Below are 57,500 nucleotides of genomic sequence, written 5' to 3' on the forward strand. Positions count from 1 at the left end.
TTAGCAGGCCCTTGGGGTTAATACACTGCTCAGTAGCAATCTATTAAAAAATACTGGAGAAAAAACCAATTTCATATAAACCATATGGGAAGATACACAGAGGACGTTTGTCTTTAGGAGACAAGTCAAAGACTAAAACCTACCAGTTTACACACATTGCAAAGAAATTTATCAAAGCAGCTGTTACAGGACAAGCAGGTTTGGAATCTTTCAGCAAGAGATAACAGTATGAGAAACTTTGGGGTCAGATTATTAATCAGAGTTATTAATTGGAGTTATGAGACTTGATGGCAAGGGAGCCACGGAGGTCCTCTGGCCATTTGTCCACAGACAGGGTAAGTTACTGTCCAACACTGCTGACTTTAATTGGATTCTCTCTGACACTTTTTAGGAAATCCTTGATAAACTCACTGGATCAAATTTTCGACCCCTCTTGATTGTTTTTCTGAAGTGGTGCAGAGAGACCCTGAGTGGGCTGCAGAGTCACTCCCCTGCACGTGGTCAGTGGGAAGCCTGAGCAAACAGATCCATCTTAGAGCCAAAAGTATTTTCCCCCTTGCCCTGGTGCCAGGCTCATTTCCCTCAAACTTTAATGCCTTTGAGCCAGGCCATTATGAGCCAGGCCAAGAGAAATAAGGACACCTCAGAGCATTTGAATGGGATAACATAAATATTTCCATTATAGGGAAAAGGAAGCATTTCCAAAGAGCTAAAAGTCATTTAAACTGTGGTGCTGCAATGAAAATTCCAGCTTATAGCTCTCTATATTGGCCATCCTCGGGTGACCACTAAGGCTTGGCTAAAATCATCTGTCAACTGTAGCTCAGGCTGGAGGGTGAAGCAGATCAGGAGGTCCCTTTGGGCAGTTATTTTAAGGTTAATACACAGGTTCCAGGGCATTTTATTGGCACCACTCAGATGTCACCAGCCTCCTTCTGGAGTGATGAGAAGCTGCCAGGTTATTGATTGGGATAAATTGCACAGATCCTGGTGCCTGCCAGGTGAAGTCCCTCCCCAGGGACTTTCGAGGTAAGCAGAATTTAAGCCTCTTCCAAGGAGGTCAGTGGTATGTAGGGAAAAAAGAAAATATCAGGTTAATGGGGCAGATGTTCCAGCAACTAAATGTGTTTTTATTCCCTGTAGAGAGGAGTAGAAGTTGTTGAAGCGCTTTGCCAAATTACCCTTTTCCCAGCCCAGCCATTAACCAAAACAGGAAAGCAGAGCCCCTGCAGAGTTCAGTGTTGCCAGGGTGGGAGTTCCTGTGCCAGATCATCAGGATCCAGGCCAGAAATAGGAGCTAAGATTTTAAACCATCACAGGAAGTCATCAGCTAAAGCCATGAAGAAAGAAGAGTCCGCACTTTGCAGACGTGCTGGTGTCACAGTCCAATTTTGCAGGTTATTTTTTTCCCCTCAGAAAGGCAGGATTGTTGCTCTTTTTCAAAAATAAACTTTTCTTGAGTGCCCATGTCCCCCCTGCAAGGCCAAATCCCTTCAGCTGGTTCTGCTGGACACCGCACTGAGCTCCCTGTCAAACCCTGAAATACAGAAAGGGCTCAGTGCAGCCCAAAATAACTTCTAAGTCACCTTCAGGGTGAAGTTCATCCATCCCGACCTGAGAAACAGGTCACTCCAAACCTCTCTCGGATGAATCACTGTCTGCACTATATTTATCCCGAGCCTGGGGAGGTCTGCACCAAATTGTTGACATTTTGCCAGTCTGAGCCCAGTGAGCAGAGATGTCCCACCTACCTCGTGGCATCTGCAAGGGCCTGTAGGTGCCTCGTCATCCTGGCCCTGGAGAGGACCCTGCACTCTCCTGACAGAGGAGCTCCCTTTTCCAGTATCATCCAGTGTCCTGACTGTGGGGCTTTGCTGGTGCCACATGGCCAGCACAGCCCCCCTGCCGTGGTGGGAGAGACCAAGGTTTCATCCTCCAGGTTGCTGCTGACTTCAGAAGTGTCCTCAGAGGCCTCTCAGTTTTTCCTGGATCAGTATAAAATAAAACAATATCATGGTGCTGAAGCCCTGTGAAACAGGAAAGTGCTTTTCCTTGCTGGAGTCTCCGGGTGGTCCCAGCTCAGACTCACCACCCCATCATTCCACATCTGTTGTGGAAGAGGTCCCATGGAATGACAAATCTCATAGCTGGACCCATAGATCCAACTATATTTCAGCTTCCCTTTTCCTACCTTAAGCTTGCACACAGGGCAATGCCTAATCCACGTGAAAGGAGAAAAGTCTTCCTTGGATCCTCATCCAGGATAAGCAGTTCCTCTCCAAGGACCCCAACAAACCCTGTGTAGGTCGGTGCCTTCTCCCCCTCCTCCATATCAGGGTGACACTCTGCCTGGCTAAAGTGCCCAAAAAAAAATGGGAAAGGAAGTATTTGTGTTGCTGAGCCTTGAGCTGCTGTGTGTTAGCTCACAGTTTTTAATCCTGGTCTCCTGTGGGCTCCTCCAGCCGTGCACGCTGCATACAGATGGAAAAGGCTCTGACCAGGTGGCCAGGCTGCAAAACAGAAAATGAGAGCTGGAGAAAAATAACAGTTATGGGATTATAAAAATACCTGCCAGGTATCAGAAATGCAAGGGAGGGGGAAATCAAGTAGTTACAGGGGAAGGGAGAGGTAAGGAAATTACTGTCTCAGGGTAGCATCCTCCTGTCCCAGCTTCAGAAAGGAAACAAACCCCAGAGGTTTTTGGTCAAGATGTGGAAGACATGACCTGTGGGGACATCAGCCTTGCTGATGGGTTGCTGCAATGTCATCACTTCATGCTGCTGATATTCTCCCAGGTTTTGTGGCTCTTGGAAGCCGGAGACACTTGGGACAAGCTGATCTTCCTGGGAGCACAGGCCCAGGAATGCTGTAAGGGGACATGGAGTTAATCAGCATGGCCTGTCCAAGCACCTCTGTAGGAGTAGTTAACACTGTAGGGAGGCTGGAATTGCTCATTTTCTCACTATTGGTAGGGAAAAAGCAATGTCACCTGGTGGATTTTGGAGAGCTGTTGCTTTGTGTCTGCCTCAGTTGGTCAGGGTTTTTTTTCCAGCCATCACCCCAGCACAAGTCACTGAGCCCATGATGGCCCTTGGGTGTGTGGGGTGGAGGAGGGAAGACCTGGTTCTCCTTACCTGAGGGATGGATGGAGCAGAAACATCCAGGAGCATCTCAGATCCGGGCTGGGAAGCCTGCAGGAGCCAGGGAAGCCTGTGTGTACTTGGCCGAAGGCAAACCCAGCTCAGCCTTTAATGTTTTACTAATGGCCTGCTTCCAGAGATTTCCCTCCAAACTTGCTCAAGGCTCTTTCCACTTCATCCTGGAAAATCCCAGGGTTGTCATCAGAAGCTTAGAGAGATAAAGGAAGAGAAACTTCAGCCCCTAAACATCCATTGCTGAGAGTTGTCCTGGAGAGGAAGAAAAATTCAGGGACAGATGCTCAAATGGTTGATGGCAAAACACCTGTTGCATGGAAGGGTCTCTTCTCTTGAGGTACCTGTCCATCTTCTTGCTCTTTGAAAGGATTTTTGCACCTGGTGGATCAAACTTTGGAGGAGAGGGAATACAGTTATGGTACCAGGGCTGGAAAGGCCTTTCAGATCTAACAAATCTTTTTTTTTTTTTTTCAAACAACTGGGAAGCCTGTGTGTGGTTTTAAAGAGATCTGGTAACTCAGGTGGCAGTTTGGAGTTCAGCACAGAAGTTATTAAGTGACGTCCCTGAGCCATGTGTATAAAACCAGAGAAGATATTGATAATGGTTTTCTCTCGGGTTACAATCTACTGCATTTATTCTCACTGCACAGCCAGAAACCACCTTTCCAGATATTGCATTATGTTATCACTCCAGCACCTCCCTGAGATGGCCGTAGTAGGTCCCAAATCAGATAAAGCCCGAGCTCATCAGGGCAGCCAGCCTTTAAATCACCATTTAAAGGAGGCTTTATCACTCCCTGCTTCAAGCTCTGCAGCCACGGCGTGAGGCATGAAGCAGGTTAGGATTCAGCTCACCTTGCTCCAGACTGAATGTTTCCCAGATTCTGGCCTCCATCAGTCCCAGCCCAGCGTGTGGTTCATCCTGAGGGGCTGAGGGTGAGTTAATCTCGTGGAAGAGATGGATTCAATGATATTTAACCGAAGCTGGCAGGGGCAGCATGAGGGGAGAAGCAGTGACAACCCAAGAGCAGGACCACACCTGCATCCCTCCGGGTTAAAATGAGATCAGCTTGCAGCCCTCGGACCCAACCTGCTGATCACAGCCCAGGGAAGGGCTGGAAAGTGGGATCACATTGTCAGCTGGGGTGCAGAGGTGGTGTGGGGACACACAGGGGACCCCCGGGGTGGATGAGTCTGCTCCCTGCTCTCAGAGCAGGGACATCACAGACTCCCCTTCATTATCACACAGGGACCAGCCGCTCCACAGGCATCCCATAAATCACAGCTTGTTGCAAAGCAGGCGGGTGGGTGCCCTGGGCCATCCTGGAGCTGGAACCACACGGCTGTGGCAGTCACAGGCACCAGCATCCTGAGCTCCCCGGGGGCTTTCGGTCAGCCAGACGAAACCCAAACCTCTCATCTCCCAGATTTTGCTCTGAGGAAGCAATACTTTAAACTCGTTTGCAGTTCTCTCTCTCTGCTGCTGTGTCAGGCAGGAAGGGAAGAGATGTAATTTTGAGCTCAGCACTATTGCACCTCCTTATGCAACGTGGTTAACGAGACAAGGGAACTTGTAGCTGGGAAGATCCATTCCAGCCTGCCCTGGCTCTGTCTCATCCCGGCCTCAAGAGACCACACTCTCGTTTTGAGGGCATAAAAAGCAGAACTGGAAAGGCACAAAGCATCAAGGGCAGGGGGAAGCACCGATGAAGTACAGCCAGCACAGCAGCCGAGCTTCTCCTGTCAGGGTTGTGAAATGACTTGTGTGCTCGTACCTGTCTGAAGCCCTTAAATAACTTCACCAGAAGCTCTCCCAGTTCTCCCATCACAGTCTGCAGACGTGAGTCGGGTCAGCTCGATGTATAAATGGGAGACCACAAAGGAGCAAGTGACCCAGATTCTGACAGACTTTCCCCAGAATTTAATCTTGATATACAGCACCAGCCGTCTGCTGGATCACAGTATTTTAACCCACGTGAAAAACAAAGTCCACCCTCTTGTCACACCTAAAAGCAAAAATCCTGCCTGCCCAGGACTGACTCTTTTCAGACACAATCCCATCTTGCTGATGAGTTCTGAGCAACTGCCCAGCCCCAAAACGCTCATGGATCCATCAAAGCCTCAAATATAAATGCTGAAGATCAAATCTGGCGCGATTTAAGAAGCAAACACCCAAACAGAGCAGCACAGCCCCATCCCCCTGCTCAGACATACCACTGGGTGACACATCCTCCCCAGGACCTCGGGCTGTGGCTTCTGGGATTTATTTAATTACTCTGAGAGGTGAGAAGGTGGATGTGGGGGAAGCTGTGAGTCAAAGGGCTCCACCTGTGGATGGGGAACCTTCCTGCCTGACCTGATGCTGAACAGCTGGGAGGCAGCTGGGGCCGGGCAGGGATGGCTTTGACTCACTGCCTGGCACCAAAGGTCAGTGCTGTGGATTTCTGCATCATCTCTGTGCTCACACACAGTAAATATCCCTGACTCCAGCTGGACCACAGCTGTAATAAAGCTCTGTGAAAGTCAGCTGGCTCATCTTCCGGCTCATGCACCAACCACGAAATTACAGGTCCCTTTTATAGCCTCTTTATTAAAAGGTGATTCCACGGGAGCTGTAAAGGGGGTGATTTTCAAATGTGAGCTGGATCTGCCGGTCCAACAGATTTTTTGCATCATGCTCAGCCCTCTTTAACCACCCACCTTCTCTCGCTCTGACTTTTTTTTCACTCACATGTGAAACCAAGTTGATCTGAAAGTCCCTGGCAGACCATGCGCCTGGTTCCTGTCACTGCCTGTGCTGGTGTCTCTCTGATGCCACCACACCCAAAACCTGCAGCCTCTTTCCTTGGGAGCCCCTCTTTCTCCACGGACATGGAGCTTCCCTGACCCTTCCTTACAAACCAAACCAGCCAAAGAACTCTGACACACTTTCCTGGTTTTCAACATTTTCCTTCGGGCTGGATGAAGCTCAGCCACTTGTCTGCACGTCAGCTCTTATTCTGCAAAGGTTAAGTGATCAGTAATATTTTGTATTTTCAAAGGCTGCCTCGTTTCAGTTTAATTTGCATGTTCTCTGCAAACACATAGTGCTTGAATCGCAGCCACCTCTGGGGGGAAATGCAGGGAATGATGACCTGGGAATGTACCACATGGCAGTGGGAATCAAAGGACATTAAAAGCAAATCCCTGCTGTTCCTGGCCATGATAAGATCCCAGTACACACAGGCTGGGTTTAAGATCCTGTTACTATGTACAGGTACATTGATTAAACCTTTGTTCTTAACTTGAGCTTTCCGAGGGAGCCTGTAAACATGGTGCACTATCATAATTTCAGTTATAATAATACATGAGCTCAAAGGAAGGCTCTCAGCTGCAGCTTTTTTATATTTAAAATCTTTCTGGCTGAGCAATTTCAACTTACTATTGATCCAGATGACGCATTTGATTCCTATAATTGAGATTGGAATTTAAAAAAAAAAAAAAAAAAAGGCCTTTCTGTTTCTCCCAGAATGTTTGTTTCTCACATTTGACAGCTCTGTGTGTGCATTGCTCAGGCTTTTTCCATGATTAAAACGATGGCATTTTTCAAGAGTGGAAAGCTGTAACTGCCTCAGCCCAAAAGTCACTGAGGAGGCTCAGATGTGGGGATGGTGGGGGCAAAATACCTGGGTGTTTTCCCACCCATTGCCTTTTAAATGCTGAGTGGCTGCTGAAGTTATTTTCTGAGGGATCACAGAATCCCAGACAGGTTTGGGTTGGAAGGGAAGTTAAAGATCACCCAGTTTCACCCCCCCTGCCATGGGCAGGGACACCTTCCACCAGCCCAGGTTGCTCCAAGCCCCGTCCAACCTGGCCTTGGACACTCCCAGGGATCCAGGGGCAGCCACAGCTTCTCTGGGCAACCTGGGCCAGGGCCTCCCCACCCTCACAATAAAGAATTTATTTCTAATATTTAATCTCAAGCTACTCTCTTTCACTTTGAAGTCCTTCCCCCTTGTCCTGTCACCTGGGAATTTGGAAAGGATAAAATACAAATAAGACTGAGGCCAGCTTGGAATCCATCGAGCAGGTTCCTGATGCTCAGTGATCTTCCCCTTCCCCTGATCCAAGAGAATTTACATCAGCTGAACTCCATGGAAATTCTTGTTTCACATGGGATGACCAGGAGGCACAGGCTCAAAAAGAGCAAGCCTGAAACCCCCCTCTCTGGGCAGCCAAGTGTGCTGGCAGTGACTCGGTTTGGATCTGTCTGTAGGTAGTGTATTGATGGGGAAAGCGCTGTGTATACTCTTGTTTGTTTGCAAAAAAGGTTAAAAAAAAAATTCTATTAAAATCCTGCACCTCTGGGACTGTCTTTGAAAGGCATGTGATGTGACTCCAGGAGAGAAGTGATCAGCCTGCAATAATTTAGATGTTCCTGTTGCTATGGATACTTTCTTTAAGTGAAGCATACCATTATAATTTAAATTTCCAGTAACAAAGAGGGAAAAAAAAGAGAGCATATTAAAAGTAGTAAAAAATGCCAGAGACATAACTGTTTTATTCCTTGCTGTCAGTTTTACTTGTGCTGTGACAGCGTATAGAAGTGATAAAATTGCCACATCTGAGCAGATTTGGTGCTTTTACACATTTTATTACATTAATTAGACCTGAGGCTCGTACGTATGAGTGTGTGATAGAGGCAATAGCCAAGTGACAGGCCGGGTGCTGGGATGTCACATTAAAAGCAGGGGAAGGAGGAGGGTTGTAGCTAAAACAAGACCTGACAAGCAGCAAGTTTGGGGGGGTTGCTACAGCAAGATCAGCGGAGGGAGATGGAAACACAAAGGTACAAGCCAAATAACTCCCTGCAAAGTATCATCATCAAGGCTTTTAAGCCAAAACTTTGCCTGGAGTGGTGTTACCATCCGTGGGATTGTAGCAGCCGAGACAGAAACTGCTGCTGTGGTTTGCAGGGAACGTCGGGAAGACTCTTGAGTGGAGAGGTTGGAGTTTTTTGCTGGGCAAGAAATTGCTAATGGTGATGGCTGGAAAGGTGAAATAAAAAAAACAACAAACAACAAAACCCTGGAGGCAGAAAGTGAGAGATCTGGAGAGGAATTTGCAGAGTGGCTGGTTTGAAAGGAGGGGAATTAAAATCCCCCTGGGCATCCCCCCACGTGGCCGGAGAGACGATGGCTTGGTGATTCCAAAGTGGAAACCGTGATGGCAAAAGTTTGGGGCAAACAAGGTGCCTGGGGAACAAACTGGTACCCAAACAGTGTTTTTCCTCACGTCATAGCTCAAAAGACCTGTGTGCCAAGGCAGCAGAATCACTGCTTGGCCACAGCCTGACGTGGGTGGCTGTTTTATTCCAGTTGTGACCAGCAACGTGGTTCCCACCCCGTTCCCTCAGCCAGGACAGGAGCCTTGGCCTGAGCCCGTGGGCTTTAAAGCCAAGCTTTTAAAAATCCATATTTTTCCCTCCCCTCTTCTCTTTTCCAAGCTGTGAGCAGCAGCTGGGTGAGTGATAAATCACAGGAGCCAGCGGGGATTTCAGAGCCAAACCTCGATGGGGTCGATGTTCCCAACCTGCCTCTCCTGATCCTTCCTTTTGCAGGGATGGGAGCGCAGCGGCCCTGACGCGGGAGCAGTGACGTTGGTGAGAATCACCTGGCTCCTGGAAGGAAAAGTGGAGAGAGAGAGAGAAGGGCTGGGAGGTGACAGGGAGGTGAAGGGCTGGGAGGTGGGCACAGCCAGCACCGCTTTGCCCGGTGCTCCCACGCTGGCTTGGCTGGCACAGCCCAGCCCCTGCCACTCCCGGCTTCCAAAGGCCACGCCACGGGGAATGAGGAGTGAGCTCTCAGAGGAGTGAGCCCTCAGTTGCAAAGACACGTCTGTGCTCACAGCCCAGGCCGACAGCTTGCCAGCAGGGCAGTGCCCCGGGAGAGGCTGGGAGCTGCCAAAGGTGAGCGGTGCCAGCCGGGAGGCAGAGCCCCAGGCTCCAGTGCCCTGCTCAGACACGCTGGCCACGGGCCAGCAGCGGCGCGTGGCCCCGATAGCAGAGCTCCTAATCCGCTTTCCGGGCAGAGCTGAGGGTCCCTCTGGCTCTGCTGGCCAGGAGCTGCCGTGCTGGGAGCTGCTCCAGAGCCAGGAGGGAGAAGGAGTTGCTACCAACAAAGATCAGAGCCCAGCAGGGACAGGACCGAGTGTGTGTCCAGCGTGAGAGGCCGGTGGCACTTAATTAACCAGGCACTCAGTCACTAATTACCTTCTACCTGCACATTACCCTGTGCAACTGCCTCCAGTCTTCCTGCACTTATTACATCTGCTTTCTTGGCTCCAGCTCTCTGGCCCCATTTCCACTCCCACCTCAGAAGACTTCCTCTTCCTGCAGCTTTTAATGACTTGACATCCCTCCTTTTTGTAAAGCCAACGTTCCTCCTCGGAGCCAAGAACCAGCTGGAGATGTCTGCTTTTAGCAGGGAAGAAAAATAACAACCAACTCCCAGCAATCCCCAATGCTCTTTCCCGTTGTCCTTCCCCTGAGCATCAGAGGAGAGGTGCTAAATAAATGAAGTAATGCAATATTAAGACTCCCTCTGTCATAAGCAGAATCCACTCACTCCTGATAAATTGCTCGCAGTCAGATGCCGGCAGAATCATGGAATATCCTGAGCTGGGAGGGACCCACAAGGATCATCAAATCCAACTCCTGGCCCTGCACAGACACCCCAACAATCCCACCCTGGGCCTGAGAGTGTTGTCCAAATACCCCCTGAGCTCTGGCAGCCTTGGGGCCGTGATCTGGGGAGGCTGGGAAGGGTGGGACAGATGGTCAGCAGGATTTAGGGGCATAAAAGTTAAAGAAGGGGGCATAAAAAAGTTAATTTTTGACCAGTTTACAGATTTTTGGCACTGAAATTATGGCTTTTCTCAGAGGGAGATGCTTTCACATGCAGAAGGGGGTCGGCAGAGTAACCCCTCACCCCTCATTTGTGCAGACCGAGGGTGGTTGTGCTGTGGGATCACTCCTGCACTGAGCACTTCAAACCTGGGGAGAAGTTCAAAAGCAGAGGCAGAGACACACTCACAAAATACCCCTCCAGCACTGCGTGCTGACCCATGGTGAGCTCCTCCTGAGCCAGTCCTGCCCTGGGCTGTTGGCAAACACTGCCTATGTTTTCTGGTTCAGCTCCCCTTGGCTTCCACAGGACAAATCTCATCTTCACAGGCAGCCAGCACGCAAGGCTGACGTGTCAGAGAGGGGAGAGCAGTGCCCAACCAACACCCCCCTTTCCCACCCAATCCCCCCTCCATCCCCAGCCAAAAGGCACTTGTGCTTCTCCAGGAGGACTGTTATTTCTTGCTGCAGAGCACAGAAAGCCTCGCAGGGCAGCCCATGGCTCCCAGCAGCCCAGGGCTGGCTGTAAAAGCCATAATGCAGCTTTCAGGTGTCCAGATGAAACGTGGCTCTGTTTGTGCGTGGAAAAAAGAACAATTTGGGGGAACCACAGCTCTGCAGCTTTTGCTCAAGGCTGGCACGAAGCTACAAACCCTCTTGGTGCTCCGAGGAGAGGAGAGAGGTTCAGGGCTCGGTACCTGTCACACTGCACACCCTCGTGCTCCACAGCTCAGCACTTCCCTGAAGCAGCTGGTTTGTAACCCTCGAGCTGGGTTTGGCCTCGACTCACAGAACAACAGCCATCATTCAAGAGCCCTCTTTGAGCAGAGGAAACAGCAACACTTGATAAAACTCAACATCTCCACCTAAACCCAGCCTGCAACTTGGCAGCAGCAAGCTGGGTTCGCTGTTGCACTTTTGGGGATGCTCTGAAGGAGTTTAAGGAGTTACAGCACCAGCACTTTGAAACATTAAGCCCCGAAGCAGCACGTGGCTCGTGCGAGCTGCAGGTTCTGCTTCCTTGGAGGTGATTCGAGAGGGAGGCTGAAGACGGGCTCTCCGTCAGCTCCCTCGCCCACGCTGGCTACCGGCCGTGGGACGGATGGAGCTGTTCCATCCCGTACACACCCCGTGCCAACGCAGGGTGACAGACCAGCCTTTCACAGCACAGCCCACGCCAACACCTCTGCTGCTGCCGCGGCTGCTCCGAGGGAGGGGACGGGCAGCAGGATCCCTCCATGTCCCCCCTGCAAAACCACGGGGCTGAGGGGAGAGGAGAGGAGCCAGCAGCTCCCCCAGCTCACAGCGGGTGCTCAGCCCACCTGAGCCTCCCCCTCCCTCTCTCGCAGCCATCAGAGGGGAAGGAAATGGATGCTGAAAGTTTCTTAACCGGCAGTTAAAAAAAGGTCACATCCGAACGGAAAGATCAATTTGTTCCTCGGCACCGCCATCAGTTATGCATGAAGGCACAGGCTGCCAGTGCTCAGCACTCATAATCTGGGACAGCTCACCCTGGAACAGGCAATTTAAACTGAAAAATGAACTTTTAGTCCTTTTTTTTGTCAGCACCGTGGGATGAGAGGTGTCTCTGCAAAGCCCCCCAGCTCCACCCGCAGCCCCACTCCAGTACCCCACAGGGAGTGGGTGGCAGGTTAAACCTGTCAGCACCCCAGATGGGTTTCTCCATGCACTTCCCAGACAAGGTTGGCAGCCTGGTTGGCTGGGAAGTGCAGGAGCCCAGCAAAGGCAGGAATTGCAAAGGGATGCTGAGCACACAGGGCTGTGCTGGGCTCTCTGGGCTGTTTTTATTTAAAAGGCAGCTGTACATATTCAGCTCTCCCCTAGGGAGAAGCACTTTGTGACTCAGAAATTCTATAAATTAAAAGAGGTTTTGGGGTTTGATGCTACTGGCATCACGTTTTTGTGCAGATGAGCCTGAAGCACTGACCTCCCTCTCCTCACCCATCACCACCCCCTTACCTGGAGGCCAATGCAGGGACAGACTGTACATCCCTCTGTGCATCCCATGGTGCCACATCCAGTCCCATAAGCACTTCCTGGAAGCAGAACCACGGACTAGTGTCTGACTGCAGCCCTCTTCCCACCTGGATGGCACTGGAATCAGCTGTCCAAGGGACACACACCTCCCAAGGATGTTTCCAATCACTTCCTGCTGTGCATCAAGGGACAGGGAGAACTTAACCAGAAATACAAAGACTTCTACACATTAAAAGGACCCCTGTAAGAATAAAGTCACCCAGCACAGATGCTCCAAAAAAATGGTAGAACTTTTATTTCCCTCGGTACAGATTTTTCTTTACAGCATCAGGTTTTCTTAAAAAACTATATACACACATATATAGTGTTGTGCACTTCGGTATCTGCTCCTAGAGTCTCTAGAAAAGGAGAAAGATCAATGTACAAAGAAATCCTCACAGTCCATCCTACAGCTCAGGCTGTTTTCTGGGAAGATCAGAACTCCTTGAGTCGGGACAAGGCACTGGCTACAACCCCTGCCTGTGCAGGAGGTTCATGTCTCTCCCCTGTGCCTCTGCAGCAGGGACAAGCTTTGATAGTTCCTTCAATCCCAAGAGGCTGGTGCTGCACACAGGATCAAGGAAGTCATGGGCACAGTCGTCTGAAGATGTAAAATTGCTTTAAACCCCATTTTGCAGGATACACAGAGCACACGTTTTATTAAGAGACATGATGAGTCAGCTCCACGAGTCCTCGACACCTTCTCACTCTAACACTTAGGAGGGAAAAAAAAAAAAAAATCTCAAATCTAAGTCAGAGTCACTCAGCTGCTTCCTAATGAATTCTTACAGCTGACAGAGAGGGTTTTTTTTTTCCTGTGAGCAGTTTTAAGGGAGTTATAAAGAGCTATCTGGGGAATGAATTAGTGCTTCAAACCCAAGTTACAAATCTATAAAACAGATTAGTATACTTCACATAAGGCCACAAACACTGCAAACTGTCAGTGTGACTATTTAGGATCATTAAACTTAATCTTTTAATTAGCATAAGCTTTATACCTCCATTACTTATTTTCAGTTCCAGGAGCAGATGAAGGAGCTTCCTGAGCCTCCTGGGAGCTGTGGCTGTCAGGGAGCAGGGGATCCAAGTACCTGGAAGGGGCACCTCTTGCTAACTGAACATCCAGGTATTGGTCTTGCCTAATCCAATTCCATAGGAGTCCATCGAGTGAGCAACAACCAAATGGTTTTGAGGCAGTAAGAAGTCATGGACAGGCAAATCCACTCAGCCAGGCTGAGAACACAGATCTGTCCTGCTGCTGGTCCACCCAAGCTGCCACTTCCAACACGCTTTAGCAGAACAAATCATTCCTCCTTGGTGGTTTTGCTTTCAAAGCCAGCAGTGCAAAGGAGCTTCAGTATTTTGAGTCGCATCAGAGATGGTGGACATGAGGAATCAGCTTTGAAACGGAGCTGCAGCATTGCCAGGTTGGGTTATTTTTGGGTAAATAGCTTCTGAAGAGAAAATACAGGCACTGCTTACCTCGACAACTCGGACCATTGCTTTCAGTTCAAGCTTTAAAGTGCAAAACTTCGTAGAGTCTTTGGGTAAAAAAAGTGTCAATTCCCACATGGAGCTGGTGAAGAAACGGCCAGAACCCACAGGGGTGATTGACAACTGTGAGAGTGTCACAGACATTCATACAAAAGCAAGATCTCTGCCACCTCTTTGATTTAACACTGTCAGCAGCTGCTGCAAATCTCCTCCCCTCGCCCAGGCAGGTGACGTGTTGTTCAAGAATCAGTGGATTAGTAACAGTTGTGCTTGGAATTGCATTTGCATCTGCAGACCTTTGTCTAGAGGATACACACAGAGGGACTTTGGTGGTGCACAGTCTGTTTTCAGAGAGCAACAGGCACTGCTGAAGGTTCTCCCATGGTATTATTGCCACGTAACACTGCAGATGCTCTCCACGCCTTCCAATAACACATGTAAACGGTAAAGGCTGGGAATAAATATGTTCAAGAGCATCTCGTGGTTTAGATAAAAGCAAGGTATAAAAATCTGCATCAGGTTTCTAAAGCTTTGGTCTAAACTGTGCTGTAACATCACCTGACCTGGCGAAGAGCCCTTAGAAGAGTCCCTTGTGTACAGCACCTGCAACAGCACGATCCAGTCCAGAGACTTTTAGTGGTTATTCTCTAGTCAGCTCTTAGATGCATTTGACCTCAGAACATGAACAGATCATCCTTCTCGCCTGTGGTGGAATCTATTTTGTTCCAGTCTACAGGGGAGAGCGTTTCTGCACTCTGGATGTCCTGAGCTGTCAGCCCCGTGTCGAGGACGTGAGGGTTTGTTCTTGACTGAGCCAACCTAAGGGGGGAGAAGAACACAAAGTAAGAACCCAAATCCTGCTGGTTTATAGCCCGGATGCCTGATGCATCCATAACACTGCAGCTCCACATTTCAACACCCTCCAAGGGAATTAAGTGGTTTGGGAAGGGGGGAGCTGGCACACAACATTTGCAGCGCTCTCGAGTCCCTCGCAGCTTTGCTGCTGGTTTGTCCCAGCGTTTCCCCTGCAGGCATCCAGGGAATTTGCAGTCTGGACATCCCTGGCTGTTTTCCTCCCCGGAGCTATGGCTGGGATCTGATCTCTGCTGCCCAAAGGAGCAGCCTGGGTGCAGTGACTCAGTGTCGTGGTGCTGTGTGTCTGGACAGGCAGCGTGTGCTGTAGCTCTGCCCGAGCATTAACTCCTCGGGTTAAGACACAGAGGACTCAGCTGATGTTTAATAGCTCCCAGGATCAGCTTTAGGAGCTTTTCATCCCAGATGTTTCGCAAAAACCTAACGAGCCCCAGTTTGTTGTTGTGTTATTAAATACCTCTGTGAAAAATGCAGCAGTGGAGCATCAGTTCTCCCAGGGCCGAAGGTTAACTCAAATATTTGGTGTTTCATCAAAAAAAGCCTCAGATTAAGCCACGTTTTTTAATAAAGAAGAAAAATGTCCAGGGATGATGATGATGATGTGGCAGGAATGCTTCTGGAAGCACCCGCCTCGGAGGATTGAGCAGCCCAAACACTGAGTCACTACCACAAGGCCGAGGGTGATGTGACAGCTCAGGATCCAGCAACCCAAAAACAAAGCCCACAACCAACAACATCTGCTTCATTAAGTAGGGCAAGGAGCAGGGGCTGAGGAAAACAGCCAACATCAGGATGTAAATTGAAGCAGCCCCTTTATCAGCCACATCTTGGGACAAGGCTGCTGTGGAAGTGGAAGCTGTAAATCATCCCCGAGAGCCAAACAAGACCCAGAGGGCTGTTTCCTTAGGGCTGAGCAGGCAGTTTTGCAGTGCTGCAAACCCTGGCACAGGCAGATGGCTCTCAGGGAAGGGACAGTGTTGGGTCAGCCCTGCTCCTGCCCAACAACTCCCTCCTCCAGCACCTCCCAGCCAGAGGAGGAGGAGGAGGAGGAGGAGGAGATCTGGCAGCTCCCTGCTGCCTGTGGCATCTGCACCCAGGGCAGATTTGCCCCAACTGGGGCTTCCACATCTCATGGTGGCCGGGTGGCTTCACACGGTGGCCTGGAGGATGAGACCCTCATAAACTACACCATTCCCACCACCCCACAGGGTGGTCCCCACATGAAAACAAGCAGGAAAACCCACCTGAAAGGAAATGGATTTGTTTAATGCTGCTGGATTGCTCAGCATGCACGTGCAGGGAAGCTTTTAATTTGGATTAGAAAGAGAACTAAACCCCTTGAATCAATGGCCACACACTCTGAATTTGTGAGCCAAGGAAGAGCAAAGCCCCCAGTGCCAAAGCTGGGACCAGCATCACAGGCAGCCTGGAAAAGCCTTGGCAAGTGGGAGCAGACACACCAACTGCTTGGGGAATTAAATTCCCTATCACACACAGCCTCTCTCCACCCTTAAAAGGTTGTCAAAATATTTGGCTTATCAGCCAGCCTCAAAGCCTATCTTTCAATTACCAGCTGAGGCACTGATGGGGCAGCTGCCTAGGTCAGATCATGGCACTGATTAGATGAGGAGCATTATTAAAAGCCAGTCACCAGTCAAGTCTCTGGGTCTGGTCCCCAGTGGTGGAGAGAACTTGTAAAGGGAGTTATGAGAATTACCTTGAAAACGCCTCGTCGAGACCATCATCCATTTCCTTTGTTAAAGAGATAAAAAGAGAGACAAGTAGTTGCTAAGAGAGCACACAAAAGTGTATTTAGAGGTCTGGCTCTGCACCTGAGCACTGGCAGACAAAAAATCTATGTGCATATTGGCTTCTGAGTGCCCAAATCAACCCTCCTCTGCGATCTGCCTCCTAGGGCAGGTTTTAGCTCTCCCTCTCTGCACAAGCCCCAGGGTAAGAGGTGCAACTCTGGGTGGCCCAGGCTTCCTCCAGGCAGATCCCAGAGCTTGGGTCAGGGATGCTGTGCTCCTCTCACAGCCCAGGGGTAGGGCCTTTTTCCCATCATCCCCAAACAGGCTGATACTGCCCCACTGCCTGGATGGCCTGGGTCTGGCCCATCAGCTGGAGCACAAGCCCCTCTGGGGTCAAAGCCACCCCTTGGCTCTTCCAGCTCTCCCATGGAACTGGCACAAGCTGCAAGTTTCTACCACAAGGAGGGACCTGGACAGAGCTCAGTGAGATGCTCCAGGCATCCCTGGAGCTTTTCTGGATCAGGAACCAGATCAGTAGCTCTGCACCAGCACAGGGGGGACCCTGAAAGCTGCTCTGGGACCCTTTATCTCTGATCTGCTCTTAAAGTTTTCCAGGGAAAGCACTGGAGTTGCTTGAGGGAGGAAAGGCTTCCCATGCAGGACCATGGGCTCTGTGTGAGGGCTTTGCTACAGACAGGCTGGACTGCTCCCAAAATCCTGTGATGCACTTACAGACTTAATGCAATTAATAAGTAAAGTATGAAAACTCTGTAAGCAGGGAAGGATTGGAGATTGCTGATAAGCCTCCAGGATTTGATTTAAGCTTAGAGCTGATCTTCAGGTTTAACCTGAAAAGCCTCAGGCTCAGGCCCGCCAGACTCAAGGAACAGGCCCCAGGCAAAGGCATTTATCCTTCAATTCTCCAAAATTCAGCAGGCCAGGGGTTTCCAAAGAGGGCACAGGTTGGTGATCACAGAATGGTTTGGGCTGGAAGGGACCTTAAAGATCATCTTGTCCCAACCCTTGCCATGGGTAGGGACACCTTCCACCAGCCCAGGTTGCTCCAAGCCCTGTCCAACCTGGCCTTGGACACTTCCAGGGATCCAGGGGCAGCCACAGCTTCTCTGGGCAACCTGTGCCAGGGCCTCACCACCCTCACAGGGAAAAATTTATGCCTAATATCCAACCCACACCCACCCTCTCTTCCAGTTTAAAAAGGATGATGGAGCACTAGGGCAGGGAGGAGGAGGAGGCTCCCTTGAGGGATGCACACCCAGCACATGGGCTGCATCACTATTTTTCTATTAGTGGTCCATGAAACAATTAAGCCAGATGACTGAGGACATTTCCAGAAGCCATCCATGCTCCCACAGCCAGATACAGCCAAAAACAAGAGCGAGGGAAAAATAAGAGTAATAATGAACATAAATATAACCTGGTTTTAGTGAGCAGTAAACAAAAGCCATCAACATAATGATTTTTCCCCCTGAACAGAGCAGTTAGGTGGTCTCTCAATTAAGTGACAAACCACTGAGAAATGCTGCTCCAGAATAAGAAATATTCAATTACCAGACAGCAGCGTTTTTCACAGCACCTCACAATCCTGTTCATTTATTTACTGAGCCTAAAAAGGGCAGCAGGTACTTGAACACCAATCGATCATTTCAAGTAGGACACTGAGACCCAGCTCACTTGGGCACCCCTGAAACCCCCCCTGAGCAGCTCGGCCACCCCACAGCTCCCAGGGAGAAGGAGTTATCCAAGGAAAAGCCCTTTGCTGGGACCTGGAGCACACACATGGAGGTGGCACCGCATCCCCAGCTCCCACTTACCCACACCACGTTGTTGTTCACAGAGGAGCTGGGCCCAAACACGCTGTTATCCAAGTGGGGGGGGTCTGTGCTGCTGCTCAGGGCTGATTTGGCAGGATCTTCAAAATCCAACAAGTTCCCCGTGGCTGCTGCTGTGGATAGAGTGGAGAAGGGATGAGGGGAGGGGAAAAGAGACACACAACCAAACCTTTTGGCAATCAAATCAACTTCCTTCAGGATGGCCCCAAATCTTAGCATGGAGGAGCTGCATTCACCCCAGTGCTGATTTATCTGTGATTTATCCGTGATGTTCAGATCAGGCACCTGAGGACCTCTCAACAGGGATTCAGGGCAGGACCAGCTTCTTCCCTCCACCAGCCAGCTCCTGGGTGCCCACTTATGCCCAGGATGAGTGAGGATCAGCCCCAGGACATCCCAGCCCAGGGTGGGAACAGGCCCTGGGCAGTATCCTCAGCTCAGCCCATGGCACCAATTCAGCACCTTGCAAACCTGCACCAGTATTTTACAGGGCAAATCCTGCACTGGGCAAAGAACAGTTCAGAGCCTGGGGGTGTTCAGGGAAGCCTCAAATCCTCCCCATCAGCCTGCACTGGGGGGGATGCAGAAGTGCTCCAGCTCCAGAGCATCCCCCAGGCAGACACTGGAGCCATTCCCACACCCACGGCAGCCCAGGGCCACACTTATTCCGATGTGCCACCCTTTGTGACAGATTCCTCCAGTTCTGAGCCTTCACAGGAAGAAACAAGATGTGCCAGCCTGGAAGGAAGCCCAGTTTAATGCTATTTTCCTCTGTGCCAAATCCTCTTATCTCCGTGGCCAGCATGGAAGAGAGATTAGCCTTTTGTCCCACTTCTCCCTGTCTTTCGTCTGGGAGGCAGCAGAGGACCCATGGCCAGGCACTGAATTATGAGGGGATTTACTATTTAATTGTTTTATTTCACACACCTCTCCTTCCTTGGGGGAGCTGGAGGCAGAGGGGCACCTGGATGTCCCCCTCCTTCAGCCCATGGGATGGTGAGTGGTGTTGTGGGTTTGAGACAAACCCAGAATCAAGCTCGGGATGTGGAGATCCACACTAAGCTCTTAAGGACATTATGGCCAATTTGCCTGGGGCAGAAGTAAACAGATTTGGGGTGGCAGCAGCTGTGGATGAGGGGCTGCACGAGGTATTTAAGGGGGAGAAGGAGCAGTTCAGCCAAGAACTCTGTGAGGGAAACATCTCTGCTAGGCCAGAAGTGCAGCTCCTTGGTGGTCTTCAGAGCCTTCCCAGGAGCTTACCCTGTCCAGGGAAAATCCCCCAGCCCTCAGGCTGCTCCCATCCCTTAGCCTGGAGCAAAGCTCTGCTGGGGGTGACTTACATGTGTCAGGGTGGGCAGGGGCTTCTGAGCTGGGGCTGCTCGTCCCTTCTCCTTCCAAGATGGACCTTTCCCGCTTTTCCTTCTCTGAAAAAGAAGGAAATCCCATCACTGCTCACAGAGTGCTTCCCCACAAGCTTTTAAGAAGGAGGAGGGATGTGGGACAGCTCAGATGGGCCACCCCTGCAGCAAGCCAGGCTCAGGGTGTGTTTCATAATCTCCTGGGAGGTGAAAGCAAAAGTCCTGAGAGTGGCAGCAGAAAAACTGACAGCAGCAGGTCCTTGAGGCACCACAGCCCAGCACCAGGTCCTTGAGCAAGAAAGGAGCACAGCCAAAATCTGGCTGGATTTACAAGGCTGTCGAGAGGAAGCTGGAAGGTGCCTCGCGCCAGCTCCTGGAAGCAGCCTGGAAATTTGGAGGCCAAGGGGAAAAGGCACTTGAAAGCTGGAAAAAGCCCAAAGTCATCCCTTGAAAGCGAAGAGTGGGAAGAAGGGGATAAAACTCACCTTCCTTAGCTGCTTGCCAGAGCTCAAAGGCGATTTTGAAGGCCTGTGCCACGGTGAGGGTGACAGCCTGTGCCTGGAACAAGAGCGGCGAGGCAGGATGTTAATCCCCGTGTAGATTTAAATCACTTGGAGGTTTTGCTTTCCAGATTCATGTTAACCTGGATCCAACCAGTCCTCCGCTCCCGCCTGGCCGGGGAGGGGAATCAAATATTGATGGAAGCAGAGACTTGCTCCGTGTAGGACACGCAGCTCGTTGTAGACGCGTCCTCAGGTGTAATGGGGAGAGGGAGGAGGCAGGGACACGGCTGTCACAGCCGGTGTGGTGATGGATGGGGAGACAGGAGATGGGGAGACAGGAATGCACAGCTCCTCCTGCACCCCACACCTCAGCCCCAGGCAGGAGCTGCACGGATCCGGGCTCGTCCTCACAGCTCCCTGAGGGATGTGGCTTCCCCCCCCACTGTGGAGCATCACCCATGAGAACACCACCACCTCACAGGGATCAGTGCCTGGGATGAGCCCTGGACCACAGCTGGTCACACGGAGCTGGGGAGGGCCGAGCAGAGCTGCATCCATCCTGCCCCAGCACGACTGTCAGCACCAGGATGCTCTGAGAGCAACAGGATGAAACGCCAGGAATCTGCTGGGAGCAACCTTAGAGGCAGGATAAGCCAGACCCCAGGCTCTTCCCTTGGCTGGGGTCTTGCTGGCTTGGACACCCAGCATGGGCTTGTCCTGCTCCAGCCCGGGCTGCGGCAGGAGCAGGGACACCATCTCCGTGAGCCCCTCCATCCCTCCCCGAGCTTGAGCAGCACTAAAACCACCCACCACCACCACCTTAAACAGCACGAGCTGCTGGAGATGTATAAATAGTGACATAAATGCCAGTTTCATTAGGAGCAGGCACAGCTCAGGAGCAGCTTAAGCACCGGGAGATAACGAGGAACACTCCGCACGGCTGGCGCTGCGGGAGCCTCGAGGCCCGAGTTTGTTTTACCAAGTTGTAAACTAAACAAACCCGGATCCAGGTCAGGAACCTGCAGCCCTGGCAAGCTCGGAGGATGGAGACGTGGAGGGACACAAATGGGGCACAGCATCCCGTGCAGGAGGGGGGGAGGAGAACCCCAAACCTATCAGTGCCAATTAAGCCTGGAAAGCTGGAGAGCTCGTTTGAATGTCAGAGCTATTTACATCTTTGATGGAAGTGCAAATGGTTTATGGCAAAAAAACCTTAAATATGGTAATTAAGTATGAAACTCCTCACAGCTGTTTACAATTTAAGCTGTCACATCTGAATCAAGTTTAATAGACCCAGCTACCGTTGAGAATTACCCATGAACTAAAAATATGGACTAATTATATGCCCGTGGCTGGTAGCTGTGGTACATCCAGGGACCCTGCCCTGGGGAGGGATCCCAGTCTGGGAGCAGGGATCACCTTACTAGCAGGATGTTTACGCATTTTATAGACTAGGAAAAAAAATAAAAAATTATTTCTAGTTTTTGCCACAAAAGGCCTTGGAGAACTTTATTTGGAGGGAGACGCACTGAGCTGATGTACCACCGAGATAATTCTTTTAGCAATAGAAAGATTTAAATTTTAATTTGCAGAGAGAGGCTTATCTTTGCCGTGCAAGGATGGGAGCACACGCCGTGGAACGGAGAGACAACTTGTAGCTTCCATTATTCTCTCCATGGAAAAAAAAAAAAAAAAAAAAAGAGTTGGGAGAAGCACAGAATATTAACAAGAGTGAGGTGGCTGCACTCCAGGCACAGGAATGCTCCTGAGAACCCAGGAATCACCACGCTGGGGTGGGAATGGCTCTCAGCAGGTTTGTTTCCCTGTAGGTTTGGGAGATCCCATTCTCCACATGGGTCCTGCAAGAGGCACTAGGGGAAGGATTTATACAGGCAGATGGGTTGGACCTGCCTTTCCTCTGCCCTGAAGTCCCTTCCTGTCACAGGGAGGGGGCTCAACTGGCTCCATGAGAGACCTCCAGGGCTCTCCTTGCCCCACATGCAGCCGGTGCCCACTGACCCACTTCCCTCCCTCACCAGCTCCGGGTCCCTGCCCGTCCTGGTGCACTGAATCAGCAGGAAAAAATCCCACAAGTAGGTTCAAAGCAAGAGCCAGAGACTCTTTTCTACACACAGGCCTCTGCTCTGAGCCCCATCCCCGACACACAGTGGGGTGTCCCACGCCAATCCCACAGGAAGGACACGGCCCCGGCCACAAAGACGCTGCGAAAAATTGGACACGGAACCTCGATGGCAAGAAATGGAAGGGAGCCAGAACAGCTGGGCTGAGAGCCTCCCTCACTGGGGTCCCCCCAGGCACCTCAGTGGCAGCCTCCCTGGAGACCCCCCTGCCTGCCAAAGCCTCTCCGCACGCCGGGCTCAGACCAGCTCCGGCAGCCCAGGGAAGTGGATGTGGAGCAGGGAAGAGTCCCAGCAGCTGGGAATGCAGCATAGAAGGGGATTTTTAGGTGCTGGTGCAGGGTCAGGTCCTCTTACTCCCACCCCAGAGGGCAGAGAGGCTTTTAGGTGCCAAGACAACGGGCTGGATCCAGCCTGGAGTTAACGGATAAACAGCAACAGGAGGGTGGGAGCTCTCCCGTGGCCGTTCCCCCCTCGCTCTAGCTGGGGGCAGAGCTGTTATCTCACCACTTCAGCCCCTCTCTGCTTCCTCCTCCTACATCCCCACTTCTTCCTCTGGACTGACCATTTTCCGTTTGGTACAGAGGAAGGCATGGCACTCCAGGTTCTCATTGAGCTGGTTCTGGGCAATGTAGGCAAACACTTTATCGTGGATCTTGTCTGCCGTGCAGTAGGATATCCTGAAAGACAGAACGAAACGTGTCTGGGGCACTGAGCACGAGGCAGATCCACCAACCCCTCCTCGGAGCTGCCAGCAGGGGCCTGCCCCAGGGCTTCCAGCTCCAGGGCCAAGCAGGGAAGGCAGAGGGAGCACAGGAATGTTGCCAGGCCTCAGCACAACTCCTGCCCAAAGCGGAGGAGTCGATGCCACGGGGTTTGAGTGCAAGAGAAGCCCAGAGCCACTCCCGCAGCCACAGCGTGACCCACGTGCACCACACGGAGAGGCAGGAGAGAAGAGAAGAGACAGTGTTTCACCTTCTGGGAAAGGACAGGTTAGAGGAGGTAAAGATTCCAGCAGGCCATCCTGGGACTACACCTGACAAAGGCTCTGCCTTCAGAAGAGAGACTCACTCAGAAGGTTTTCCCTGGAGGATGAGCTTGCAAGGAGAGAGGGGTTGCTCCCAGCCTATAATTTAATCTTGAGGCTCAAACCAGAGAAAAGAAATTGATGCCCAAGAAAAGCTGTTGCAAAGGCTGAAATTCAGGCTCTGAGATTTGCAGTAGCAGATGCACGGGATGCCCTGAGAGCCCTGAGCACACTGGATGTGGGGAGGGAGGCTCAGCCTCCTCCGTGGAGCATCCCCAGGATGGCAGAGTCTCTCCCAGCCCCTGGGCAGGTCCAGGCTGACTCTGAAATGCCAAACAAGGCCCTGGAACAGCAACAGGCTGGGGAGACCAGGCTGTGATTGAGGGCTCAGCTCCCTTCTGCAGGGCAGCAGGTCCCTCAGCATCAACCTCCACCATCTCCCATAGTCCGTCCCTGCCAGGAGCTGCAGGACTGAGTGTCCTGTCTGAGGCCAGCAAGCACAGGCTGCAGCAGTCCCACAGGTTTAGTGCAAGGTGGCAGCCAGCAAAGCCTCTTCCCTGGGCACACAACAGATCAAACAGCTGTTAAGGAAAGAGAAAACCTGAGGAAAAAAGTGCAATATTTCAGTGAAAGTTCTCCCATGGCCCCATTTTGTGCCTTCAGCTCCTGCTCTTGCTGTCCCTGAGAGTTTGCAGGGAGGGGACTGGAAGGTCCCAGTTCCCAGCAGATGCTGGGACTTAAAAAAGCCACATTCAAAATTTATTTACACTGCATTAGTTTCTTACATGTGAGGATGTCTCTGCTCAATGGCCTATATTTTGTTTTCCAGAGCTGAGCTGTGCTCTGGTCTTATCAAAGAGGCGCCTGGAAGTTCACTCTTTTCTCCCATTTTTCACAAAACTGCAAGGTCACTCCTTTAATAATCATGACAAAGCCAAGGTAAGTCATCTGTGCTGGCACATGGCCCTTCCAGCACCCTCTGGCTCAATATTAGATGGTCATTAATTTCCAGGGACAGGAGAACTCACACCTGCCTCTGAAGTGAGCCAGTTTTAGCCTCTGGCAGCAGCACATCCAGTGACAGTGGCTGTGTTTTAGCCATGGCCACCCCATCCTGCCCCAGCACATGATCCAGGGAAGAGCTCAGAGCCAGCACCATCCCAGTGGATAGAGAAGCCAAGGAGAAGAAAGCAGAGGTGTCAGAGGAAAGCCCTGGGCCTGCCACTGGAGGGGCACACTCACAGAGTGGGAAGAAGACACCCCCCCCCCCCCCCAGATCTCACTTGTCACCATGACCCCACAGCACCAGCGTCTCTGGGGAGCAGTGACAGTCCCCAAAACAGCCTGTTTGGGATGGGCTGGTTTCAGTCAATGAATCAGGGGCTGCTCATACTCTGGTGCTGACAGGAACAGCTTTATCGACAGCTGTTAAAGTGTCGGGGGAGAATTAAGGCAGCATCTAAAATCCCTGATCCCACAGCTCTGCCTGCTCTTCCACCAGTGCAGGGATCCAAATTTTGGCACGGCTGCTTTGCCCAGCTCTGCTTTAGCAGCAGGTTTCTGTCCCAGGGAGGGCTGGGCTCTGCACCCCTGGCTGTGTGTGACTGCTGGGGTTTGGAACTGGAGAAAAGCAAGTGGGTTAGTGGTGTGGTTAGAGAGAGCCCTGAGCCCCTGCTCCCCTTCCCAGGTCTAGCACAGAGCAGCAGGTGAAGGACAGAAGCAGAGTGGCAGGGATGCAGAGGGAAAAGGAATGAAGGAGATGGAAAAGGCCAGATCCAAACTGAGCTCTGCTCCACCAGGCCTGCGCCTACCTCCTGCCACTTTGGAAGAAATGCTTCCAAAAGAAGTATCTTCCAAAAGCCAGAGGAGGGGATAACCCACCCTTGCCCTCCCCACCCTGGTACCATGTCCCAGCAGCTGTCCCAGCCCTGCTCCCTGCCAGAGCCATTTAAACACAACAGAGACACGGAGCAGGCAGTGAGGGGACAGCAGCCCCAGCTCAGGGGTGCTCTGACCATCCTCTGTATTCCACCCTTGCCCTCACCCTGGATGCTCTGGCATTTCTACTGCCACAAACAGGCAGTAAAGCCACATGTGGCCACGGAGTGCTTGGCTGTGGATCTGCAGTTTTTTGCACACACTCCACCTCCAGGCTCGTCATGTCTTTCCTTGCCCCCAGCTGGACACGTTGCACCACACATAAATTTACCTTAAATTTATCACCCACTCTCCTTCTCCCACCTTTGCTTTCCACCCAGACGTGGTGGCCAGCGAGGCAGCAGCTCAGACCAGGTGGAGGTGGAGCAGAGGAGCAGCTCTGGCACAGGGAGTGCACCCCAAAACCCACCTGTATATGGAGATGTTCTCGATCAGCTCGTTCGTGCTGCTGTCGTTCAACACGATCCCCCGGGGAGAGACTTTCAGAGTCACTTTCTGCAGTTTCTTCCCACTTGCTTTCGCCTTTGGAAGGGAAAGAGGGAGGGGAAAGTTCCAGGCTTTTGAGGCTGATACCTCCAAAGGCACGTGAGCAGAGACCCCAGAGACGCACATTAATACTGCTCATTACTGCTAGAGACTGATTTTACCAGCAGGTGTGATAAGGCACTTGGTAAAACTTTTCCTGCCCTGAAGCCATGATTTTTACTGGCACTAACGAGACAAGGGCACACACCACCCACTCCATGCTGTGCATAGGCACTTCCAGCCCAGCACCTCCACAGGGATTTCCCCGTGGCCACTGGCACGAGCCAGCAGCTGCCCTGGCTGAGCCCTGTGAGCACCTTGTGAAACTCTGGGGATTTTGCCTTTAGGGTCAGTTCTAGAGCAGAGGGGACACCAGCACGAGCGAGGGAGCTGTGCTGGGAGCAGGATGGTCCTGGACAAAGCAGGCTCCCAAGGAGCTGGCTCCGAGCTGTGCTGCCAGACCCTGCTCCCACAGCAAAGCATCCCCTGTGCAAGGCCATGATAGCAGCTTAAAAACTAACTACACTTTCATGTGCCACTTTCTCTTATTTATTAGTCTCGTGCTTTCAGCCTTCAGGTTACACTCAGCTCATTGCCCAGCCCGCCTCCAAAAGAAATAATACACGTCCAGCTAGTTCCAGGCTGCAGACCAGGATCCTCTGCCCTGGTGACCTCATGAGCCACAACCAGAGTGGCCAGTCCTGCCCCTCTGAGGCCGCCTCAGCCCCGTGGCTTTATTTAAAGGCTCAGTTCCCAGTGGCTCAGAGCAGACGTGGAGGGCTCTGCCAGCAGCTCCCGCTTCACGCGAGCGCTTCCCTCCGTCCGGCTCAGCACATGCCAGGAAAGGATCCAGCACTACCCAGAGCTGTCCACCACCCCACTGAGCTTTACAACAGTTAATGGCACAGCTGGGGCTTTGCTTCACTCAGTTTTACAAGGGCTTAAAGTGTTGATTTCACTCAGAGCTGGAGGGTGGCTGAAAACCAGTCCCTCTTGCATCACGGGTTACAGTGGGACAGCGGCTGCTCCGGCTGGGATTTGGAGCAAGCTGCCCTGCTCCCTTCCCCTCTTAACCCTGCCAATCCTGGGAAGGAAAACCCAGAACTGTGCTGGCCACGCTCCAAATGCTGTCCCTGCCTTGCAAGAGGAGACACAGCCCCAGGGCAGGCTGATTTCACCAGGTCAGAGGCTTCTCACACACCCAGGGTCACCCAGGCTTATCAAGGGGAGCCAGAGCTCAGACACTCAACACCAGCTTCCCACAGCCTGCTCCATCCCAGGGTCAGGGCTGGCCCCAAGGGCTTTCCAGTGCCACTGTCTGCGGTTCTACCCACACCACCAGATACCTGCACGCCCCTGGAGGGGCTGGACCTGCAATCCTGACCCCCACCCCCAGCCCACACCTGCCTCCAGACCTGAGGATTTTGAAACCCTCCCCAGTGACAGACTCGTCTGAAGAGCAGAAGGGGCTCTGCTCCAACACAGACACTCACAGTGGCCACAATCCTTTTGACAGCAGCTGCAGAGAGCTCCTCTCCCTTGGGCTGCTCCACCAGTGTCATCCCCATGTACTTGAGGCTGAAGAGCATCCCCTCCAGCAGCGTCTCGCGGGTGTCAGTCCAGTTCTCTGGGAGCTCTAGGGAGACAACAAAGAGGCTCTTGGATTCCCAAACACACAAGGGACATCCCTGAGGGTTTAGGTACAAGCAGGGTGTTGGTTTAGCTGCTGCCTGGACTCCCAGGCCTGAGCAGCTGGGAGCTCAGGGAAGGAGATGGGGCAGAGACCCGGCTGCTGGAGGAGGCAACAGAAACACTTCAACCACACAGCAACCACGAGGTGCTCACGTGGGGAACCTCATCATCAGCCTCTGCAGCTCTCCAACACAGCAAAAACGAATCCCAAAATGCTTTCACAAGCCACAACAAACAGAAGCAACCTTTTAGTTTAACTGTGAGCACCCAGGCCCACACCATAACCAAAGGGATCCTGAGCCCCAGCCCAGTGCCACAGCAATGACCTTACCCTGTGCAAACCATCACCTACACACTCAGGCTAAGACAGGATTTACTGCTAAGCCCAGGCAGCTGCCAGGATCCAGGTGAGGCACTGTGACCTGCTAAATCAGTCACCTACAGCCCTGAGGAGCCCTCACACAGGTGAAGCCTCAGCAAGGAGAGGCCTCTGCTCTCCCCTGCAAACCACCAAGGAGACAACTGGCCTCTTCCCTTAACTGCAGAGAGGGTGGGAAGGAGTGTTCTAAATGCAGAGCTAAGTTTGGGACCAAAGTAAAAGCCAGGTGGGTGTTTCTAAACCTGAAATTACACCACAGGAACCACCTTCCAGACCTGGAGCTGGCAACCCAGGATGTGCAGCTCTTGTGTTCTGAGGAAGGTCTTGCTTTGAGCAGGAGGCAACAAACCACAGCCCTGAGGAGCAACGGGGCTCCCAGAGACTAAACATGTCCCTGAGGCTTTGCTGCCTTGAAATCAGCCTCCTCCGAGCAGTGGGGCCAAACTCCAGAGCTCCCTGCACACCTGCAGGGCAGGAGGGCTGGGCTACAGGGATGTGGGGGACCTGGCTACACCCTTGGAATAACCCCTGGTGACTCAGCCTCCCTGCAAAGGCAGGACAGGAGATAAGCCATAAACCCCAGCACCACTCCCAGCGGTGAGACACCGGCAGCCGGAGTGACGGAATCCAGGTGGGAGTGGTCCCATGGGGAGTGCGGGGGTTCTGTGCCCAACACACAGCTCCTGGAGAGGCAAAGGGAAAAAACAGGGTCAGGTGGGATGCTGTGTTAACCCAGAGGGTACCAGCACAAAGCCTGGATTTCTCAGAAGCCAAGGGTGCTGCCACTGTCCTCCCGTGAGCGCTCCAGGATGGTTTGTGTGCCATGGACAGGCAGCCATTCCCTGCCCCACCTTCCCTGCCCCACCAGCCAGGCACTGGTCCCGTTATCACCGAGCCCAGGGACACTCCAAACACCCCACACTGCCTGGGGTGATGCCACCTGCAGCCAGGCCCTGGGCACCCACAGCTCCCTCCGGCCTGGGACGGAAATAGAGGTGGTTTGAGTGAAGCCACTAAAGTGCTTTCAGAGAGGAAGGAGCAACCCGGCAGGACAGAGACACTTCTCCACACATCCTGTTCTGCACCCTCTGCCCTCACCCATCCTCCCGTTAGCGCACAACCATCACCCAGCCAAGGGCAAGGGGGGCACTTTTCAAGGTCACGGCATCTCGAGGGGCATCTCTGCCGGGCACACCCGCCAAGGGCACGTCGGGCAGCACCCCACACACACCGAACGGCCCCCCACCCCATCCCACCCCCGTCCCCAAGCCCCGCGGCTGCCCCCCAGCCCTCCGTGTCCCGCGGCTGCCCCATTCTTAATCCCAGGTGTAACAGCGCCGGGTCAATCCCATCGGATTAGCAACAGCAAGAAGTTTGATCTCGCCGCGGGTGGCGAGGGGTGTGCGGGGGCAAAGCTCCCCCCGTCCTGCCGCTGCCACGCTCGGGGGGGAAGCCGGGCCGGTCCCCCCTTCGCCGGGAGGGCGCCCGGCTGGGGCCGAGTGGCCGCTCGCCACGGGGCCATCGATCGTGTGACAAAGCCAACCGCGGGACGAGGTCAGAAACTGCCCGCCGGGCTCCAGCCCTTGTCCCAGGCTGGGGGACGGGGACAGACCCCCACCCACCACGGAGGGACGGGGATAGACCCCCACCCGCCAGCGGGGCACAGGGACAGCCCCCCCACCCATCATCCCCACCGGGGGACGGGGACAGACCCCCACCATCCATCATCCCCCCCGGGGGAAGGGGACAGACCCCCACCACCCATCCGACCCCGCTGCTGCACAGGGAAGAGGTGCAGGGGTGTGTAACGGGGGGGGGGGGGGGGAGCGAAGCGCGGGGGCAAAAAGGGAGTTAAAGAGAAAAGTTAAAAAAAAAAAAGGTGCGGGAGAGAGAGAGAGGGGAGCAAAGGAGAAAAGGGAGTACAGGGGGATGGGAAAGAGGGGAGAGAGAGAACGGGGCAAAGCAGCAAGACGGAGGAAGAAGGGGGGGGGGAAAGTGGGTGCAGGGGGGCACGAGAAGCGGGATAAAAGCCGGGAAGGAAGAAAGGCGGGATGCAGGACAAGGGGGGGTGCAGGGAGAGCGCGCAGGCGGGAGGGGTAAAAAGAGGGGCGCCGGGTCTCACTCTTGTGCCGGCCGCCGGCCCAGGAGGGTTTGTGGACGCTGGGGCTCCGCAGCAGGGCACGACCCGCCGACTTCAGCGCGTCCATCCCGGCGCCTCCCGGCCCGGCCCCGCCGCAAACTTTGCTGCGGCGCCAGCGCTGACCGCGTCCGGGGGCGGGGCACATGCAAATTTTGGGCGTGTGGCGTCATGTTTGGCCACGCCCTCCGCGCCACGCCCTCGCCCCAAAACCGGCGCGGGGGGCCCGCGGAGTCCCGTAGGGATGCGCGACCCCCCGAGCCTGCGGGGACGCCGAGATCCCTCACACACCCGCTGGTCCCCCCCCGGATTGCTCCCACTGGAGCTTCCCCCGCTGCAGACCCCCGCCCCGAGCCCCCCGGAGCCGCCCCACAAACATCTATGTCCCAAATCCACAGCATCGCCTTTGGCCGGCATCGCCACTGCGATAAATACATAAATAAATACATCACCCCGTGCTCAGTCACTTCTGCACTTCTGCACTTCTGCACAGCCCTGCTGCTCCTTCCCGCTGGTTCCTCTGCAGCAGTTCCACCTTTCCCAAGGGGATCCCACCTTCCCCACTCGAATTCCATCACCACCAGCTAAATATATCACACCATTCTCAGTGACCTCTGCACTCGCACAGCCCTGCTGCTCCATTCCACTGGTTCCTCCACAGCAGCTCCACCTTTCCCACTCAAATTCAGGGCAGGAAACCCCCACGACCCAAACTGTCTCAGTTCAGCACACTCGGTTTGCTCCCCTCCCCACACCAAAAAAAAAAAAAAGTTATGTTTGCCCCATGAGGTGTTTGATTGTCCCCGTCCCAGGATGAGGAAATGCGATAGGATATTTTAATATCCTGTTTGATAAAGTCTGGCCTGGCCCCTCCATGTCACCACGGCCACAAACGTGCTCTTAACTCAGGCTGAGCATAATTGAATGGAAGATTAAGGCCTTCACAGGCTTTCCGAAATTAAAGGGATAATAATGAGGAGGTTAAACCCCACATTTAGGATTTGTAGAATAATGCCTCACAAAGCCTATTATTCACAGAAACATTTGTGTAATTGAAAAATCCCTTTTTAGTTCAATTTTAACCTTCCCCTCTCACATTTGTAGCCGGGAGCCAAGGCACAGGAGTCACACCAGGTTGCTCTCCGTGGGACACAAGAGGGTGCTGGAAAGGGTTGAGCTGAATTTCTCACCCAAAAATCCCAGTCTAAAGCAGGATGGAGCCAGTGGCACATCCCCACTTAGTGCCTGGTTTGAATCTGAGCACGTGGGGGTGAGCTGGGGATGGTGACCAAAACTTGAGAGGAGAAACTTCCCCCCAGGGCTGACCACGTCAGAGGCTCTCTGAGGGCAGCAGCACACAAACACCAAAAATCTGAAAAAATCGCTGTGTTAGGAGCAAATTGAAGCACAGACACAGATCCAGCTCTGTGCAGCAACTCACTGTAAATATCTGTGCTTACTGGAAGCACATACACAGATCCAGAAGGGTTTTAAGCCAAGCTGTAGTGTTTCCCTAAATCATGGATGAGCTCTGCTCCCATCCAGCAGCCCGCATTGCACTGGAGGGCTTCCTGCTTCCCAATACCTGGTAAGTTAAGGCAGACACCTTTGCCATTAATTATTGATAAATCAGCCCGAGGAAGCCACCAGCAGGTATGGGACACAGCTGGGATTCACATCCCTATTTCTGTATTTTGCATCATCACCAGCTAAACATAATCACACCGTGCTCAGTCACTTCTGCACTTGCCCAGCTCTGCTGCTCCTTCCCACTGGTTCCTCTGCAGCAATTCCACAGGGCACTCACTGGCCACGATCCCCATGGGGATGGATCCCCAGCATTCCTGCTGCCACATCCTCCCCTGCCACAGCTGCTCCTCTCAGGGCTCACGGGGTGTCCCCTGATCCCTCTGGCTGTTACTGCAAGGGGTGTCAGACCCAGGGCAGTGCTGCCTTACCCAGCTGAGCTTTCCCACTGAATCCCAGCACTGATGTGGATGTTTGCCCCTTCCCTGGCTGCCTGCACTGCCCCAGGTGGGTGTTACCTCGGGAGAACAGCAGAATGTGTTTCTTCAAGGGTCACCACTCAAGTTTGGAGAGTGAAGGGCCGGGACAGCAGCCTGGGAGAGAGGAGTCATCAATTCAAGGTCTCCATCGTGGCTGTACCATCCAAGCCAGCCTCCCTGAAAGTCATCATTTGAGTTTAAAATATCCTTGTCTTGGTAAAGAACTACAAGTGTCACCTCCCTCAGGAAGGCAGAGCTCAAAATCTCCTCTCCACACCCACCTCCCTGGGTGGGATACCAGGCTCTCCTCCTGCAGGAGAAGCCCAGGGGCAGGTGGGTCCTGGAGGCCAGACAAGCAGAGTGAAACTTATTTATTAATTTCCGAGTGCTGAGCGTGGCAGAGCAGCGACTTTTTTAGGAAATCTCCTTGTTTTCTCTCTCTCGTGGTGAGCAGCACAAGCCTGACCTCCCCACCCCTCCCTGCCCGGCCCATCACCACCCATCCATCTCCCGGTAATTGTCCTCCCTCCTCCCGAGCCGCCGGCTCCGCACGGGCTCCTCTCTCAAGGTTATTTTCGGCTCTGCAGCGTCACCGGAACACACACGAGTTTGCAGCTCCAGTTTTGCAGCAGGGGGGCTGCACCTCTCCTCTGCTCCCCACATCCAGCATCGTCTCCTTAATCCGGGAAACGCGAACAAATCCTTGCCACTCTTCCTCACTCTTCCTCCCAGATCACAACTAAATAAATGCAGCTTTTCAGGGAAACTTGTGAGGGTTTTTTGTAATGCTGATGTGTTTTCCCAGATGACAGGGTTTGTTTTTTTTTTTGGAGCAATCTTTACCATGAACATGCAGCCCTGGAGGTAAGTCCAGTGACAAGCTTTGCTGTGAGGGGGGGGTGCTCGTTTGCTCCCCGCTTTAATTATTGAAGTCAGCAAAGTTGTGCCGTCCCCCAGCCACGGACACCCACGTTCCCGAGGCTTTACTCGTTCACTGTCTCTTCATGTTTACAGCAAAGTGCGTTTATAGCAAATTAACATCTCTGGGGGTGGTTAAAAGGTGATCACTAATGGAAATCTGAGCTCCTTCCACCCTGTCAAACCCGGCCGCGTTTGCCTCCTAATAAATTGGCATCTCTGCTGAGAAGGCCCGTGTCTAACTGCCTGTGTGATAAAAAGACCAATTGCTGACATTTTCCGCTGTTTTCCCTTCCTTTGACATTTCATTAAGGAGAAAATAATACCAGCAACTACAAATGTGCTCTCATTGACATTTGTTGGCCGAAACGTGGCGAGTTGCCCTGATTAAGTGAGCAGTTGAGGAGCGGGACATTCCCTGTCTCCAGGATCACAGAGTCCTCCCATGGCCCTGCAGAGTTTCAGGAAATCCTGAGCTGCTCCCCCCATCAACTCCCCAGCTCAGGAATCACCTCAGCTCACCCCACTGCCACGAGGCTGAGCTGTAACCAACCCAGACCTCAGCCCCTGTCAGTAAATCTAATTTATAGGCGTGCTTAGGACTTCAATTACCACAGTCGTTAACAATTTGTTAATGAGTCAATTAACATGCTTTGGGATCTATGGAGAAAGGGCATTATAAATATGATAACGTCAAATATTGCAGAAATAAGTATCTGACTGTACCAGGACTGGGCCAGGAGCTGCTGTTGCTTGCAGGGTGTGTGTTCCCTGCTCGGTCACACTGGTTGTGGTGTCACCTGTGCAAGGGGCTCTCTGGAGATGGGACCAGCTCCAGCATCACCCTGATGCCAGGATGCCCAGGTGGGAAACCAAGTTTGGCACGAAACACTCATTTTACCAGCAGCCAAGTGGGTGCTGTGAACCCCAGTGTGGGGCTGTGCTTCTGTCCTCGAGTTTTTCCCACATAATAGGAAGGGGTTTGAGCACCCTTAATAAGGCTGGAGCTGTATCCAGGCCTGAACCAGGAGTGTCCTCTCTCAGATATTCAGTCACTCTCTCCCAGATCCCCATTCTGCAGATCTGGATCCTCACCCTGCTCCATACAAACCCCAGGAGCAAAGCCCCAGCTGCTCCCCCCTGTACAGCTCCCCACACACAGAGGGGCAGCAGTGATGCCAAATGATCACACTGATTACCATCCCTGGTGCTGAAACGATCCTCCCCTGCTCCCCCAAAACACCACGGCCTGAATTTTCTATTTTTTGTGACCTCTCTCGTACCACACCCGTGTTTCTCTCCCACCCTACAGCCCAGCTGCTTTCGCCTGGATCAGGGACACAGCCTGGCTGTGCAGGCTGAGCTGATGGAAAACAGGCCCAGGGCAACGAGCAGGAGCAACTTAATTACAATCAAAGCCTGTCAGCCTGGTCAGTGTGTCCCATCAGCTGCAGGGACAGGGCAGGACTGAGCTGAACGAGCAGCAGGGAAACTGGAGCTGGGGTGGCCAGCACAGCACCATCCTGCTCCCAGGGATGCTCAGTGCCAGACACTAGAGGGGATGGGGCAGATCATCTCCTAATCCTTAGCAATTAAAGCCTGGCTTAAACTTGAAAGCATAAGATTTAATGTCTCTTAAAATTTCTTATATTAATTAGCCCGGATCTGCAAACTCTTGGGTACCAAGAAGTAAATCTCACTCTTTTTTTTTTTTGGAGATTTACACACTTTTTGGTCTGAACAATGTCCTGCAGAGGAAATCCCACAGCACAGCTGCTCTCTATGGCCAGCACCAGCCTTCAAAAATCTGATGCCAGAGGAGCTCTCGTGTTTTGCCCTGGCAGCAAATTGTAAACGAGGCAGGAGCTCATGAGGAAAACAACCTCCCTCCCTGCTCTGCTGCTGGTGGAGGCAGGAGGTGCCTTGTACACCCTGTCACTGAGCCACAGCCCCTTCCTCGGAGGGAAGAAAGGCTCTTGTGACCAGAGGAAACCGAGCTGAGGAGCTGAGTGTGACGGGAGGGACGAGGGATGGAAAATCCACATCAGCACTGCTGCCGTCCAGGGAAATTAGAAGCTGTGCTTGTTCCCAGTGTGTGTTTGTGGTTTGTTTCCCTGCAGACTCGCTTTCCCTCCCTCTGCAAACACACGTCTGCACACCCAGCACGCTGTTCCCTGCTCCCTGGGCTGAGCCTTGGGATGCTGGGAAGCAATCCTGACCCAGCAGGCAGCAGCTGGGGGAGCAGATATCCTGGGAATCCCTTCCAGCTCCACCTCACCTGTGGCTGGGAGCAGTCTCAGGAGAGGCTGGAGCAGTCCCTTCCCATCCTCCCTTTTAGGAGGCTAAACCACAGGGTACAAACTCTCCTGGCATACACAAAGGATGAAGCTGAGAGTGAAAGTTACCTTGTCTTGATTGGAATTAATTTTCCAATTAATTGGAAAACCGAAGGGTACTCTTTGAGGAGTTTAGTCATTTATTTGGGTTAATTCTGCTTTTTATCACAAGGAATTCAACCCTCCTCTAAGGCTTGTGTTAAACTGGATTAGCTTTACTGACGGTGCTGGAGCTTCCAGATTGACACCAGCATAACTTGTTATATAATGCAGCCAAGATAAAAATACAGCAGGTTAAAATATCAACTGTTAGAGGAAATAACTGGAGCACCCACACATTTAACGCATTCTGAAGAAGTGGGGAGAGAAATCACGGTACTGTAACACACAGTGCTCTGGGCATCTTTTATCAGAGGGTATCAAGGCACGTCACAAATCACTCCTTATTTAAGCCCTGTCACATGCTGGTCACAGAGAGAACAATCCTGGAGCAGGGCACGAACCCAGGAAGCATCAGCAGAGACGAGGAAATACTTGAACCAAAGAGGTTTCCAATGGGAAATGCAGTTTCAGCGTGAGGGAAACTTTTTGCTGGAGCACAAGCAAAAGTTTTCGGCAGAACAATTTCAAAGCAGTTCAGCATCAAAATGGGACCTTGTGGGAGAGGGGCTGGGGGGTTTATTTCAGTGCAAGTTTTACTGTGTCACGTGTACGCCCCTTGTAAATAGTTGTGGCTGACCTTTGCTGAATGTTTCTTCTCAGTCTGGTGTTTCTGAGCCCGGTCCAAGTATTTAATTCCATAAACTGCGGGAAGTTGCTGTGAGCTTTCAACTTGATCTGGGAAAATAAACATCCTTTGCAGTATCAGGCTGCCCCTTGCAGCTTCAATAAATGCTCCTTCCTAAACCTTCCTCGGCTTCTGTGTCACTCACAGCACCTCTCTGTGCCCTGAGCAGGAAAGGTCACTTGCTTCCACGGAGACTCTGGAATTCAATTCAGTTAAATCTGACATCCTGTTCCCAGGATCTTGCATCCATGTGCTGACAACCTGATCCCTAAGACTGCTGTTCTCAAGGCCCTGATCCAACACCCCGACCTCTTCACAGACAGGTGGGTCAGGGTCTGCAGAGGAAGAGGGAAGAAGGGGCAGTGCATGAGACACATTCCTGGAGAACAGATTCATCAGTTTGTGCCCACGATCAAATCCAAACCACGCTGCCTTCTCCCCCCAGGAGGGTGTTTCCTTCTCATTCCCTGATGGACCCATGGCTTCTGTGTGCTGGGATTCCAGTTTAACTCTGTGTATTCCTCTGCCAGAGGAAAAGCCCAGCACTCCCAGCACTCCTGCCTGCACTGGGAAGAGCATCCCAGGGTGGTCACCCAGCACCAGGTGCTTGTTTCTTCAGCCCACCAGAGTTTTGAGAGGTTCAAGGCTGCCCAGCATGACTTGGGTTCTCACCAGCACGTGGTGACAGGTTAAAATCGGGCACCTGGAGCTGCCAGGGCACCCAAACGTGCCCCTGTGCCAGCACTGCCACTCACCAAACCCACCACAGCCCCTTGTGCTGCAGCTCCTGAGCTGCTGCTGCTGCCACGTCCCTGCCTCGGGGTGTCACATCCATCAGCAGGACAGGGACACCCGACGGGCTGATTTTAATCCACCAGCACGTGTCTACCAGGGGCCTCTGCATGGCCAACATAAATCAGCAGAGTTCTGGGGAAGGGAGAGTGGTGTTGTGCTGATTTACAGCTGCTGAAAGCATCTCCTGGTCCTGGGAGCTGGTGACATCTCCCTGCAATCAGCAGCGAGGCTGATTCTGGCCTTGCCACGGAGACAACCTTTGTGATGATGTGATTAAAGAGGGAAAGGGCTCAGCAGAGAGACAGGACAGAAGACAGGGATATATTTCCATCTCTGCCCCTTACCTGCAAGGTGATCTTGCTCTTGTCACTTGAACTGCTCATTTTGCTTCCACCTGTCAAGCCTGTGGTCATGACACACCAGGAGCAGGTTTCCAGGCCAGACTGAGCCAAAGCATCAGACCCATTTCCTGATGCACTTGAGGTTCACTCAGGTTTTCAGTGACTTCTGGGAGAGAGAAAAAGACAACAGTCATTTCAGAACAGTCTTTTCTTAGGGCTGTTTCAGCTTTTTAAACCTTTTAAATTATTCACCAGGAGCAAAACAAAACAAAACGTTCTGTTTCGAGACAACTCTTTTGAAATGTTCTGCTTGGGGAAAAAAAAAAAAAAAAAAAAAAAGAAGAAGCATCCAAAAACCTCATCACTGCACTGAGAGTCCCCCCTCCTTTCCAGCTGAAATTTCTCCCCCTGTTCAACCCAAAGGGTGGAGGACATTTGCAGGGACTTCCTGGACTGCTGGGATTTGGGGCTGCTCATGCTCTAATCCCCCAAAGTGTCAATGTGTTTTGAAAGGGTTGGATATTGTGAGATGAAAAACAGTGAATTTGTGTCGCAGGAGTGGTTTAGACATGTAACCCCCCCTGCTCATACACCCCCCATCCAAACAACCCCCTGAGACTGCACTGAGCCCAGCATCCTTCCCTTTCAGAGGCAATTTTTCCCCTTAAAAACAGTCCCACTGCTGAGGTGAGAAGTTTTGGGGTTTTTTTGGAAAGAGCCTGCAAAATCCATCTCTTGATTTTCATGTATTTCCTTTGAAAAAGGTTTCATCCTCTTCCCATCCCCTAAAGGAAGCTCCTGGCAGATTCTGCATCCCTCTCCTCTCACATTCTTGGCTGCTGTGGCAGCCCTGAGCAACATTTCCCTGTCAGAAGAGAGCAGATGTGGATGAGGGAATTTACAACACAGATGCCAAGGGAGTTAATTCGACCTGTGTGAAAAGCCACGACCTCCCTGTGTAATATCACCACTCAGCTCAATCTAATGTGTTCTTAATTCTAACCAGTTTTCAGTTTTTTCCTTGAGAAAACTCTCTCTGGGTTGCCTGTTGTCCCTGCCCCGCAGTGCTGTCCCCTCTCTCCTGTTACATTACTGCATTTGTGATGCTGTTTCTCTCTTTGCAAGCTTTGCTTTGTTTGTTTCTTTTGCAGGGCACTTCTTCCCCAGCTGTTTCCACCCAGGCAGCTCCAAACCCTCTGGCACTGCATCACCAGGGTCAGATTTTGCTGTGGCTGGTGTTGCTTTACATTCAGGTTGTAACAGAATATCGAATTTAAGGTGCAGACAGGAACAAAACCATCGGGGCCGTGCAGACGTAAAACAACAGATGGGCAGTGCCCTGCTGTTCTGGTTGGGCAGATTTTGAAGCTAATAATAATTGTAAACATCTCTCTCCATCGTGTTTAATCCTTATAATCTCCTTACCCTCCAGTCCAGATTGTTGTTTCCTTTGTGTGCTGAGATGGTGCCTTGTAGCTGGGGCATCTCTGCCACGCTGGGGAGGTTCAACCAACCATCCAGGCAAAGAACTTCCTTGGGGATTTCTTTCCCAACACAGCATCCTTCCCCTGAAGAAGAGGCAGGCAGGGCTGTGGCAAGTGAAGGATGCCAGCGAGCTAAAATAGGAAGTAAACATTTCATGCTGAGCACATCCAGAGAACAGGGGTCACATTTTATTCCTGGTTTTGCTCTGGATGTGCTTTAAGCTGTTGGAATGGCCTGTTCATGCAAGCCCTGTAGTTTTTACACACAGTCCCTGGGGTTATGTTATCAGATTACAAGTCTCCCTTTCCATTAAAACATGAGGTTTCTGGATTTTTGTGGTTGAAAATATGAAGAGCAGAAGTTCAAAAACCCAGACAGCAAGCAGAGAAATTTAACTTTTTTTTTTTTTTTTTTTTTAATCTTTAGACTCGGGGGAGGAGCTGACTCTGGGGTTTTGAGCTTTTAATAGTAATCCTGGAATCTGCTCACGTGGCTCAGGAGCCCTCCCAGGGCTGAGTGCTCAGGTCTCAGCTGACCACAGAGGGCAGGGCAGGCACTGACCACTCTAAAAATTACTCACTGAATCCTTTTCTGGAAGTCTTGGCCTTTGGTGGCTTCTCCTTTTTTTTTTTTTTTTCCTCCCACTACTGCAAAGCAAAATAATTTTCTCGTTTTCAAGCAGTTTGAGGTGGCTGTGTGAGGGTGCAGCACTCAGGGGTGATAACGAGCCTCATCCTCTTTTCTCTCACCCTCGAGCAGAGCCAGTGATGGGAGGCAGCTCCATGGACTTCCCCAACAACAAATCCACCCACTCCATACCCAAAGCACAGGTCACAGGAGCAGCAGCTTGACCAAAAGAGGCTCTGCAACCTGAGAGACAAAGATCACATCCAGTTCCTCAAAGATGAAGCTGGATAAATTCACCTCAGAACAGACTGAGGTTTTCAGGCATGAGGGTAATTGGCCATTGAAGCAATTTATCAAGAACTAGGTTGGATCTCCCAGCAGTGAAAATATTTAAGCTGAGCCTGGATGTCTTGCTGAAAGGGAGAATTAAGTCCTGTGGCTTCTGCTGTTCAGGAATTCAGAGTGGCAATCCCAGTCTCCTCCCCTGACCTTTTATTCACCCAGTGGCTGCACACTGGGTTTCAGGTTGTTCCAGGTGTGTCAGATAATCAGTTTGTCCCAAATCCATCCTCCTTTTCCTGCAGCTGCTGGTCTCCTGACTGTGTGTCAGAGCTACACACCCACCCATGCCCCTGAACTGCTCCTCCAAGTGCTGCTGGTACCCCCATCATCCTTGTATCTGTGCCTCAGATAGTGCTGATTCATCCTCTGCCTCAGTCCTGGACATCAATCTGCTCCTGTTTGTACTGAATCCTTTGGAAATCCATGTGCTGCGAGCCCTGCTAGGAGCTAACAACAAACCAGATTATGGGCATTGATAATTCCATGTTAATAACTTAAAAGGAGGAAGAGAACTGTCCTTGAGCAAAGAGATATGTTACAATAACCCTCTCCCCAGGGCAGGGATTGAGTTTCTCATGAGCATCTTTGGCACAGGGAGAGGTCCCTGCTCTGCCTTCACTATGATCCAGCTGGATACTCCAGGCCTTTTCCTCCAGCACTGGGATCAACAGGAGCTTTATTAACCCCAAAGAAAGCCAGACTGGTTCCCTCTGCTGCTTTCAGCTCTGCCACCACACTAAGGCAGCAGCCACCCTGTGTGAGTCCCATCCCAGGGCTGAGCCTGGTCCCTGCAGCCCTGGGGGATTTGCCACCCTGGGACAGGTCCTGGAGACCCCAGGCCCAGTTATCCAGGGATTGCCTCTCCGTGGGATGTCCCTTCCCATGGGGAAGGGAGGATCTCCCAGGTGGGGAGCAGTTTGGGGCAGTGGCTGCCTGTGCTAAGCCCTGCTGCTATTTCTGGTGCTGTTTCCAGGACAGACAACAATAATCTCACACGACAAGTGCGTGACCACCCCAACAACAGAGCTGGGGGCTGAGCTGGGACTGGCTCGTGCCCAATGCTGGCTCAGGCTGCCTGACTGGGATGTTCAGGGATGCAGCAGAGCACGAGAGAACAGGGATGGACTGATGTGCACCCTCTGGCTCTGTCCCCCCCCCCCCAAAAAAACCCCCAGTTCCCTTCTGCTGCCTCTCTTCTGGGAAGCCCCTCGGCCCAATTGCGTGTTCCTGATCCACCAAAAGCAGATTATTTCTGCTGTACCATATGCAAAAGCTGCCTGAGTGTTTACAAAAGTCCATTATTTCCTCTTGCAAGCTCCAGCTCCCCCTTCCCACCCTCCTCCCCAGTTCCAGCATGAAAATAAAAGAACAAGGAGTAGGTACCTGGAAAACAAACAAACAAAAGGTGAGAGCCAAGGGAGAGGGAAGAAGATGTCAGTCCCATGGCAACAAGAGGTTTGGATTACTCACGTGGCAATTGGGATGTGGTGGGATGTGCAGGGAATGCACTTGGGAGGGTGCTGGTGGCAGGTCCTCAGCTGTGTGTGCAGCCAAGAGGCTCCAGCTGGAGAGGAGAGAACTGGTGTGGAGCTGTGCCCTGGCTCTGCCCTCTCTCTCTCTCTCTGGCCACCAGCTCTGGGTTGCAGGTGGTCACTTCAGCCACCCTTCAGCCCCAAAATATTTGACTTCCTGAGGTGCTGCTGGGAACCAGTCCCTCGGCTGGAGCGGGACAGGAGCGTTCACCCCACAGCTACAGTGGCCAAGGTGCTGAGCACAAGTCACACCCTGGTGCCCCCAGACAGTGGAGAAACCCCCAAAGTCATGCAGCCACACTGGGAGATCTCCATTTCCCTGCTGACCCTGGGGATGGGGGTCTGGGTGGGTTTTCCATCCAGGAGGAGGGAGCTCCTTTTGCTGGTGCTGCAGGGAAATCAAAGCAAGTCCTGCTGTCCCAGAGGAGAACATCTTCACTCTTCAAGCAGCGTTCTGGAGGAAGCCTGAGCTGCTCAGCAGGTGACAGGAGTGCTTGACTCCCTTTTGCCAACATCCCACAGCGTTTGGTTGTTTCCAGAGGTGGCATTTCCCCTTTGCCAGGGGCTGCAGGTCAGGCAGTGCATCTCCCTCCAGGCTGTAACTGCTCCCCTCCCTGGCCTGCCTGGGAAGGGATCATCAAATATTGATTATTCTCAGCACTCTCTTGCCCTCCAGACATTTAGCAGCTCACTCTTCCTGCCATCAAGCTCCTGAGCAAATCCTTGCTGGGTGAATGGCAGTGCAGGGACAGGTGACTCGGTGAATCCAAGAACAGGAAGGTCTGGGTGGTTTAATTTTAATGAGGAAAGAAATCCAGCAGCTGAAAGGGTTGTAGGGGCTTGGACAGCTCAGTGTGGGTGGGTGGTGCAGGATCCACAGACCAGCAAATTACCTCTTGTGCTTGAAAGTGGGACCAGATGAAGAGCTGCCTCACATATTCTTTACTATGAGGGTGGGGAGGCCCTGGCACAGGTTTGCCCAGGGAAGCTGTGGCTGCTCCATCCCTGGAAGTGTTCCAGGCCAGGCTGGGATGTGGCTTGGAAGGTGGAAGGTGTCCCTGCCCATGGCAGGGGATGGAACAGGATGGGATTTAAGGTCCCTCCCAACCCAACCCATTCCATGGTTCTGTGATTCACAGGGGTGAATCTTCAGCTGCAAGAGGAACTTCAGGTTCTCAGCAATCAGGGAAGGAGCTGTGCAGACCTCCCTGTATGACAGCCCTGGGGTCACTGCTGAGAGCCAGCCCACAAGCAGTCTCTTGGAGCTCTGCTTCTCCAGCCTCTCCTCCCACTTTGGGAGTGACTGTATCCCCTTCCTCACAGCTTCCCTGGGGCACTGAGCAGCTGCCTGTGTAGACAGGAGCACTGAAGGGACTTGTCCTGGCCTGCCAGCCACCAGCACAGACCTCCTGGATCACATCCCTTGCTCTTGCCCTGGGGCGTTTCTGCCTTCCCGGCTGCTTTCCACAGACCCGCCCTCAGTCAGCGGGTAAATCCTCTAGGAAGTCAGACTAATCCCTTCAGGAGAGCCCAGCTTTGGTGGAAAACTTTCCTGAGGTGCAAAGCAGCCGTCCCTGAGCCATCTTTGCAGCTGAGTGCCCGAATCTCTCCAGCTTGTGGGTCCTGATGCAGCTTCTTCTCCTCCCCACCCTGCAGTCCTGCTGCTGAACGGCAGCACTGTCTCCCTGGGGAGTTTTGGAGAATCCCAGAGTGGAGATGAAGGGAGAGGAGAATGGAAGTACTGCTGCAAAACAGTCTCAGGAAAAAGAGGTCAAAACACCTGCAAAGGAGACAACAAGTGGCTTTGCTTCCTCTCTCAGCCCTGAAAACTGCTGTGTAAGAACTGCCTTTATTTGGGAATGCAATTGTGTGATGGGTCCCCGTGGGGCTTTGAAAGCTCGTGGCTTGGCTACGAGCAGGAGCATCAACAGAGGCTGCTGGGGTTCCCAGCTGGATGGAAAACCATGTTTATTCCTGCCAAGGCGTTTTCTTCCTGCTCTCTGCACTAATCTTGTGGGAGGTGACAGCAGGACCAGGGGAGTTCAGTGGCAGATCCACGGCTGGGGGTTTCTTCCCACCCCAGCCCCACTCCTGGGCCGTGCAGTTTTTCATCTGCAAATCCTCTGATGCTGCTGCCAAAGGGAAACCCAAAATTCACAGCTATGAGGGAGCTGCAATGGCAGAGAAGTTGTTCTGTGTTTGACTGTGGCAGAGAAGTTGTTCTGTGTGTGACTGCAGCGAGGGGCTCTGAGCTCTCCCCCTGCTCCATCAGCAGCTCGGAAGCACTTCTGTGCTGCCTGGAGGAGCCAAGAGTTCTCCTGGCAGGGGTGTAGAGGTGTTCACCACCCATTCCTCCCCTGAGGGGCAGAGCTGAAAGCAGGACCAGGACAAGCAGCACAGCCCAGGGTGAGCAGGACTGGGCACAGCACGGGGACAGCTCCCAGGAGAGGCACCAGCAGGGAGCAAGTGCTCGTTCAAGCCCTTTTTAGCAGCACTTCAGGTGCTTCCCAGCACTTCCCAGCTGTGTTTGTAGCAGCTGGTTCTACCTGGCTGGGCAGGACAAACCCCTGCCCATCTGCTGCCACTTGATGCTCCTCTGGAAACATCCCCCTCAGTCACTTTGGGAATTGAACACAATAAAATTGAAGGAAGAGGGAGGCTGCAGGGGATGGGGAAGGGACCAGGCAACAGCCCTGGATTGGGTTTGTAGCTGCCTGCAGTGCTGCAGGTGTGCTGCAGGAGGCACAGAGCCTGCCCCAAAACACTCCCATCTAATCCTTACATGTGATCATGACTAATAAATGATGAAGTGATGAAGAAAAGACATTAAAAAGATGAGGAAAGACCAAAGGAGGCAGCAATAACCCCGACAACGCGCTCAGCTCTGATCCAAGCTCCTTTTGACAATTCAATTATAACACGATACTAATTACTGAGTTGATGGCATTGAGTGCCAAGGCAGAAGGGCACTGCAAGAAAGGGATATTGACAGGGGAAGGTGGCAGCAGCAGCACTTCTCACCCAGAGAGATGCCAAACCGCATCAAGGGAGCCCTGAAAAGGAGCCAGGATCTGGGGTGGAGCGTGGCAGGGAGCTGTGAGGCTGGATGACAGCTCGGAGCTGGAACGGTAACGAATGTGATGGTTGTCTCAAACAGAGGCTGATGGTGCACAGGCAGAAGGCAATTAACCAGGAGAGCTTTGGGATCCAGGCTGACGTGGATGTTTCTCTGCTGTCAGCCCTTTTAAACCTGCATTTGCGCTTCGCCTTTCCAGTCTGGTGCTCCCGACTGAGCACAGTCACCACACTGGGGTCAGGGACCAAACCCAGACCTCTGGCGGGATGGAAAAGAGCTGAGGAGCTTGTCCTTAATCTGAGAAAAACCACTGAAGGGTTAAAGTCTCTCCACTGTGCCTCAAGTCCCGTTGCTCACTGCAACATGCATAACAGTGCCTTCCCTGGAAACAGGGTCACCAACACGCTCCCTTTCACTAATTCCATGTTTAAAACACGGCTTCTCAATCAGAGAGATGCTATTACCCACAAAGCAGCTTAAATTGCCCCTTAGATTTAAATACAGCCTGTTGCATAAAACATCTTTTTTATCAAATTCACTTAGGGCTGACAAGTGCTCCCCCCCCCCCATATCCTTTAATAACATCCTGAGCTTCCCAGAGCCCTTAAGTGCATTCCTTTGGGAAACAAATACCCTTAAGGGCATCTTTTTATCATTGTTCCTTTTCTCCAGTTGCTGAAGAGGGATTGTGGTGAGAAACCTGAGCTGCTATTGCATCATGTCCTAGCTCTCCCGTGCAACTTCCACGTGGGCAGAGCCTGCCAGGCTTGGAGAAACATCCTCAGCTGCTGTGGGGAGCATGAGAAGGGATATTGGGATTCTCCTCCAGCCCAGCATCATCCCACTGACAAACCCATGCTCTGGCTGTGTCTGGTATGAGCAAGGAGGCATTTGGAGCATTGTCATGGCCAGGACAGACCTTCTCCCTCAAGGATGCTCTCGCCACCAGCACAAACCATGACAGCCCCAGTTGCCCATCCCATTCCTGGCACAGGAGCATCCAACCCAACCACTGTGGCTCTGCTTGTGCTGTGCTACTCATTTACCCCAGGTGTTGTGCTCTTTCACAGAGCAAGAGGCACAAAGCTTTGAGGTGGGTTGGGAAATCATTTGGGAATCAGCTGAGTGTAGCACTCCACCATTCAAGAAGAATCAAAGGGAGAAATAAGGCTAATTTTATAAAATTTTAAAGGGAGAACGAGATGGAGGCAGTGTTACCTTGTGGTTAGTGCACTGGCCTGGCATTTGGGGGAAATTTGGTTTATTTTGGCTTGTGCAGATGGGCTCCATGGATGAGAAATGATGGTCCTCTGAGTTTTACCTTCTCCATCTGCCAAACGAAGAGAACAAGACAAATGAGCTGATGAAGAGCACTGTGTAAGAGAGACCTTATGTGGTTAATTAAGGGTGGCAAGAGTTCAAGCTACAGACTTCCATGACATTTTCTCTCAGGCCTCAGCATGTTGGAGGGCTGGGTCAGTCAGCAGCTCAGGGCTGGAGCTGCTTCCCATGTGGATCATCCAGCCCTGCACCCAGCCCAGCCTGGCTCTGTGAACAGGCTTGATTACAGCACCACGGGCACTGCCAGCACCAGAGGACCAGACAGAAAAAGCATTGACTACCCAGGCTGTTAAAAACTGCTCACTGCTGGCACAGCAAACTTGAACAGCATCCGGACATGGAGCTGGACTTCTCGGCAGCTGCTGCGCAGGAAGGTTGGAGATGGAAGGGGTAGGGCACACAAAAACAGTTTTTAAATGCAAATGAAAGGAGGCTTTTTTTAAAAAAAGACAAAAAAACCGCCCCGAACCGAACCAAACAAACACAAACCTCAACTCATTATTTTTAAAAAATTCCATCAGAAGCCGTAGTGGAAAAATCTGTTTTGTCTGCTCTGTGGTTAAACAGCTCCCAGCTTGTCATTAGCTGCTGGAACTTGGTTTATCAGAAGAACTGTGCATCTGTAGGACAATTGTTTTCAGATTAACATACACAGGCTCACTGCCAGGCAGTTGTGCTCTCCATCAGTTTTTGACCATCTGTGTGCCCTTTGGGGTTTTTCCCCTCCCTTTCCTGACATTTGCTCTCTAGGATTAGGAGGTTGCCACCTTCATCACTGTGGAAGAGAGGTTTTCACCCCAGAGCCTCCAAGCCCAGCTGCCAAAGCAGTAAAATTGCTTGTGAAGGGATGGTGGGAGCTTTTAAATCTCCCTGCAGCTGAGGGGGTGTGAGGATGAACCTCTGCAGGATGTGACCACGTGAAACCATCACCCCCTGCCTTGCACTAAACTTGGGATTGGATTTGGGAATGAAGCAGAAAGGGAGTGTGAACAGACCCTAGAGAGGGAAGCTGAGCGCTGGGGAGGGGAAGATCTGGGGTCTGAGAGGAGGAGGATGATCTGATGGTCTGTGGAGCTGGAGCCAAGCAGGTTTCAGGTGATTTCTCCAGAGCCCCACGGCTGTTTCAGGTATCAGACTTCTGGTCATCACCTCTTGAAGAGGATTCATGTGGGCAGAGTTCCAGCAATATTCCCTCACTCCTGCGTGGTCCTGCTGCCTCATGGCAGTGCATTCTGTGATTCTACTTGCCAGGCAGAGACCAGGCAACCTAGAACACTGTGAGACTCAGCTGTGAACCCTCTTACCACCTAGTCCAGCCCTTTCCAGAGGGAAAACCAGTGTCCTCAACTGCAAGGCTTTGATCAATACTGCAAAGACAAAAGCTTTTTGTGGTCATGGTGAGAAAACCCAGCAAATTCCCGTCTTATTGCACTTGGGAGGAATTCCTGCCATTATTTTAACCTTGCTGTGTTTTAACTTAAAATATTGCTGTGGTGGTCGGACTCGATGATCTTGGAGATCTTTTCCAGCCTTAGTGATTCTGTGATTCTGACTGTCCTTTGTGTTGGTATCATATGTTAACCAGAGGTTGCTGATGAGGCTGAGCTGTGACAAATTCCTCTCTTTGGGATGTGAGTCCCAGTTTTTTGGGCCTGTAGCTCAGGATTGCAGCTGCAACCACGTGAACCAGCGGCTTCGCTGCAAACTGCTCATTTCTTGAAATGAATAGTGGGCCTTGTGTTGCTTGGGATAAAAAAAAAAATAGTCAAAAAATCTCTCTCTCCTCCAAATATTCATCATCTCAGCAGTGCCAGGGACTCCTTGAAACCATCTCACCAACAGCCCAGACGCTGATGCAAACAAAGCCTGTTCACAGCGAGCAGTGTCACAGCTCTCTTTTGGATGGAGGCTCAGGCTTGGCAGGGCCAAACTTTTGAGAAATCAATTTTATATTTTATTTCTTTTTCCCTTTACAAAGAGAATTTCAAAGTCTCTGTGTGCCTTCCTCTGGTTTCTGGCATGTCCAGTAACTCTATTTAAGTGCATATTTTTCAAACACAGGGTGGGTTCAAGTATTCTTTGTTAGTCCAAGAGAGATTTTAAGGCCAGTCATGGGTGTTGGAGTAGCCCCTCTCCAGGTTTGGGTGAAAACCACAGGGACACAATCCCCTTTGTGCCTGTAGCCTGCAGATGGGATATCTGAGGGCAAACAAGTCAATATGTGGCTACAGCTGATTATTCCTTTAGATTTACTGGCTACATGCTCTAAAACTACAAGTTTTGCAAGTCAGGCAACAAAAGGTTCATTAAAATGAAGTGGGTTAGAAGGTCACCTTTTGCTTTCCATAGATGATTGAAAGGGGCAGGCAGAACTCAGCTTCCAGGCGTTTATTATTGTCGTTTTTCTCTGCTCTCCAACAATTTAAATTTTTGCATTCATTAAATCAGCATTACCAATTCTCAACATTACTGCTTGCCCATTTCCTCTCTCACGTAAGAGCTCGATTTATTCCAGTCAAATCCTCAGAGACAGCTTCCTGTGTCCCCTCTTTGGTGCTTAACTCTTCTCCTGGTACACCCCAAACCTCCCAAGGACCAGGGGTCACCAGACTCGCTGCCCTGTGGATCCCCAGCCTTTCCACTTCTGGATGGGGAAGGAACAGCCTATTCCCTGATCTCCAGCCTGTGCTTTCCTTTGCCTCCTGGATTAGCTTCTCCACCTGCAGCCCCCTGTGCCCTTTCTCCATGGCTCAGGCATGAAGTTGGGCTCTCAGCTGTAATAAAGGGGCATCAAGTTCAGCACAGCCCATAAACACGGCCCCATCTCCCCTCCACTGGGATATTTTCTCACTGTCTGTTTTGAAAAAGAAGGGAAATTGTGTTTGGAACATTGAAAGCATCTTAAAAATGAGGTGACATTGTCGCTGCTGGTGCTTCCATGGCAACCTGCATTTGTTTCTCAGAGCTGTTTCATAATAATTAATACAGCCCTTCCATTCACGTGGCCCCTGCTCAGGGTACATGGACCAGCCCCCACTGCTGCTTTCCTGGGTCACATGAAATATTTATACCAAAGAACCAGTAGAAAGAACTTTTCTGGCATGTTCTGGTCACTGGGACAAAGCAGTGACACGCAGACATCTGACCAGCCCTCTGCAGGAAGGGATTTGCTGACAGCAGCTGGGCAGAGCCTGCCAGGACATCCCTCCCACACGATTCCAGGGCAGGACACCCCTCCCACGCGACTCCAGGGCAGCCAGAGAGCCCCATCCTGCTGATCACACCAGGCTGGAACAAGGCAGGGCTTGTTACACGCTGGCAGGAGTGAATCCAGGACTCTTCTTCGTGCCCTTGGCAAACACGAGCTTCCCAACCTTGCCACGCTGTGCTGACACGCCTGGAAGAGGCCAAAAGAGTGGGGATTTGGGGAACTGCACCAGCAAAATCCTCAGGCATGGAGTAACTTGCATATCTCTCATTCCCTCCTCGCTGCAGGCTCCGGGGGTGTTCAGCTGCACGTGGGAGGGCACAGGGAAACGTGGATCAGAAATGTGGTCACCCACCACAGCAGCTAAAGAGACAGAGCTGAGCAGAGCCTGCGCAGCCTCAGGGCTGTGATCCTGCCAGATTCCACGTGGGAAGAAGCAGGGTCTCAGCTGGCAGCACCTGGATGGGGATTTAAATGACCCCAGTGAGAGGTCTCTCCCTTTCACCACCCTAATTTACGCCTGCTGTCGATCACTTAATGTTCCCCATTTCCAGAGGAAATTCAGGTGCACAAGCTGTGGCTTGGAAATCCAGAGGTGCTATTACACGGGAGCCAAGGGGGTTTGCTGCTCCAGCAACTCCAGCCTTTCAGGGGATCCATAAAACCCAGTGGTTGGACCCAATATAGCTATCAAATATCCAGTGGCACTTCCACAGGAATGGGAGGAGGGTTGAGCCCCAGGGTCCTGGCTGAACTCCAGTTTGGATAATTATGTTCTGCCAACCTCCAATTCTTTCTGCAGCTTCAATTGGATATGGGAGTTGGAGGCTTTTCTCTGCCGAGATGTGTTTCTGGCTCTTTTTCCTGCTGACTAGGCTCTTAAAATAAATAAAAAAACCCCAAACTAAACACAACCAAACCCCCAAATCCCCCCACCTCCCTGTGAAGCCTGTCCTGCAGCCCACCAGCATCAGTCTGGGAAGAAACCAGACATCATCCATCTGAAAGGCAGTCACAGGTGAGGTCTGTGCCACTCTCTGTCTCTTGGTGGCCACATCCTCCCATAAATAAGAGGCTCTGCCCACAGGCACATGACAAACACTGACCCACTCCACAGCTGAAGTGCTGACACTCTTCTCCAGGCACTGTGAAGATCCACAAGTGTCAGACACTTCCCGAAGAGCCTGGCACAGCAGATGTGCAAGCCAAGAACTCTGCTCCTCCTCGTTGACCTCCCTTCTGCCGAGCAAAACGCTGGAATGGGGAATATTAAGTGATCAACAGCAAGCATAAATTAGGGTAGTGAAAGGGAGAGACCTCTTGCTGGAGCTGTGCCCTGGTGTCATTTAAACAGGCTTGAGAGAGGCTTAATTGCAGGCTCTGGCAGAGTGCACAGGCTGCTTCACCCCCTGCTCGTGTAGCCACAGCTACGAGCAGGAACTGCCCCAGCTCCTGGACCCACACTGACATTCTCTGCCCAGCACTGCTGGTGCAGCTGAAACATTCCCATGTCCCTGGGAATTACAGTGAAAAGAGGGCTGATAAGTCTCAACTGGCTGAACACACAAGCCCCTCAAGTCCCAGACAGTGCACGTTTGTTCTCTCGCTGCCGTGGCTCCTGTCGTCGGGACCTGTCCGGAGGTTTCCCGCTGTCCTTCCCTGCCACGGGAGCACGTGCAGCTTGGATCGGGCTCAATCCCCCTTTCATGGGCTGGTTTGAGGCTGCAAAGCCAGGGGCCAAAATCCCAGGAGACAGAACTGCTCCTCTGAGCCTGCCTGTGAACGTCTGAGGGGGTGATGAAGAGCCCCCCGAGCTGCCACAATCGCGTGGACAGTCCGTGAAGGGCAAGGGCCTCACGACATGAAAAGGTCGGAATTATTTCAATTCCCTCCCACCTGATGATTTGCCACGATCCTGACAGGGCTTCTCCCAGTGCCTCGTGTCACAGGAGACATCTCATCCTTTTCCTCCCGGGAAACAATGCTCCTCAGATCAGGCACCTCCAAAGCCTTTGTCAGTTCTGAAAGATAAAGCAGCAGCTTTTATTTCTTCGTGTCATCAACAACCCTTTCCGGCTGTTTTTACACAATGCCTGCCGTGTTTACTGTAAAGAACATTCTTGTGTTGTGTCCCTTGTTTCACTCGAGGTGCAGCTGCACCAAAGAGCAGTTTGGCTGCTCCCCTCCTTTTTGTTTCTGAATCTTCACCTCTGCCAGAGGCTCACCTCTTGATATTCCACTCTCTCCAGGCTTCCCTTTGCAAAACACACAAGCCTCATCCCTCTGATGAAGCAACGGAGCGTCTACAGGGACTTGCAACATTATTAATGCCTAAAACCCAGCAGCTACATGCAAGGCTTTTCCTCAAAGAGGGGTTTTGTTTTAATTTGTGAAGTTAAACATCCGTTCCTCCAACAACCACAGGACTCGGCAAAGCTGTGACGACGCCCTTCCTACGAGGCTCTCGAGGGTTTTATGTTATCATCTTTAAATGGGGGGGAAAAAAAAAAAGTTCAAAGCAAAGACAGGTTAAATGCTTTGCCTGAAATCACGAGGAGAGTGAGTGGCAGGGCTGGGAGAAGCTGAGGTGTCTCCCCACCCTCAGTATTACAAAACGTCATTTCAGGAAAATCACAGTGTTAACCCAGATTCTTGCTGCCCTTTCCAGTTAACTTTTAGTAGAGGAAACCAGTGAAAATGCGGGATTCAGCATGGAACCCCCCCCACGGGCTCTGGCAGCCTGCAGTTTGCTTGTCCCCACGAGGCTGGACCAGAAAGGCTCAGCCTTGGACCTGGGACTGGGAGAAAAGCTCCTTTTCCAGCTGGAGCACTGGGGTGCCCATCTCTGGTGGGGAAGGTGCCACTCAGCCCAGTTACACCCCAATATTGCACACAGGCAGAGGCTTGGGGATGACACCCCCCCACCCCAGCCCCACTGCAGGGTGAGTTTTGGCAGCCCAGACAAAAGTTAAGACATTTCTGCCTCATTTCAGCACAGATTAGGGGCATAAACCCAGCATCTGCCCCTTTTCCTTTGCTCCTCTGCCACGTGATAACCGAGCTCTCAGGAAGCTGTGCAGGGCAGTAAAAACCCCCCCCAAAACCACGCCGAGCTGAAGGCTCAGCTTCAGGCAGGGTTGCAGGATGAGGTGCCCATTGCCTCGTCCCGGGAAGCACAGAAACAGATGTAATTTCTCCCACTCAATTAAAAACTGTGACCTTTGGGGTTGCCACTGTCCTGTGGCAGAGCAGCTCCTCCTCCAAGCTCGTTGTTTGGGCTGATCAGGTGGAGAGCAGTGGAGAGCACCAGTGCATATCATGAAGGGAAGGTAATTGTGCTTTCACCTGCTATTACAGAGACAGGTTTTCTACTCAGGCTTGCAGATGACCTTCTCCAATCAAATATTAACTTTGCAGCAAACAATCATTAGGGAGCATTTGCTGGCTTTAATAATTAACGCTTTTATTAATCCACTGACTCCACTTCAAGCAACAGGTCTCTCCAGAATTAATTCTGTTGTCATTTAGGGGAGAAAGAAATGAGTACCATTTCAAGGCAAGGAAGGAAGAAGGTATTTAGATTCCACTGCACTTGCTAAAGGTACTGGATCTGCTCCTGGAACTGTAATTATGCAGCTTATTAACTGCCAAACATAAGGCTAAGTAATTTTCAAAGCCTGGGCTTTGAGAAATAGTATTACTGGCAGCCGTGCAATCCAAAATGCAATCAAGAAAAGGCTACAAACTTTCAACAGGCTGAAACTCCATCAGCTGCTCATTGGCTGCAAAAAAACAAGGCAGATGAAGAGGTCCAGCCAGGCAAATGAACTCCTTTAAACAAGGGAGCAGCTTCTCTGAGGAGCCAGGCAATGAGTGGAGGGAGCTGTTCATCTTCAGAGCTCTGCTGCGTAGAAAAGCCCACCTGGGAGGGAACAACTTCTACCTGTCAAGCAAGATATCTCAGCTCACTGGTTGTTTTGGCTTGTGGGACTTCGTAGCTGTGCTGAGAGCCTCAGGAATTAAAAAAGAATTTAAAAAAAAAAAAAAGCCAGAGGGACCCCAAAACATGCTGCTGCTGGGTTGCCAGGGATGATTTTGATTCCCTGGCCAGCAGCTCTTTTTAAGTGCTATGACAGAACAAATAAAGTTGCTGTTTCACAAGCTCATTAGAGACTCAAGCAGATCAGCCATTCAAGCTGGGAAGAGCTCAGTGGTGTTTGTTACCCTTTCTTTTTTATGCTTCCTCGGATCATCAGCTGTTTCAGGGCACAAGTGAAGTACAGAGAAATTGAAAAGCAAACTCTGCCGAGGGCAGAAGGGAATCAATAAGTGTTGGTTCATGTAACACCTATTAAACATCAGTGCTGAGAAAAACGAGGAGGAAGTGCTGAGAAAATCCTCCTGTTTAATCCTTCCCCCTCCTGTGTCTCCCCAGACCAGTTTCTATGGAGCAAGAAGCATTTTCCAGTTAAAAAAAAAAAAACCCTTTTTAATTTTTTTTTTTTTGCAGCAAGTCCCAGTGCCAGGGCTGGGAGCAGAACCCAGCCTTGCCCAGGGCTTTGCAGAGCTCAGCTTGAGCCACCAGCCAGTGCTGCCTTTTGAGGGCTGAGGTACCTGTGGGCTCATTGAACAGTGAACAGTGAACTCCCTCTCCAGTGAACAACTCTTGCCTTTGTGTTCGACCACTTGAGGATCATTTTGACTTTCCCACTATTGGTGCCATTTAAGCAGCACAGCACGAGGACCAGGCTGTTAGGGAATTATTTGGGGCTGTAAATGGAGTAAAACTCCTGTTTTCAAGTCTTCCAGCCTCTCCCCTGTCAAGGCCTGAGCTGGTTCTGCTGCTCTCCATCATGTTACTACATTTCCCTCCTTTTTTTTCTTTCAGCTGTGGTAAGTCAGAAACAAATTAAAAAGGCAGGGATCAGAAGATACCAGACTGTTTTATTTAAAATATGCATAATTTAAGCATTCGTTTTATTGTTACTAACGTTTTGCTGCTGTGGGCAAGATAAGACACAGGAGGAAGCCAAATATTTTACAAAATATCTGCCAGAGAAATTCCTACCTGTGAACTGTTCTCGTATGTCAGAGCCCAGTGAAGCCCCCTCAGAACAACTGAACATTTAAATAATTCTCCAAACTTTTAAAGCAGCAATAAACATGGAGTGAGCTTTCAAATATTACCCTGAGAAGCCAAGAAACAAAACAAAAAAAATCCCATTTTACAGATGGGTAAGCAAGTGGAGAGAAGTTAAATGGTTTCCTGCAGGACACACACTCATCACGAGGAAGGTGGTATTAAAGTTACAACAACCCTGGTTTCTTGGCATCATTCAGAACTGTCCTTGACCCTCCACAGCCCAATAAACAAAATCAAGTTCTTGTAGCAAATCAGAGCAGATCAAATGCCTCAAAAGCAGAGCACACGTGGCCAGGCTGCTGCCTGACAGGGGACAAAGTTAATTTGTTGTCAGCCAGGCCTTTTTTTGTTTTAACAAGGTACAGCTTGGTTTGTTTTAAATAGGCTTTAGCACAAAGTTAATTGTACAAAGACTTTCAGCACCTGCAGGCCTGTGGATGTGGGTGTCTTGGTGAACTGGAAAGTCTGAAAGGATTGAACCTCTACACAAAATTCTTCCTGCAGCAGCTGATGGTCTCCCCTCCTTTATCAACTGCCTGTTTCCTCAAAGGCTGTAGGAACTTGTGTATCCTCAGCATTACTGATTTGGAGTCCAGCTTTAATTGAAACCAGCATATGGAATTGAAACTATTAATTTAAAGTAATAGAATTAAAATTAAATGAATAAACTCAAAAATAAATGAATAAACTAAAAAAAATAAATGAATAAACTCAAAAATAAATCACTAAGCTTTAAATTAAATTAATAGCTTAAATGGCATTGAAATTTAATTGATGTTAACCAAGTGGTTTAAAAATCAAGCTGAAGCAGGCTGACAAACACCCAGCCATTTACTTAAATTTCCATACATGGACCAAGTAAAAGAGAATAGAAAATATGCTTTCAAATTTCTGTACTAGAGCCACAAAATGAAGAGTATCAGCCTTTATCAGTCTGCACCTGTGAGGTACAGCTACTGCCACTCACAAATACATCTTCAAAAGATGCCCTGTGATGTGTGTTTTTTTTTTTTTAACACGGTAATAAAAAAAATAGGTGAACGATACTCAACCAAATCCAGCAAATTCAAACTGGCACCTGGAAAAAAATGTCCTTGTGATACATTAGAGGGCTCATTTGTACCCTGTGTGCAGCTGCCCAGTGCTGGAAAGAGCCTTAAGGTCTGGGAAGTTGTGCTAATGCCTTGTAAAAGTGGCATTAGGAAAGGGCAGGTCCATTTTTATCCCTGCCCTTACATTGATATAGTGACTCCTCGGAGCCTGGCCATGAATCTTGAGGTGGAGCAGCAGTTTGAGCCTGGAGCTGTCGGGTTTTATTCACATTTCCAGCCCTGCCAGAGGGCCTGGACCTGCCAAAATCGACCCGGCTGGGTGGGTTTTGCAAAGAGCTCAGTCAGGGATGTGCTCCGAGCTCCTGGGCAGGGCTGGATCCAGGGGAGTGGGGTTTGAGGGGGGGAAGGAGGGGGAGCAAACCCAGCCCTTTGCTCCTTGCTGAGGGTGTGACACAGGAAAGCTGCTGTGCTGCTGCTGGGACTGATTGCTCCCCCTTCTCCAAGTCCAGTGGGGCTCTGAGCATTCCAGGGCAAAAAAAAAAACCCCCCACCCTCATTTTCTGTGTTCACACAGGAGGGACAAACACTGAGCTCAGTCCTTGTAAGTGCTACTCACAGGTTACTGATGTAAGAAAACCAGAGTTAAATAACTAAATGGAAGGGGGGGGGGGGGGAAGGGGAAAGCAAATCCATGCTATGAATTTCCACATCTTAAAAGAATAAACTCCTGTCCCACACCTGGAAGTGTCCAAGGCCAGGTTGGACAGGGCTTGGAGCAACCTGGGATAGAGAGGAAGGTGTCCCTGCCCATGGCTGGGGTGGAATGGGATGAGCTTTGAGATCCCTTGCAAGCCAAACCATTCCAGAATTCCACGATCAATCACCAATCCTGCTGCCCACCCCAGGCCCAGCCCACTGTGGAAAATCCCATTTAAATTAGGAAGCCGAAGGAATGAGCTAAAGAAGGACAAATCCACAACACCAGGACATCTGACAGCACTGGGATGTGGTTTCCACTGCTGTGGCTTCCTTAAAATTGAGTGTAATGTGTTAATTTGTCTAAAGTTAAAAGAGTATTTGTAAACATGGAGTAGTTTTAATGCAGTGATTGTTGATGCTGGGCAACATTTACTATAAACTGAACTTTACAAGAAGAATTACTCTCAGCAGAAATCCAAACAGCTCCTCCACACGAGTCAAGATCCACCCTGCATCCCTCCACAAACCATTTCAGCAGCTTGTTTTTTAGCTCTAAGAAGTCAGATTCTGGATCAGAAACTGGATTTTCGTCCAGCACTAAATGTTTTTCGCCTGCATTTTTAAATGCCTAAATAATAGAAATGACAGTTCCCCACTTTTGGATAGCAAAGGCCTGAGGGACCTGCAGGATATGGATCTCTGCAAGGTATTTAAGCTGCAATATTGGTGTTCCCAAGGGAAAAGTTGGAGAGACTGAAAAAAAATTTCCTGTATTTACATCTGATTTCAACCAAGAATCTACATTGCCTCGGTTTCTGGCTTCTGGATATGGAAAATAAGGCAAAGCTTTCTTGCTTCCCTGTCTTTGAATCTCCATAAAATATCCCATGGAATGCTTACATATTGATCATGCTTTTATTACCACACAAATCCATGTATTTCTGAGCTGAATGGGAGATGAATCTCCCATTCCTTCACATAACAGAAAAGGCTGTGAAATAACATTCAGATGCCTGCTTAAGGAAAAATGGAATTTTTTTTTTCCCCCAGCCTGCCGGGCTGTGGAATTTGCTCTCCGAGCAGGGCCGGGCTCATCCAGGTACCCTGGGCCCTCTCGTGGCTGTTGGGGAGAGGACACGAAGGAATTTTTCCTTTCTGCGAGTTCTCACTTGCAGAAAACTCCAGCACTTTTCTCATCGGGTCCTCCGGATCTGAAATACTTTAACCTCAGACTGCTCTGAACCACAACATTTAGTTTCAGATCCAAATTTACTTGCAATTTGGGGGGTATTTGAATTTTTTTTTTCCCCCCAAGCTAATCACCAGTGAGAGACCACTTCTAGTATTTTTTTTTTTTTTTCCATTAAAACAGTTCAACATTTTAAAAGTTAAGCCTCTAAAAGCAGATGAAGCACAAATCTTCCCGTGATAAAAATTGCTGGTAATTATTCTACGTGGCAGTTCATTCAGAGAGAGGTCAAAAAAAAAACAACCCAGCCCAAGCCTAATTAAGAAAAAGAAATTACAGATAAGCAGATGGCTCTAAGTGACAATACACCCGAAGAGGTTACAAAAAAAATCATCGTGAAACCAAATTGTTTAGTCAAGGTTAATGAAAGTTGGGATATAGTGGCAAACACACGAGGAAAGAGAGCAGATTAAGTGAGCACTTACAGAGATAAAGGTTGTAAAACGCTGCTTATTTCAATCTTGCAACAATCCCTTGGGTTTAGCACCGTCTTAAATTGGCTTTGAAATGCTTGTCAGGTGTTTTGCATCAGGAATGTTTCAATCAGACTCGGAATGGAACGGATAAGAAAATCCACCTGAAGCTGCCACTCGGTTTATGATCAGGGAACTGTGCTACAGCTGGGTTTGGAAAGAGGGAATTGTTAAGCTTTGGGGTAGAACAAGAAAACACTGCTTTTCCCTGCAAAAAAAAAGTCCTTCTGGAGCATCTCCACTTTCCCTCACTGTCACTATTATTTTATTACAGTCAAACCATTATTGTTCACACCAGCTACACTTTGATGGGAAATTTAATGTTAATTATGCAAGACATATAAAGGTTT

General features: G+C 51.1%; 1 protein-coding gene and 1 long non-coding RNA gene across 7 annotated transcripts; both read right to left on the reverse strand.

The window, feature by feature from the left end:
• Window positions 1-7,331: 7,331 nt before the first annotated feature.
• LDLRAP1 (low density lipoprotein receptor adaptor protein 1) lies at window positions 7,332-29,863 on the reverse strand. Of its 6 annotated transcripts, XR_004360773.1 has the most exons (12): window positions 29,726-29,863; window positions 27,026-27,168; window positions 25,417-25,529; window positions 22,608-22,722; window positions 19,887-19,959; window positions 19,384-19,467; window positions 18,026-18,156; window positions 16,160-16,194; window positions 13,074-14,388; window positions 12,183-12,208; window positions 12,019-12,095; window positions 7,332-8,814 (listed from the first exon to the last, which is right to left on the reverse strand). XR_004360773.1 is itself a non-coding variant. In XM_032709792.1 (9 exons), exons 1-9 carry the CDS (start codon window positions 29,808-29,810, stop codon window positions 14,244-14,246), a joined length of 921 nt encoding a protein of 306 aa, XP_032565683.1. In that variant the 5' UTR covers window positions 29,811-29,863; the 3' UTR covers window positions 12,326-14,243. The 6 variants fall into 6 exon arrangements, 2 of the variants coding, with proteins under 2 accessions (XP_032565683.1, XP_032565682.1); XR_004360770.1 differs by lacking the exon at window positions 7,332-8,814 and having other exon boundaries at window positions 11,592-12,095; XR_004360771.1 differs by lacking the exon at window positions 7,332-8,814 and having other exon boundaries at window positions 11,592-12,095; window positions 12,183-12,211.
• A 5,324-nt stretch (window positions 29,864-35,187) lies between these two features.
• On the reverse strand, window positions 35,188-51,857 carry LOC116798113. The gene is made up of 5 exons (XR_004360821.1): window positions 51,754-51,857; window positions 45,204-45,315; window positions 38,349-38,539; window positions 36,927-37,089; window positions 35,188-36,122 (listed from the first exon to the last, which is right to left on the reverse strand). It is a non-coding gene; the product is annotated as an uncharacterized LOC116798113 (long non-coding RNA).
• Between the last annotated feature and the right edge of the window lie 5,643 nt (window positions 51,858-57,500).

Source organism: Chiroxiphia lanceolata, chromosome 24 (assembly GCF_009829145.1).
Source record: "Chiroxiphia lanceolata isolate bChiLan1 chromosome 24, bChiLan1.pri, whole genome shotgun sequence".
In the NCBI taxonomy this organism is placed as follows: domain Eukaryota; kingdom Metazoa; phylum Chordata; class Aves; order Passeriformes; family Pipridae; genus Chiroxiphia; species Chiroxiphia lanceolata.

Bases quoted from the DNA above. Each gene is read 5' to 3' on its own strand.
- LDLRAP1 (XM_032709791.1), bottom strand. From the start codon at position 29,810: ATGGACGCGCTGAAGTCGGCGGGTCGTGCCCTGCTGCGGAGCCCCAGC. The intron at 19,960-22,607 runs GTCAGTCCAGAG...CTCTTGTTCCAG, and splicing joins TCTGTACCAAACGGAAAATG to GCACAGGCTGTCACCCTCAC. The intron at 14,389-16,159 runs GTAATTCTCATA...CTCCCCCCTTAG, and splicing joins CTCGACGAGGCGTTTTCAAG to GTTGGCTCAGTCAAGAACAA.